Source organism: Copadichromis virginalis, linkage group LG1, assembly GCF_057382275.1.
Source record: "Copadichromis virginalis isolate Kocher_CV1m ecotype Utaka linkage group LG1, C_Virginalis_male_GT1.1, whole genome shotgun sequence".
Taxonomy (NCBI): domain Eukaryota; kingdom Metazoa; phylum Chordata; class Actinopteri; order Cichliformes; family Cichlidae; genus Copadichromis; species Copadichromis virginalis.
Genome location: NC_140618.1, coordinates 37537351 through 37608923, shown reverse-complemented (window position 1 = coordinate 37608923; position 71573 = coordinate 37537351). Strand labels below are relative to the sequence as shown.

General features: G+C 43.6%; 4 protein-coding genes across 5 annotated transcripts in view; 1 reads left to right on the top strand and 3 right to left on the bottom strand.

The window, feature by feature from the left end:
* Positions 1–1811, bottom strand: part of LOC146719203 (alpha-2Db adrenergic receptor-like) — a 15143-nt gene extending 13332 nt beyond the window's left edge. The window contains exon 1 of the mRNA XM_085461560.1: positions 1432–1811. Within this exon, the coding sequence (XP_085317686.1) occupies positions 1432–1758 (327 nt within the window). The 5' untranslated portion in view covers positions 1759–1811. The remainder of the gene's footprint in view (positions 1–1431) is intronic.
* A 24318-nt stretch (positions 1812–26129) lies between these two features.
* Positions 26130–58436, bottom strand: znf408 (zinc finger protein 408). The gene is made up of 9 exons (XM_085461548.1): positions 58296–58436; positions 56264–56549; positions 46944–47002; positions 44826–45025; positions 39173–39930; positions 37649–37858; positions 37223–37346; positions 30841–31074; positions 26130–28209 (listed from the first exon to the last, which is right to left on the bottom strand). Exons 2-9 carry the CDS (start codon positions 56543–56545, stop codon positions 27563–27565), a joined length of 2514 nt encoding a protein of 837 aa, XP_085317674.1. The 5' UTR covers positions 56546–56549; positions 58296–58436; the 3' UTR covers positions 26130–27562.
* On the top strand, positions 33075–37169 carry LOC146719202 (uncharacterized). The gene is made up of 3 exons (XM_085464464.1): positions 33075–34548; positions 34639–35483; positions 37142–37169. Exons 1-3 carry the CDS (start codon positions 33649–33651, stop codon positions 37167–37169), a joined length of 1773 nt encoding a protein of 590 aa, XP_085320590.1. The 5' UTR covers positions 33075–33648.
* A 3514-nt stretch (positions 58437–61950) lies between the features above and the next one.
* The window catches only part of LOC146719200 (aggrecan core protein-like), a 33138-nt gene continuing 23515 nt past the window's right edge, over positions 61951–71573 (bottom strand). For both annotated transcript variants that reach the window (XM_085461536.1, XM_085461527.1), the window contains 3 exons: positions 64706–64850; positions 64158–64340; positions 61951–64078 (listed from right to left, as the gene is read on the bottom strand). In XM_085461536.1, the coding sequence (XP_085317662.1) occupies positions 64011–64078; positions 64158–64340; positions 64706–64850 (396 nt within the window). In that variant the 3' untranslated portion in view covers positions 61951–64010. The remainder of the gene's footprint in view (positions 64079–64157; positions 64341–64705; positions 64851–71573) is intronic.

The following is a 71573-nucleotide window of genomic DNA, read 5'->3' as shown; positions in this document are numbered from 1 at the left end:
GAGCTCCCTGACCTGCACTCAATCTACAGCAGGCGGTGCTGGACCAAGGCCAGGAAGATCGTGAAGGACCTCAGCCATCCCAACAACAGACTGTTCTCTCTGTTGAGGTCAGGAAAGCGATTCCGCTCCCTGAAGACCAACACAGAGAGACTGAGGAGGAGCTTCTTCCCGCAGGCGATACGGTCTCTCAATCACACCACCACACAGTACTGACCCACACATACGGTTCTTACACACACTGGACTTTCTGGACATTGTTTTTGCACAACACTGGTCACTATATTCTTCATTTCCAGTTAATACTTGTACAGCTGCTGTTATTGTGTATATATTTATTTATATTTATATTTCTTCATACATTCTTATATAGTTCTATATTGTGTATTGTGTATTTTGTTGTACAGTTATTTTATTTTCAACTTTAATTTATATATTTTATCTTATTCTTTCCCAGTTAAATTTACCCTTCATTCTAATTTGTGTTATACAGTTATTTCATTTTTAACCTTAATTTATATTTTATTCCTTCCTAGTTAAATTTACCCTTTTTAATTTTTATATTTATTTCCTATCTTATTCATAGCCTTTTCCTTTTTTGTTTTCTTTAGGTCACGAGCAGTTGTCCAAGCATTTCACTACATATCGTACTGTGTATGACTGTGTACGTGACAAATAAAATTTGAATTTGAATTTTGAGTTTGGACTTAACATTTATCAACATGATGACATGATTTACTGTTATTATGGCGTGCCTTAGGACGCATTATCAATGCGGTTTGGCCTCTGATGTACCTCATCACCAAACAGCACAAGGCTGCAAGCTCACGGGGCTCGGATCAGTCCCGTACGCTTGGTACTTGCAGAGGGTCATTCTGTATAGCAGCCAGTGAGCACAGAGTGAGAGGATGATGAAAGTGAAGAGAGAGGGGAGAATGGAGGGTGCCCTGAGGGTGACAATAAGGATGAGCAGGGGACAGAGAGAAAAATAGGATAGCTTTTTTTTAGGCTTTTTATATCATGGAAATCATAAATACTCAAATGAAAATGAAGAAAATCATGTTCTCTTAACCTTGATACTCCCAGTGAAACTCATTTAACCATCAAATAATTGTAGACTGCAGTATGTTGAGAAATGAAAGGAAAGGGCTGCACAGAGACTACTCATCTGTCGGCAGACTCAGCGTTGCAGGAGCTCTGTGGTGAGCCCCTGCGTTGGTGCAGTGAACACTGTATTTTTTCACAAGAGAAGAATCGAGATGGAGAGAAACCTCCAGACCAAGTTTGAACAACATCTAAAATTATTGGACTTTCAGAGATTTGACCTGATCGGCGCTAATACAGCTATTAATTCTTGTTTGTAAACAGACAAGGAACAGGAACCGAATACATAGAAAACTGTGTGAACTTGGAACTACAAAACAGTCGCCTCACCTCATTGGCTAGGGAGAAGGGGATGACCAGAGTTGCCACCAGTATGTCCGCTGAAGCCAGAGACACCAGGAAAAGGTTCTGAGGTGCCCTCAGGGCTCGACTGGTGAACACCGCCACCACGACCAGCACGTTCCCCACCACAGTCCCCAGGATGATGACCGTGACCACCAGCACGATAAACACCGACGCCACCTGCGAGTGAGGAGGTAGAGGAGGAGATCTGGACGAGCCAGAGGACGCCTGGCTGACATTCTCCAGAGAAGAGTTTGGTATCAACGTGGCCGGCGTGGTGGCCGTTACAGGCGTCAACGCCTCCGATGCTTCCATCCTGCTTAAACCACTGACGTTGTGATCTCCATTTTCACTGAAGACCAGTGCATGTGTCTTTATGTCACAAAAAAAAAAAAACAGCGAAAACACAGAAATGTCCCCCAAATATCTTCACCAACTTCCAAATATTAAAGTTTCAAAAAAAAGAAAAAAAAAGATGATTTGTCTCTTGACAAAAATCGATTTCTGTCATTCTCACAGGACGATAACTATCCTGAATATTTCATACTATTATCCTCTGAAACATGCAGCTTGATATCAGTGGTCGTGCCCAAACACACTCTGCCACTACATGAAGGGTTTGCATGAGAAATTTCATTAAGAAAATCCCGTCTTCTAAAGTCCCCACTTTTAAATTTTATATAAAAGCTACAGACTGACCTGTTTAACTCCAGTGAGCTGAAGGAACGAAGACAAGCATATGGCTGCATGCTCTAGTTGGAGTGAGGACAGAAAGCCTATTTGGGATGCATGGTACCCTCATTCTGCTGCACTGGGAAAACAACCAGCGGCTGAAAAGTGGAGAGAAAAAAATACTCAAAAGAAAAGATTAAATCTTTAAAAATAAAAAAAGAGTCAAGAAAAAAAAGCAGGTCCTCACTTTCATGCGAGTTATTGCTGAGCTGAGTGACGGTGCTGCTGCCGCTGCTGCCGCTGCTGCTCACTAAGTCGGTACTGCTGGAATAGAGAAGAGAGGAGGAGGAGAGAGAGATGAAAAGAAGAAAGACTTGGACAGGAGCGAGAGAGAGGAAGAGGTGTTTGAAGGAGAAGAGGCAAGGAAAGAGCAAAGGAGTGAGACAGAAACGATGGATGAAGTGTGAGAGTGTGGGAGGAGGGAAAAGGGGAACACGGGGAGATATAGGAATGGGGAATGAGAAGGAAACTAATGAAGCTAGAGAGAGCAAGAAGAAGAAGAAGATGAAGATGAGATGAGATGAAAGAGGGGAACTGGAATTGGGAGGAAACTGAAAATAAGGGATAGTTAAAAAGAAAAGAAAGGGGAGAGGGGAAATGAAGGGTAAAGATGAACAGACAAAACAGGAAACAGAAAAGAAATGAGAAGGTGTAGAAAAAGGAAAGACTGCAGGGGCCTGTGGAGGAAAGAGGAAAAAGGAAGGATGAATGGCAGGAAGAAGAGGGGAGGAGAGGCGAGAAGAACAAGAGTAGTTATGTAAGAAAAAATAAAGACAGAGAAAAGGGAAAAAACAGAGGGGAAAGAACGGACAGGAAGATGAGGAAAACCGGGCAAAGCAGACAAGTGAAGACTGGAAGACAGGAAGAGATGAGGAAAACTATGACAGGCTCAAGAAAGAAGAGAGAAGGAAGTGGGAGGAGTAAGGAACTGAGTGTGAAGGAAGCAAAGAGAGAAAGGGAGAGTGGAAAGTGGGCAGAAGAGAAAGAAAAGAGGGGAGAGAAAGGAGAGGAGGTAGAGAAGGAAATGGAAAGGAGCCTCGGAGAAAAGAGAGAAAGAAGAGTTGTGACAAGTTCTGAGTGCTCATCAGTTTCCATTTATCCTGAGATGAGAGAAGTCAGAGCAAAGAGCCTTTTACTTAATCACTGATGCTCTTAATTTAGCTGCCTGGCACTGAGCGCTCACATGTAGGCAGATCGACCAGAATCCGCCTGCACTGTGGTTACACTTCTCCTGCATGTGAATGCAACTCACCACAGTGACACTCGCACGCCTTTCACACCAGCGTCAGAGGTGGCTGAACTGTCACAGCCATGCGTGACAGGAATCCATGCAGGGAGGTAATCCTGTGGTGCCACGGCCCGTGGGCACCTTTACAGTGGATACATACAGTCTGTCTTCTTGCTCTTACTGCCTCGCTGCATCAACATCATCAGGGATTCCTGAGGGAGCGTTCATATTAGCCACGTTTGGAGCCGTTTATTCAACCTGTGGGGCTTTAGGTCATTGAGAATAATGAATCTTCATGGAGGGAAATTAACGCATCACCACCAAATGCATTGTTGGTGGTGCTGTTCCATATGTGCTCTTCAAGCTAGCAAAGAGTGTTCATCCTCTCCCAAGTCCAAAGCCCCATTTTGCTTTTTATTTTTTGAAGTGGTCCAGATCCACACAGAAATGTAGTGGTTTCTTTATTTACCCGTGCTCCTCCTACCTACCAAGTTTGATCATCAGATTTGGCTTGGTAGATTTTGGCCAACAAACAGACAAATGGCAGTGATCGCCTACTTCTATTCTCTCCCTGGCAGAGGACGGAAAGAACAAGCCCAGGATCTGAGACACAGGGAGTGTTTCTGTTCACATCAGGCACTGAGAGCCGACTAAACAACCCCCAGAATCACTCCACCATGTATGCTAACATACTTGTATATATATAATGTGATAGTGTCCTTTTCCTAATTGTTGTAGGATACTAGATGTAGTGTTCCTGCTTCCACAACCTGCATTGAATCAGTGTGTTGCAGGTGATACTGATTGTACCATAGTTTAGCCATTTAACACACAGCACACCTTTCAGTTACTGAAGACAAATATTGAATTTACAGTAAATCCCTCAGAACAAACCACAGTATTCATGACATGCTGTGGTTTCCTCCCATACACACCAGAGCACGAGAGCTTAGTGTGGATCCAACTTGGAAAAACACAGTGATGCTCATACAATAGTGGCTTCTTAATTAAAAGTCAAACTCCCCCGAAACACTCATACTGTTGTTTCTTGCACACAAGAAAGCCACAATTCTTCTCACTCCAAGCTTGATGACTAAACTCATTGAAGAGAAAAACATCACATCATCTGCAAATAGTAGAGACAAGATCCTGATGCCATCAAAACAGATGCCCTCTGCCCCCTGGCTCCACCTGGAAATTCTGTGGACCAATCGCTGGCAAATGTTCTACGGATCCAGAGGCTTTCTCACTGACTTTAATGCAGTCTTGTAGAGCCTTGAGAAACTCAGAGCAAATCTCATCCACTGTGAACAGAAAGCCACTTCAACCTTCTGAGTCATCTGATGGTTTGCCAGGTGACTGAACTTCTTGTTCTGTGCGTTTTCCTCTGCCACAGTCCAATGTGCTTTGCTGCTTTTACCTGCCGATAGTTAACCTCCTCAATATAACAGCTGCCTTCACCTCCAGTGTCCACCGTCTGGTTAGGGGATTACCAGCACGGTAAGCACCATCTACCTCGTGACCACAACTCTGCAAGAGTCCAGTGAGGTGTGGATTGGGCACCAGCTGAAGGTGGAGACGTTTGAGAAGCCAAATCCATCTTTTATACAGTCGTCCCTCGTTTATTGTGGGAGTTACGTTCTAAAAATAACCCGCAATAGGTGAAATCCGCAAAGTAGCTAACTTTATATTTTACAATTATTATAGATGTTTTAAGTAAAACCCCTCACTACACACTTTATACACTTTTCTCAGACAGGCATGAACATTTTCACACTTTTCTCTCTTGTTTAAACTCTCAAAGTTCAAACCTTCGTTGAAAAATAAGTCCAGTATTATAGAATGAAACCAAAGGCTCCTGCAGGTGGTCGACAGTGTTGTGTTTGTTGGGGAGAAAACTTACAAACACACAGTACAGCACTTCAGAGTCACGCTGCTAGGATCGAAGATTTATGTGAATTTGACAAACTGAAGGCGTTCTGTACTGTACAGGAGACACGGCACGGAGATTGATTAAAAATGGTCTACAGCCAATCAGGATGCAGAATACAATGCGCTGTGCAAAATTTTTTTTTTTTTAAAAATGCATGCAAAATTGCAGAAAAAGAGCGAGGTCGCAAAAGGTGAACCGCATTATAGGGAGGGAGCACTGTATACAGTTTATTTGCTGACTACCTGGTATATATAATTTTGTAATCGTTTCGGGCATCATCTGTGATCTCTGACAAAAGTATACATACATACTGATGTTTCTGAGGTGACTGCTAGAGCTGAACTTATAAAGGTAACCATGTACTGTGAGAAGCTGTGTGTACCACAAACAACAGTAGTGTTTGGTGGATTGTGGTTTATGTGCGATGGTGTGTGCATGGCAAGGATTGTGTCGCCCAGTGTTTGTTTGTTTTTCCAATGAAGCCTTGGGCACATGGAAATAAGATCCATCAGGTGTTTCCACCCAAACAAAATGAATCATTTATTGTGGGCTTTGGTCTTAATGAGATTTGTTGACCATCCATTTTTTGCCTTTGTGCGCTGTGTTTAATGTTGCTTTCACAGCTGCAGAGTGACACACTGCTCTGATTTTCTAGCCATAATTACCACATTATGGTGAACATATTAGCAGACAATTGCCTACTTACCCAGACAGCATCCAATATAAGCATCTATTCACAGGTCTATTTGTATCCATCTGATCAATGTTAATCCAACAATGACTCGATGTTTCCACCTGTAGTGACTCCAGAGAGGAACAGCTTTTTCATGGAGTTCCACTATGACTGTTTTTGATGTTTGTGCTTTTATTCACTTTAATAATTCTTTGTAGGTTTTCATATGGGACATGGTGATTTCATTCAATATGAAAGTCAAATATATTAACTGCAGAAGCTTTAACAGCCATTTCCCTTCTGAGAGCAAATCTTAACAGTTTTGGGGGATTTATCCTGACCAGGAGATCAGCTTTGGCTAACATTAGCTTGTGTGTGGGGAGTGTCAGAGGCTTTGTTCAGGCCCGGCAGCTACGTTATGAGTAAATTTCACATAACAAAGTGTTTCTCGTTTGGACAATAATTAGATGTTAAAATCGTTTTTTAAAAATGTCTAGTAGCACATTCAGTGAAACGAGGAACATCACTGAGTACTGAGCACTGACAGTGATGCTGACAGGAGGCCTTTCTGTTTTAGGCAAGATAAAGAACTGACCCTTATTTATCAGACTGTTGAGCCCAGTGGACCAAACTGACCAAACTCTGAGTGATGATTGTTGCGGGATGTCTTTTATGTGCCATCATAAAATAATACAAACTGCTGCAGGAAAAAAAAAATTCTTGGAATGTTTAGTCTTATCAATTTTTAATGAATTTGAACTGAAAGGTTCATAAATGCTTGCTTGCTGTGGTGGATTAGTGTATTCAGGCATTTTCGTGTTGCAAATGAAGGCCACCAACAGCCTATAGAGAAGTTACATCTGCAAACAAAAGGCTGACATTTTGAGCTATGAAAGCATTATGCACTGAAAATGACAGACGCAGCTTAAACGGAATTGCACAGCCTCTTATTGTCCTTTAAACTGGTAAGAGTTGAATGGTGTACAAACTGAAATAACTTTTCTCTGACTGACCACTAAGAAGGATAAAAGCTCAAACTTTTCCACTTGTATGAATCTTATATACAAAGATTGCAGAGTTTGAGAATTGCAGGTGCAATGCTGCCACGTTGCTGTTCATGCAAAACCAACATAAAGAAAGATGCATGAAAAAGAAGGAAAACACCCGATCAGGCTGATATCTCAGCAAAGCGCGTGATAGACATTTCACACGTGGCATCTCCAAAACATTAAACGTTTAGCCACCTAGCTTAATTGTTTACGGCAATTAGGGAATATCACTTTATTCAGTCAAATATTTAGTACGCGGTGTTTGCATGTGTGGGACTCTCGGCTCATACATGCAAACATTTTGGCATCTCTTGTGCCACAAATACATTTTATATATACTTTATTTTACTTAAAATGTGAAACTGTACTGCAGTATTTTTGTCTTTTTATTTTGTATGTCAGTGTGTATTTTTACATCTCATAGTTATGGATGCACTTGTATAAAGTTAGTGTGTGTGTGCGTGTCTGCATTAATCACACCTTGTGTTTTAGAGGTGGGCCTTCTTCTTGCTCCCGTCCATCAACACCTGGGCACCTGAGCTGACTTTACCTGTTACTGATCAGCTGCTCTTTATTTAGGCTGGCGTAAGCCGGCCGCTCGACACCAGATGTTTATTTAACGAACAATTTGTGGGTTTTTCTCTTCTGTGTTTGAATGTTGTCTAACTTTTTTGTGGGAGCTCTCAATTTATCTTTGGCTTCCTTTCTGGGACCTGGGCTGAGAGTTACCTGGGAGTGAGTGACTAAAGTGAAAGGAGGCAGCAGGTATGTTGACGGGAATCTCTTTTAACTGGGAGGTTGAGGATCAGATGGCTTGTTTTTTTCTGCTGCTGCTAACGATCTGAAGTTTCCATTGTCTGCATTTTTTAATCATTCACTGTAAATAAACGCACTGAACATGGACGCTGTGTCGGTATTTTGAGTCAGACATGACACTAGAGCAGGTGTCCCATTACCTCGTTTGTATTTTTATTAGTTTAACTGTGTGCCGGGTGGCAGCCAGGAGCGGAGGCCCTGGCGGACTGACCCCCGGCTGCCAAGACTGGCAATAGGGACATGGAATGTCACCTCTCTGGTGGGGAAGGAGCCTGAGTTAGTGCGTGAGGTTGAGAGGTACCGGCTAGATATAGTCGGGCTCACCTCTACGCATGGCTTGGGCTCTGGAACCAGTCTCCTGGAGAGGGGCTGGACTCTGTCTCAGTCTGGAGTTGCCCCTGGTGAGAGGCGGCGGGTTTGGGGTGGGTATTCTAATATCGCCTCGGCTTGCTGCCGGTACGTTGGGGTTTTTCCCGGTGGACGAGAGGGTTTGTTCCCTGCGCCTTAGGGTCGGGGAATGGGTCCTGACTGTCATCTGCGCTTATGCGCCGAGTGGCAGTTCGGAGTACCCAGCCTTCTTAGAGTCCCTTGGGGGGGGGGGGGGTGGGGGGGGGGTGCTGGAAGGCTCTGTTGTCCTGCTGGGAGACTTCAATGCTCACATGGGTAACGACAGCGAGACCTGGAGGGGCGTGATTGGGAGGAACGGCCTCCCTGATCTGAACCCGAGCGGTGCTTTGTTATTGGATTTCTGTGCTAATCACAGTTTGGCCATAACGAACACCCTGTTCGAACATAAGAGTGTCCATAAGTGCACGTGGCACCAGGACGCTCTAGGCCGTAGGTCGATGATCGATTTTGTAATCGTATCACCAGACCTGCGACCATATGTTCTGGACACTCGGGTAAAGAGAGGGGCTGAGCTGTCAACTGATCACCACCTGGTGGTGAGTTGGATCAGGTGGCAGGGGAGGACGCTGGACAGACCTGGTGCACCTAAACGCGTAGTGAGGGTGTGCTGGGAACGTCTAGCAGAGGCCCCAGTCCACGAGATCTTCAACGCACACCTCCGGCAGAGCTTCAACAGCATTCCGAGGGAGACTGGGGACATTGAGTCCGAATGGACCATGTTCAGCGTCTCCATTGCCGAAGCTGCTGCATTGAGCTGCGGCCGCAAGGTGGTTGGTGCCTGCCGTGGTGGTAATCCCCGAACCAAATGGTGGACACCAGAGGTGAAGGGAGCCACCAGGCTGAAGAAGGAGTCCTATTGGGCTTGGTTAGCCTGTGGGACTCCGGAGGCAGCCGACAGGTATCGACAGGCCAAGCAGAATGCGGCTCGGGCAGTGGCTGAAGCAAAAACTCGGGTGTGGGAGGAGTTCGGAGAGGCCATGGAAAAAGACTTTCGGACTGCCTCGAAGAGATTCTGGCAAACCGTCAGGCGTCTCAGGAGGGGAAAGCGGTGCTCTACCTGCACTGTGTATAGTGCTGGCGGAGCGCTGCTGACGTCGACTGAGAAAATTGCCAGATGGTGGAAGGAATACTTCGAGGACCTCCTTAATCCCACTGACACGTCTTCCGAGGAGGAAGCAGAGTCTGGGGATGAGGGGAATGACCCGCCAATATCCGGGGGCGAGGTCACTGAGGCAGTTAAACAACTCCTTGGTGGCAGAGCCCCTGGTGTTGATGAGGTCCGCCCCGAGTTCCTGAAGGCTCTGGACGTTGTAGGGCTGTCCTGGTTGACACGCCTCTGCAATGTTGCGTGGAGATCAGGGGCAGTACCTGTGGACTGGAAGACCGGGGTGGTGGTCCCCATCTTTAAGAAGGGGGACCGGAGGGTGTGTTCCAACTACAGGGGGATCACACTCCTCAGCCTCCCTGGGAAAGTCTATGCCAGGGTGCTGGAAAGGAGAGTTCGTCCACTAGTCGAACCTCGGATACAGGAGGAACAATGCGGTTTTCGTCCTGGTCGTGGAACACTGGACCAGCTCTTTATCCTCTCCAGGATACTTGAGGGTGCATGGGAGTTTGCCCAACCAGTCTACATGTGTTTTGTGGACTTGGAGAAGGCATTCGACCGTGTCCCTCGGGGTGTCCTGTGGGAGGTGTTGCGGGAGTATGGGGTGTCTGGCCCATTGCTACGGGCCATTCGATCCCTATACAACCGTTGCAAGAGCTTGGTTCGCATTGCCGGCAATAAGTCGGACTCGTTCCCGGTGGGTGATGGGCTCCGCCAGGGCTGCCCTTTGTCTCCGGTTCTGTTCATAATTTTTATGGACAGGATTTCTAGGCGCAGCCAAGTGGCGGAGGGCTTTCGCTTTGGTGGCCTCAGAATCTCATCTCTGATTTTTGGTGGAGTTCAAGTATCTCGGGGTCTTGTTCGCGAGTGATGGGAAAAGGGAGCCAGAGATCGACAGACGGATTGGGGCTGCAGCTGCAGTAATGCGGACGCTGCACCGGTCCGTCGTGGTGAAGAGGGAGCTGAGTGTAAAAGCGAAGCTCTCAATTTACCGGTCGATCTACGTCCCTACCCTCACCTATGGCCATGAGCTGTGGGTAGTGACCGAAAGAACGAGATCGCGGATATAAGCGGCAGAAATGAGCTTCCTCCGAAGGGTGGCTGGCCTCTCCCTTAGAGATAGGGTGAGAAGTTCGGCCATCCGGGAGGGGCTCAGAGTAGAGCCGCTGCTGCTCCACATCGAAAGGAGCCAGCTGAGGTGGTTCGGGCATCTGACAAGGATGCCCTCTGGGCGCCTCCTGGGTGAGGTGTTCCAGGCATGTCCCACCGGGAGGAGGCCCCGGGGCAGACCCAGGACACGCTGGAGAGATTATATCTCTTGGCTGGCCTGGGAACGCCTTGGTATTCCCCCGGATAAGCTGGAGGAGGTGGCTGGGGAGAGGGAGGTCTGGGCCTCTTTGCTTAGGCTGCTGCCCCCGTGACCCGGCCTCGGATAAAGCGGATGAAGATGGATGGATGGATGGATGGATGGATGTTTGGAATCTAAACAATATTGTCATGGTCCTGAGTCTGAGGACTCAGTGTTTTGTGTTTCCTTATGCTTTCGTTCATTCCGAGTGTGTTTTCTGTTGTGATTTTGCCATTTGTTAGGTTTCTGTTCTTTGCCTGCTTGCTCCCACTTCTCTGTGTTCCCTCTGTCTGTCCATGGTGTTATTGTGTCTGCTCATGAGTCTGCCTGTAAAGTTCAGTGTCCTGTCTGGTTCTCTGTGTCTGTTAGTTTCCTGTTTTATTCTGAAAGTTCATGTCTCATGTCAGTGTGTTCAGTTTTACCTCTCCCCTCTCTCGTTAGCCTAATTGCTCCCAGCTGTGTCTCCCTCCTGTGGCCCATTCCCTGATTACTCCCCGTGTATTTAAGCCCTGTGTTTTCCTGTGCTCTCTGTCGCGTCGTCTGTTTAACTCCATGTCCGTCTGCACCATTCTGTGTAACCTGGTGTTCAGTCTGCGTCTCTCTGCCATCTTTCATTGTGTATTTTGTTTGGTTTAAGTTGAGTTCTTTAGTTTTCCCCAGTTTAGGTTGGTTTACTCCCTGCTCTACTCCTCCTGTTTTTGTCACCTTATCACCTCTGCAAATAAACATTCACTCGCACCCCAGTCAGTGCCTGCATCTTGGGTCCTTTTCTCAATTCACCACACGACTGCTGTGCAGCCGTGACAAATATAATAAAGAAAAACACACATTTGTTCTTTTGGATTCTAGAAATGTGCTGTAGTGCATATTGAATAATATGCTCAAGTTATTCTTGTCCAGTTTCATACAAATCATTACCTGTGACCTACTCCCGCGTAGTGTTTATGCTAAATACAATAGCACTCCCTCCAAAGTAAATATTACCCAGAGTGCTTCTTGTTGTTATCCTTGGATTCATTGCAAAGCTCACTCTATATTTTATCAGTCTGTACGATATGTGTTCCAACTTACAGCATTGTTTAATTTGCTATGTTTAATTTTTTCAGTCTCATTGCTGCATGTGTGTAAAATCGAGCCGTGCTGTCTGCCTTCACCAACATTTGAGAAAAATGGATCGTCCTAAAGAGGTCATTGACTCTGAGCGTTGGACTCTAACAGGATGCCACCTTTGCAAAAAGTCCGTTTGTGACTTCTTCCCTCCAACGTATTCAACAATCAGCTGTAAGTGATTGCAAAGTGGGAGCATTTAGAAACTGCAGCAGCTGAGCCTTGAGGTGAGAGACCATGTAAGTTTCAGAGCATGCTCACCAAATGTTGCATATCAGCACAGAAAACTGCGAGCTTTGTTACAGGACTCTGGTCTTTAAGTATGTTTAAGTAGTGTGCAGTGTCATGATCATTTTGAAGAAAACAAAAAACATTTCCCCGTCTTGCACTGGAAATACACTGTACTATTGTGGGACGGCCCACATTATGGAGTAGATTACTTTCTGTTTTCTATATAAATTTTTTTACATCTTTGTTTGATATTCACTGTGCTGATGTGGATGATGAATGTTCTATAATGGAATTTCCTATTATCCCGCCATTATAAATGTAATAAAGATTGACTGTACAAGAAACTCCTTATTACCTGCAAGTTAGGTAAGTCACTCCATCTTATATTATTACAAGATCACAAGATGAAGAAATGTTGTCTGTTTTTCCACAAAGTTATCAAGAAATGATGCAGTATTTAAATAATTTGTCTCCTTTCCTGTAAAATACATAAAATTTCTTGAATTTAAAAAAAAAGGTGAAACTGGAACAATGATTATTTATTTGTTTCCTGTAAAAACCTGACTTATCCCCACATTATAGTGTGTCAACCTCTAAATATTTGTAGGTACATTAGAAATAAAACACCCTGAAATTTGTTTTCATCACAGGGGAATCGGGCTCGAGTCGTATTATGAAGTCTTACTAGAGTTCCTATGACTGAGCTGGTCCTGTACATATACTGTGTAGGTGGTCCATCACAATAACACCTCTTTGCAGAAATAATCAGAAATCACAGGAAGTGTGGGAAAACTCTGACAGCACCAGATAATGATGCGGTCAGACTAATAGAACAAACATTTACCAATATACATGTAAGGAAGAGGACTCCCTTACTGCATTTATTTATATTGTATTGTCTGTATAGCACTTTAGAGCACACCTTTCACTTTATTAAAAGCACCTTATCAAGCACTTTATGTAGCATTGCACTTTAAGCATGGATTTGCACACAAGAAGTTTAAATATTTATTGACTATTTATTGGGAATTTTAAAATCAGTTGGTGGCCTTGTTTCAGATCCTTCACAGCTGCTCCTCATCAAGGAATGTGGTGGTTGTCTGTCAGGAGAGAAGAATGGTGATTGAGATTGTGATTAAGGTTTACCAATAAGGAAAACTAATGCAAATGTGTGTGTGAAATCTAGGGAAAAGTGTTGCAAATAAGCGTTTGTAAGTTAATGATCCTCTTCAAGGTGTTTGGGCAAATGTTTCCCCGGGGGTCCAGACACCATTTAAAGGTTCCGGGAGAGACCATGGGTAAAGAGTGTGGTGAATCTTTTTGTGCTTGGGTTTCTGGGTTTTTATAATATTGGGTTTGGTGTAACATTAAGTGTGAAATATTTATTAATATGTAAATGTGAAAATGTATTTATGTATTTATTTATTCTTATTGATATATTGTGTATTGTGGTGGAAGGTTGGGATTTAAGAATTTACCTGAGAGTGGAATAATGGTTGAGTCTGTGACAGCTGAACATATTTAAGGCTGCCAGTTGTCATTAGAGGGTGGATTTTTGTGCTGTAAAGAAGCTTGACAAGTTAATTGTTGTAAGGAGAGCCGTATAGCGAATAAATACTTTGTTCCACTACACTTGCCTTGGTCTGTCTCACTGTGTTTCCAGCCGCTAAGGGCTGCCCTGTTACAATACAACAATGACCATTAGAAAGGAGCACTGGAAAACCAGCTAATAATATCCCAGCGGCAGAAACTGTGTCTCAGTTCCAGCTGTGAAGTGTGAGTCTGACTAAAACTCATTTCATGAATCATGTCAGGATCCACCGACATGTGCTGAGGTCTCTCTGACTTTCTCTTCTATTCTCTGCAAAAGTCTTGAAGCCCAAAAGGCAAATATAAAAAAAATGAATAAAAACTTTAACTTTCTGGGGTCGTGAGCGCCGTTCTCATTCAGCTGCCACTAGGGTCATGTACACAGATATATACAATACAGTGGCTGTTTTTCCCTGAAACATTGTCTGAGGCAACAACTGGAGACCTGCTAACGAGTTTAGTTACTTTCTTTTCACATATTTGACATTCACTGTACAAAAGCATTTCCAGACTGCCTACAGAATGTGTGCATGTGTATATAACCTTGATGCTAGGAGATTTATAAAGCATTTCATATATGAAATAAAAGTTTATCAAATAAAAGTTGCAGTTTGTTCACCTGTTTACGCAGGACTGTAAGCTGTCATCTGTGAGGCGTGAGCGGTGTTTGTTTTTAACATAGTTCACGGTGGAGAACAGCTGCTGACATAATGTGGATCCGAAGATCCATAATTGGCCTACCTGGGTTTGAAAGTCTCGATAAATGCACGGCGTTTCAGCGGGTACACCAGCTTCCGCGAGTGTGACGCTTATTTTGAGCGATGAAAAAATAATAGAATATAATTTTATTTTTATATTTCTAGAACTACAAGTTAAAAAAGAACTAAGATAAATAAAATACACTTCAGCTAAATACTTCTAATTTATTTTCCCAAAACACGCAGAGCTGCACTATAAGGACTAAAGAGCCGCAGGTTGCCGACCCCTGGCTTAGACCATTCAATGACCTTGATGCGAGCGTGGCTCAAGAGTTGGGCGTTCATCTTGTAATCAGAAGATTGCTGGTTCGAGCCCCGGCTCTGACAGTCTCGGTCGTTGTGTCTTTGGGCAAGACACTTCACCTGTTGCCTACTGGTGGTGGTCAGAGGGCCCGATGGCGCCAGTGTCCGGCAGCCTCGCCTCTGTCAGTGCGCCCCAGGGTTGCTGTGGCTGCAATGTAGCTGCCATCACCAGTGTGTGAATGTGTGGATGACTGAATGTAGTGTAAAGCGCTTTGGGGTCCATAGGGACTAAGTAAAGCGCTATACAAATACAGGCCATTTACCATTTGATGTGCTTCTTTTCAGCCTTGATGATGTCTTTTAGGTGCTTGTCATGCTAAAAGACCCGCCCACAGCCCGACTTCAGTGTTCTGGCTGAGGGAGGAAGGTTTCCTTCCAAGATCGTACATAGCCCTGTCCGTTGGTCTCTCGATGCAGTGAAGTCATCCTGTATCCTCAGCAAAACAGCCTCATCTCGTCACGTTTGCACCTCCATGTTGGACTGTGGGGATGGTGCTCCTTGGGTCATACTCAGGGCATGAGCTCGATTTTGGTTTTATCTGACCACTTTGTCATGTCGTCAGATGTTCAGTGGCTCAACCACCACCTTTCTCAAGCTCATCCTCAATCCATGAGGCAAGATCTTGGATGGAACTCCAGCCTGAGGGGCACTGATAGTCATTTTATATTCTTCCATTTCTAAATTTTATATGGTGCTTTTCTAAGTATTTTATACAACATTAACCCAACCACGTTTTTCTATACACAAGTGCCTTCTGTCTGACATTCTCACACATTCAATGCGGAGGAAAGCAACTTGCCCAATCGAACCAACAACTTTCAACTAGTAGATAACTTGCATCACCTCTTGAGCTAAACTTCCATTTCTGATTAATCATGTCAACAGTCACCTTCTCAGCAAGCTTCTTGCAGATGGTATCATCACCTGTTCCAGCCATGTGCAGGTCTACAACCATCAGTCATCCTTTGACCACTTGCCTGTGGTGGTGGAGAGGTTGGAACGGAAGAAATATGATTTATATACATAACAAGCTGAGATCAGGAGTATCTTTGATTGACTTATTGATACTGTATCATGTACTTATTTCACTCAGTGACATGTAAATCAGTTCATAACTTTCATGTAATGTGTTTTTGTGGGTTTTTGCATGTTTTTGTGTGTTTTCAGTTGATATTTTGTCCCTCTTCATTAAATTGAAACTACCATAAAAATTAGACACTGTTCATTTCTTTGACAATGAGGAAACTTACAGATTTATGCAGTGGATAACAGTGTATAATAAAGTGGAGGAAATGTATTTTTTTTACTTTAGTCAAAGCTGAGTGACAGTGATATATTCTTTCTAATCAGAAATATGAAGATCACAGAAACGGTGGCAAGGCGAGAATGAAAAAGTCCCCGTTACACCAGGCAGGTGTTCAGCTGCAGTTATAAGCCCTCGGTGTATGGTGATGTATTACTGCAGGGAGCCCGTAGCCACTGTGTCACTAAGTCACTCTGAAATTTCAGTGAACTGCAGGTTTTAAAAAACTGCCCGAGTCCTGTCAGCTATGCAGTGTCTGTTTAAATTGGAGCTCAAAAATTAAAAAAATGAAATTAAAAAACTGCATATTTTCAGTGATGTGATGGGTGATGTGTGTGGACCCACTGCATGAGTCAGATCTCTAACATGAGGGGACGGGTCAGCAGAGGTGGGAAAGAGACGCACACCAACACTGAAGACAGACAGACAAAAAAAACCTCTCAGTCCTCTGAGTGCAATGTTCTGAAAGCTCTCAGTTTCTAAACTGTGTGACACCTGACAAAGAGTTTTAAATCCCCGGTCATAGTCCAAAAGTCCGACTAATCTAATGGCAAATTAATCCCCAAAAGACGAGAAAAGCTCATTAAAACGTTTCGTCTTTAAATATCAACTAACAGAGTGTAATGTCAAGAGTGTAATGTTTTTTCAGCTAAAGCTCGGAGCGGCTGGGAGTCCTGCAGGACGCTGTTATGAATCTAATGCTGTTTCTTCACTTGGCCCACTGAGGCTGTTTCATTTGTTGTGTGAAATCCCAAAAAACAGCACATTAGGGAAGCGAACACATTTTGGGAAGTCCACATTTTTATGCATTTTTCTCGATTTTCTTGGCAAATTTATCAATCAATCAATCAATACTTTATTTATATAGCACATTTAGAGACCAGAGGTACAACAAAGTGTTTCTCAATAGTAAAATATGAAATAAAATTAATTACATATGGGTACGATAGTAGAGTACAAATACAGTAACAGTACTATGTTAAAACAAATATTTCACTCCTAGTGTAAAAGTTAGCTAAAATCAACACAGAAATATCAACTGGAAAAACCCAGTAACACAATAGGTTAAAATTACATACAGATGCAATAAAAGTACAAAGTGTACATGTGATAAATCACTAACTAACTGAATCAAATAAGTTTTCAATCGTGTTTTAAAAGATTGAATAAATTCGCGAATATCAGCTGGAAGACTGTTCCAGAGGTTCGGTGCAGCAATGGCAAAGGCACGATCACCTCTGGTTTTCAGCCGGGACCGAGGTTGCACCAAGAGCATTTGACTCGATGATCGAAGTGCTCTCCTAGGAGTATGCAGGCTGAGAAGTTCAGTTAAATAGCACAGCACAATATTATTTACGATTTTGAATGTAAGCAATAAAATCTTAAAATCAATCCGATATTTGATGTGCAGCCAGTGTAGGTCAGCAAGGATCGGGGTAATAGAATCAAACCTTCTAGTACCAGTTAAAAGGCGTGCCGCTGCATTTTGGACAAGTTGCAGTTTATGAAGAAGGGCAGATTGGAGGTCCAGGTAAAAGGAGTTGTAGTAGTCTAATCTTGAAGTAACAGAGGCATGGATACGTTTTTTCAAGATCCATTCGCAGTATGTAAGGCTTAGCCTTAGAGATTTGTCGTAGTTGGTAAAAGCTAGACTAGAGAGGACACTTGTTTATCAAGTTTAAAGGAACTGTCCAAAGGAACACCCAAGTTACGTACTGTATCAGAGAGGGAGGTAGCAAAGGGCCCAAATATATCGGCTAATTGTCCCCGAGGGATGTGGCTAGTGATGGGACGTTCTGTATCGAGGCTTCGGAGCGTGTGTCGAGTAATGGAGGGGGCGTTTCCGCGAAGCGCGTATCGAGGCTTGCTTCATTTATGGGAGGAGCTGAAAATGATGACGTCCGAAGCCTCGCTGCCCGGCTGTACCACGTGACTGGTTCATGAAGTGGTTCGAACTTTGCCGCGAGATATGACAGCGATATAAACCCCTCAGACTTCATTCACAATGTGGGTGTTTGATGGAGAGTTGCGGTTAGTGAGAGTTTGGAGACCGTTTGGAGGTTTATGAGAGTGAGGAGAGAAAGTCAGGAGAGAATAGAGCCAGCTAAGAAGAGGAGGATGTCCTCCCCTGTGTGGGAACATTTTGATCTTATTCCTCCCAACAAGGTATGTAAATTTCTACAGAAGATGTATTTTCATGATACTGATGGTGCAATACAATTTATGTTGAGCTGTCTTGACTTTTGTACAAGGTGAAGTGTTTGCTGTGTGCCAGGGAGCTGGGATATAACAGCAACACCTCATCCATGCTTAGGCACTACAGAGCTTTGCATGAGAATAAGGGGGACACCGATTGTGGAGCAAGACCAGGTGAGCCATCAAATGCAATGATAATATAGCATGCAGTAATGTTACTAAATGATATAACAATATTATACAACTGTTATAAGTTACGTATGTGATATTTATATATGTGCTTTATCTTTATTGTCTTTCCTCAGGAGAACAATCTCAAATAGATGAAGACCTGGTCAGCATGGTGATTGAGGACTCCCAGCCATTTAGCATTGTGGAGGACAAAGGATTCAAAAGATTTGTTAAATCATTAAATCCTAGCTATGTTCTCCCCACTAAAAAGGTCATAAAAGCAGTGAAAATTTAGTTTTTACAGAATAAAATGTGAACAGGCAGGACTGAGGCTCAGTGTGTAGCTGTCCATACCTCAACGTTACAAAAGCACAACCACTGTCCACACCCCAACCACACCTCACCTCACAGTAAATGATCATTTCCATTTCAAGCATTTCCAAATAATCATTTCCCATACTGCCACTATAAATATACACAGTATACTGCCATCACTACAATATACATGTTTTACACACTCCTTTTGTTGTTGACATTTACAGGCTGTGTGCAAAATGCCACACTCTTCAAATTCATGCCAGCTATTATTTTTACGTCCAGTAGGTGTCCTGCTAGAGCAAATGAAGCTTCATGAAGCTTCGCGTTGGGGTGAACCAATTGGATGAAAAGCTTCAGTGCTTCATGGGGCTTCATCTGCCCATCACTAGATGTGGCTATGAAAGACAATAATTTCAGTTTGCTTTTCTGAGTTACTGGATAACCAGCCTTTGAACTCCCTCATACAATCAAGAAAGCAGCGTAGTGAAGATGGGGTATCATCGGTCAGACAAAAATAGATTTGAATATCATCAGCATAAAAATGAAAAGAAATGTTATATTTGTCAAATATAGAGCACAAGGGTAGCATGTACAATGAGAACAACATAGGGCCCAGAACAGACCCCTGGGGGACACCACAACGAAAAGGGGTAACAGAAGAAGAGTAGCTCCCCATCGTAACAGAAAAGGACCTACCCAAAAGATACAATTTAAAGCATTCAAGGGCGTTTCCTTTAATGCCTACTGAATATTTATGAAAGTTTTTGCTGATAACACTGGATATGAAAGCATCGCTGTCCTGCACCTTTGGTTTTACTAGTTTTTAGAGATTTCAGTTCTTGTTCATTGTAGTGTCTGTTTTGTTCTTGCTTTGGTTATCATCTACATTCTACATTCTTTTGAGTCTTTAGTGCTCAATCTAGTTTTTTGTTTGTTTATTTGCAGTGTTGGGACTAACGCGTTATTAAGTAACGCGTTACAGTAACTACGTTATTATTGTGGTAACGAGCACGGTAACTAGTTATTATGCCAAAATCAGGAACGCGTTACTCGTTACTGGGATTTAGATAGGGTCGTTACTCGTTACTTCGTGTGGTGGCTATCGCGGAGCTTCCACAGATTCAGTAACATTAGCAAGTGGTGGAGGCCAGCAGGTGGATGAAGGAAAAGGGACGCAGAAGGAAAAGAGACCCGAGGCGGCCGCCGGTCCAAGTGTGAACTGAACTTCAGGTAAGAAGTTATGACCTGCAGTCTCTCTGGGTCAGATATGAACCAAGTTTAGGTGGAGTTTATTTTCGTTATTCTGACTTTTTCCGTACTGCGTGCTAGCTAGCATGACGGAGTTTCTATACAGCTGGGTGGTGCTATGAAGTTAATGATGTTGAACTTTATTTTGTTCATAAGTTATTAGAGTTGCCAACCATCCCGTCTGGTATTCAGAGAAAATATTAGGCGTTTCTTATTGAGGTGAAAAGGAACAGTTTGTCCCGTAATTCAGCTACAATGAAAAAGGCACAAAGCTGGAGTTATTCTGTCTTTGCTGCACAGCTGCCTCTTCTTCTTTCATTCTCCCCCCTCCCTCTCCCGTTTCTGCTTCAATCATGAAAACTGATCAATGATCAGCTGATCGGCTTTTCTCTCTTGTTTGTTTATCGCTCACTTTGCGCCGAAAGAGGAAACCAGCGGATGTCGCGCTAAACAACAGCAGCACGTTTAAGCTTGATCAGCTGTTGTTAGAATTTATTTAATATTAATTTCTAGTATCAGCTGATGTTTGCTGGAGACACAGCTGCAAAAAAGCTGCTGGTCATGATATGGTTTGGTTATGTGATGAGAGGGAAACATGAAGATGAAACCAGGAGATGTCCTTACTGAATCATCAGAGCTGAACAGGTGATGGAGAAACAGGTTTACCTTTTAGGTGACATAAATGAGTTGAAGGGAAGTTATCAACTGTTTCTGAGAGACAAATAACACCAGGATCCTTTTTTAGGTAGCTGACAGCTGGTAACTGTGCAGGGGCGGATCTAGCAAAGTGTTGCCAGGGGTCCATGTAGGGCATTAACAGGGAGAGGGGGGCACAAAGAAATACTTTTCTTTCTTATTCTCATTTAAAATGTCTAGCTTTTAAAAAAATAATTATCTGAATCTTACAACAAACGATTGATAGATTGATGCATATATACCATCAGAACAGTGTACATCACTGTCACAACAGCGTTTGTTTTCATTCAAAGGCTTTATGATTTTTCCTATAATGGCGGGCCGGTCTCTAGTCAAAATGCCCGGGCCAATTTTCTGTCCCAGTCCAGCCCTGTATGCAGCTCATCTGCAGTCTGGTGTTACCTACATCTTCCTACTCAGAAGGCAGAATTTCCGAGTTCTGAGTACAATCAAAAGCACCACGACTGCAGTTTTTGTGTTGGATGTAAAAGGCGCACATGACGCTGTGACGTAGGCTAGAATCATGGCAGCAGTCAATGACGGTCCAGGCGTGGGATTTCTCTCGTGGAAATATGCACATTATCTTTTCCTTTCTATTGGTAGGTGGCACAGTGCACTGTGGCAAGTAAGCAAGCTAGAAGACTGGCAAAGTTATGGAAGCAACACATTAACAAGAGAAGTCTGAGTAAAACCAAAGTTACTTTCCCTAGTAACTAGTTACTTTGAAAGTAACGAGTAACTTGAAGTAACTGAGTTACTTTTGAGAGAAGTAACTAGTAATGTAACTAAGTTACTATTTTAAAGTAACTTACCCAACACTGTTTATTTGTTCCTTCAGGTTTTCCTCCTGTGTCTTTTCATATGTTTCTGTTTCCATGTTTAGCTATTCTTCCTCACTTCCTGTTACTTATTTGTGTCCTGTCTGTTGTTTACGCCTCTGTGTCTCGTTACTCTACTACACATTCTACATTACTGTTCTGTTTCCACTCCATCTGATTACCCCTTCTGGGTATAAATAGCACTGTTTTTCCTTTAGTCTTTCTCACAGTGTCTGTTAATATCCCCTGTTGTTTCCTGTCAGGCGGTGTGCTTTAATTTAATTTCTTGTATTTTTTGACCTTTTTTCATCTTTTGAGCCTAAAATAAACGGCTGCATTTGGTCCTTCACGTTCAGAAAGGTCAATGAGTTCAAATTTCATTTAAAAGTAAACTAAGAGGAATAAAACCTAAAAGATATTTTCCATCCCTACTCAAAGACTGAACAAAACAAGACATAAACACAACAGTCGAAACTGTACGACACTAACAAATTTCCTGAAGCCTACACTACACATTTACATAACAATAGCGCCTCAAAATGGTCAAAAGACATTTCAGCCTTCAGTCTTACAGTGCTTACACTGTTTACATGCCTGTATTTCAGGTGTATGGTAATAAAACGAATACTATTAACTGAAGAGAATTCAGAGTGAAGTACTTTCATATCAGAGTTGTAAATGCTGCTGTATGCTTTTATCAGAACAGACAATTACATTTAGTGAAATCTGTCATTTGTCAATATGACGTCACTCTCATACAACTCAAGCTTTAAAGGTAAGAAAAAAACTTTGGTATATTTGGTCATTTGTTTTTTGTCAGCTGGAGGGAAAGTGGTGTGAAAAGCCTGTCATCAGTGTACGCTTTTCATGTAGACACACTAAAGTGATGAAAGCAGCTGACTGAAGTATGCTCAAACCCTGCATCCTTTCTCACCTCTGCACACCTTGCCAATCACTCTGTGAATTGGATGTGATTGCTGGCTTGGGAAAGTCGCCGAAATTGCCAGATGCTGTTCAGTCATCCACTTAATCCAGCCTCCTCACAACAGATGTTGAACCTGGCAAGCGTAGCTTCGCTCTCATTCAGCCACAAGAGCATTAGAGAGGTCCAACGCTGATGTTGGCTGATAAGTACATGGCTTAAAGTGAGGCCAACTTCTGCACCAGAAATGTTTTAGGTGACTCGGAGAGGAATGGAAGAAAGTTGGCTGTTAACCCAAAGAAGTTCAATTCAATTCAATTCAATTTTATTTATATAGCGCCAAATCACAACAAAAGTCGCCTCAAGGCGCTTCATAGATACAGAGAAAAACCCAACAATCATATGACCCCCTATGAGCAAGCATTTTGGCGACAGTGGGAAGGAAAAACTCCCTTTTAACAGGAAGAAACCTCCAGCATAACCAGGCTCAGGGAGGGGCGGGGCCATCTGCTGTGATTGGTTGGGGTGAGAGAAGGTAGACAAGATAAAGACATGCTGTGGAAGAGAGACAGAGGTTAATAACAGATATGATTCAGTGATTTAATTTAAATTAAATATAAATGTTCACATCTAAATTTGCTCAATTTGTAATTCTTATAAAAGTTCAGACGTCTGATATCAGACATATCACACTGTTTTAAAACAGATCCACTTTTTCATTCACCCTTCAGACCCGCTGCTGTGAGCAGACATCCAGGAAACATGAGATGTGTTTATTTCCTTTTCTTTTGCAGTACTGAGTATTGATTCACTTCCCTCCCCACTAATCCTGCACCAAGTTCTTACTTTTCCATGATAAACAGGAAGTAACACTTTTTTAAAAGGGCTGTAATTCCTACCTTATACTGTGAACACCCCGGCTCATCTTATGACAGACATTGTGAATGAAAGACTGGTTGGATTTGCTGGCTGGCGTTTACCTTTGAATCAGCCATGAGGCTGTCCTGACCTCTGACCAAACATGTGGGATAGTTCTGTGGTCTGAGGTGTCCAGTCAGGTTTTTCCACCTTAAACTGGTTGATTGAGCTGAAATCTGCACTACTGCAGCGTGTAGTAGCAGTCCGGTTTCCCCATAATGGAACTAAATAGCATAGATGTACTCAGTTTGTATCATATCGTGTCCAGTTAGATGTGAATTTTCATCGGTTACGAGTTAAACTGAACTTCATGTCATGTTTTAATGTATTTCATTTTTTATTTATTTTCCAGACATTTTTTCAAAGGCGCTCTGATACCATTAAACATAATATCTACCTGCTGGCATAGTGGCAGCCCTGATACAGTAACTATGGGTAAGTTTTAACTAAGTAATATGAACTGATTTTTTTCCCTCTCACCCTGTGCATCACCACTTCTCTGTGTGCGTCACACATCCATTAGCCTTCGAGATCTGGTTGTATGTATTTTTCATGACGCTAACATGCTGGGGCTCCAGCGGCTCGTATCCATTTTCAGCGGCATGACTAAGGCTTTGCATTTACTCCCCCTAAGAAACGTGAACAGACTCAGAACACAGTGTTTCATGTTTCTATGCGGTGATGTCACTGGAGTGCACACAGCCTCATCAAATGGGTTATACTAGTAATTATTGGTAGAACTTTAAGCAGTTCCTTAAAAGGACACATGAGGCTGTCCCCAAACATTAGTGACCCCCATAGACTCTTCTGTCAAAGTGCACCTATCAGCCCACTTGGACTGACAGGTGCATGACACAAGCATTACCTGACAAATATGTTATTGTCACGGTCCTGGGTCTGTGACCCAGTGTTTCTGTATTACTATTGAACTTTGATTTTGTCATCGTTTATCTTTTCTTGTCTTTTAGTCTGTGTCTGTTCTGTTTCCTGTTTTACTTTGAAAGTCTGTGTCCTATGTCAGTGTATTGAGTTTTGCTTCTCCTTGGTCTTGACATGTCTGATTACTCCCAGCTGTGTTCCCCTTCTGTGTCTCATTCCCTCGTTATCCCCCTGTGTATTTAAGCCTTGCATTTCCCTCTGTTAGTCGCTGGTTCATCTGTGTGTCTACCCCTGTATTTCTGCTGTGTGTTTCTCCCGGGTCCAGGTTTCTCGTTCCTTTCATTATTATTTTGTCGCTGTTCCCAGTGTAGGTTTTTGTTAGCGTAGTTCCCTGCAGTGCTCTGCTTTGGTTTATATTTTGCCTTTCTTTGTTAATGAACTTTCTCACAGCTACGCTGTCGTCCGTGCCTGCGTTTGGGTACAAATCCTCCTCCTCCAGATGATCTGCCTCCCAGATTGTGACAGTTAGATCATACAAGAAGATTGTCGGCTGGTTTTATTAAATTATATTTTATTTATCTTGTTTCATTTCTTATTATCATCTTGGCCTTCACATTAATAGCTTAGCACGTCCTTTCTTCTTTACACCCATCGTCTGATACTTACTGGAGTCCAGTTTATGGGGACAACAGTCTGATGCCCAGACCACTCTACCATGAATTATTCCAAAGCCTGTAGAAATCTGCCCCAGGGCTTCGATCTGGTGGGACATTTCCCCATCACCTCACATGCCTCCAATACTATCAGACAGAGTGAGCCTCACTCTGTCTTTAAGGCTGAGCCCAGAGTCTCTGCAGAAAAGCTGGATCTGCTTGTATCCCCAGTCTCAGTCTCCTGGTTCTAAGACAGCAGACAGTAGTGTTTTAAAAAAACTGTGACAGCCTCAGGTTCTTCTTTGGTTTTTGTGTCTCTTAGCTTTGTAAGGTTTCTTTTCTTCACTTCTACATATGAATTAAAGTGAAGTAAGTCTAGACTACTCTAGTGGCTGTGTATATTTCCAAGGACTAAACAGAAAGATTGTAAATTGTGGAGTAGATGAAAGTGACTCTAAAAACATTATTCAGACAGCTCGCTTTATGATATAGACTTTGTCTGGATGGACATATTTGCCATTTCCCCTCCAACATTAAATACCCCACAGTGCAGTGTAATGTGCATGAGTTTAAACTCCATCCACAATATGAAGAGCAAAACGTGAATGGGTCTGAATTGATGGGCTGCAAAATGATACTTTTTGGATACTTTCTAATGCTTTTCTTCTTCCTGCCTTCATCAGCTTTGGGAGACATTTTCATTCCTTTTGAGAGCCGATGGTAGAAAGGTGAAGGAAATGAGGTGAAAGAGAGGGGATGACATGCAACATAAGTTCTCCAGGCAGCCTCCAACCACAGACACTGCAATTACATGGTGACTGCCTTAAGCCCTGAAGCCTGTGAGTGCCCCTAAGTCTGCTTAACCTCCCAAGAATGCATTTTTCAAAACAGAAATTGCACAAGTGCTTCCTCTCACTATTACATGAGAAAACAGCCTAATATATAGCCACCACCTAAAGCACACCTTACAACATGTATCCTAATGTGGAAATTTGAATTGTGCTCATCCCTACGGTCCAGGCTCCTTGTCACTCACAATAGTTGTCTGTATATACGTCTGTGTGGGTCTATTATCTTAGTGAAGTGTTTATTTTAAGATTCAGGCCTCAAATCTTTGCACAGTGCCGCATGTTCTCCTGTCATTTCCACGGGGGAATTAGTTAGATCCCATTTGTTCGAACAGCCTTTTGTCTTTAATGATGAGTGGGATCCCTGATTGAAGCGCACCTTTATAACATGGCATCCTACACAGAGAGAATACAACAAAGGAGGAAAGGTTAGATTAAAGGTCAAACACCCATTTATTCTCATCATTTGTCTTTGCAGGCCTGACTGCCATGTACAACAGCACAAGGACAGAATCTTACATAACAGCCTATTTTAGACCTCAAGTGATAAAAGAACACGTGGACAAAGCTCATAACACAACTGCAATATAAAGGTGTCCTTCCCAGAACAACGAGTGTAAAAAGTTTAGCTAGAAAAACAACAGTTAATGGATTTAAATCCAGTCCTCTGAGAATGTAGACAGAACTATGTCAGCTGTTACAGCTGCTCTCTGCCAAAGTCTAATCTGCCCTTCCTGGTCTGGTTTGCACCTTACTGTAAATCTTCTGTATTTACGTGTAGACATTGATCGGCCTGAGATACGCCCACCTCCTCAAGAATGTTCTTGTTGTGAAGTTGTTTTTCTTAACCATGGAGAGGTAGACTTTTTGGTATTGCTGACAAGTTCAACAGTTAATGCAATACTTTGGATAAACCCCTTGAGTTAAAGCTGAAAGTCTGCACTTTAATCATATTTTGACTGTTTGATTTACAGTTCTCTGTATCATCATAGAGCAGCAAGATTACAAAAACGATATCATCGTCTAAAACCTCACGTACACACACAGTTGTGGTCAAAAATTTGCATACACTCATCATGGTCATGAATATCATGGTAAGTCTGGGCTTTAATAACTTTAAACAACAAGAATTTGGAGCACGATCAAAAGAAGCCTAATGGATGATTTCTATGTAACTGCAGACTCTCAGATCTGTAACTGGACATAAGTATGATGTGTCAGCATATTTCCAAGGTCTGTAGGACGACCAAATCTGTCACCCAAACAGGAATCTGTTTAGGAACAACCCAGGAACCAGTAAGCCTTAAATCTTCCATGAACTGGCAGCTGCTGGAGCACCAGCACCACGAGTGAAGCCAGTTACTGTAATGGACTGATTGTGCCAACCAAGAATGAAGCCTCTGCTACAAAACATACATGAGCTCGACTGACATGTGCAGCCGCCTTCTGGAGAAAGTTTTATGGTCAAACGAGACAAAGATTGAGCTCTTTGGTTATAATGACAAGACCCTGTTTTTATTTTGTTTCTTTTAACTCAAGATAATAACCAAGTAAATGCAGAGGATTTGATGCCAATTTTACAGCATAAGTGCTGCGCATCAGCAGTAAATGTCAGCACTGGGTGTCAACAGTTTGCTCGTGTTCAGAGCTTTTTCTATACACCCACACTTTCCTGTACAGAAGGCAGACAAGTAAGTGTGCATCGTTTGATGGCAGCTAATCCATCAAATTAGTTCACAGCTGTTCTGTAAAGGTCGTTCAATGGCAATAAAACGTACCAAAATAAATAAACCGTTGATGAGGTAGGTTAGAGGAAGGGCCTAAATACTAAAGATGTCCTCAAAGGGTTCAGAAGCCATGATCACAGCTACACTGTGTTTATCTCTACTGTCTGAGCAACAGAGCAAAGTCCACTTCCTTCTTCCTGTAAGATCAGGAGCTCTCCTACCCCCTGCTGCCCGTGGACCACAATGCACTGCTCTGCGCTTTCCGATATCAAAACCTCCACCAGCTCCTGTTCTGTCCCTGCAGGCAGCGAGCCCTCCGAGGTGAAGAGCAGAGGAGTGGAGCTTGGCGCTGACAGGTCGTCTGTGTGGACGTACACGACGGCGTGCTGGATGTTAGCTATGCTATCTCCCTCTCTTGAGTCAAGTGTCTTTAATTTTGCTTCCTCTTCTCCTTTTTCTTGTGATCTTCTCTGCTTGACCTCACCTCCGTCCTTCTCTGCTGTGCCCTGAGGGATGAAGTTCTTCTTGGGTCTGCCTCTGATTGGCTTTGGGTGACTGCATCCTGAACTTGCTAACTCTTGTGGAACCTCCTGATTTCTGGTGTGCATCTCCTCTCCACGTCCTCCTTCTTCCTCTTTTTGAACTCCTCCGTCTGTCCTGTGCTGAGCTTGGTGCCTCAGCAGACTTTGTCTCACAGTGTAAGAAGCGCCGCAGTGGCAGGTGTATGGTTTCTCCTTCATGTGGGCCGACTTCACGTGCCTCCTCAACTTGGTAGCCAACGTGTAGCCTAGACAGAAAATTCAAAAGTACATTTCAAATGCAAAGATTTACCAAACATGAATATACAATCTGCTGACTCAGATTAGCAGCTCGTAAATCAAAAGTATACCCTGCTTTATCCTCCTTTTTCACTTTAATGGCTGGTGTAGTATATCTATATATTTGTCAGGGTCAAACTTTAGCAAATTCAGAGCATAAAGTTACAGTTCAAGCTGCACAACATGTCTCTACACATGAGCTGAGCATGATTAATCCAAGGTCATCTGTCATCAGAAAAGCACAAAGAGCGGAAAACAAATTAAACGTGGATGATGGAAGATGAGCTGACTCGTTGTTTGCAGCTGTGTTGCTTTTTACACCTGTATTGTTTTTTGTACAGTGGACGTCTGATTTCATAACCCATCATTATTTTTAATGCAATTTACAAAATCAAGAAAAATCTGATATATTACAGCCGTTGTATGTAAAGCACTCAAGGCCTGTGTTTATCTAAGAAATATGATCCTCTGGAAAAAAGCTTTAAACTAAGAACAGCTCATTATTCTCTGGCTTGTAGAACCATCTTTAGTAACTTGAAGAAATCATTTTCTTCATTAGTCTCTCACGTCGATGTGGAGGAGTTTCAGCTCACTCTTCTTTACAACATGGCTTCAGTTCATTGAGGACTGTCGACATTCATCTATCTTAAGGTCATGTTAGAGCATTTTAATCAGGTCTGGACTAACTGGGCCTGGAGTGCTTGGAATCTTTATCCTGCGGCCAAGCTCCATCTCACACACACCGACTGCAGAGTACTTCAGTGTACGGGGGAGGTCACGATCAACCGTGACTACAAGGTGCCCACCGCTCCACCACCCTGCCTGGCAGATGATGAGGTGTTTATTTCTCACCAGTTATGGCCAAACATGTCCTCGTATTTGTCCAAAGGACTTTGTTCCATGTTCTGTTTAGAGAGACGAGGCTTTCAGTTCAGTCTTTTTTTGATTTAACTGTCATGAACTTTTACATTTAACATACTCGTGAGAGCTGTAGAGCCTCAGGTGTAGCTGTTTGTCTGAGCTTTGCACAGTTTGAGCCTGGGTGGATCTGTTTGGATGTGCACTCCTGGGAAGACTGCGGCTTCATATTAACACACACCTACATGCAGCACACTGTCAAACCTCCTGCTTTTAGGGAGTCAGGCTCACTTATACATTTGATCATCAACACCTGCCTCTTATTTAGGGTGCACTTGTTTCTTCACAGGACTGTAAAGAGTACTCTGAAAGTTCTTCTTCACAACACTAAATAACCCTTCATGTATCTGTCAGTAATATAACGTCCATGCTCACTGCTGTAAATACAAGAACAGAATTAAATGAGGTATAAATACATCTCAGTTGTCCGTGAGAGATAAAATGTTTCTTGCATGTGCTGGACATCAATAATAAAACCCTGAACTTGATGGATGCATACTTTCTGTTTGATGCTTCGTAAAAAGAAAGCTGGCCCAAGTTGTAACGAGTAGTTTGTGTTTTCCAGTCATGCATGCAGGACACAACGTTTGCAGATGAGTGAGACAAACGAGGCTATTTGGAGGGAAATTGTCCAACTTGCCTCATTTTAGGTTCAGCTGCAGTTTTTAACAAAAAAATAATTTCTAGTTCTTTGACAAAATAACAAAACAGAATATAATGTATATAAGGAGGCCTAGTGCTTGACACGCACTGTTGGTTATATCGATGCTTGTTTTGACTCTTAAACCATCTTTAAGTGGTTCACTGATCTGACGGATGGTAACACAGACACCAGTTTTTTCTTGTGGATGAAGGGTTAGCAGGTTTCTGAGATTGGTGCGGTGCTCTTACTGTTGGCTTATTTATTCGTCTTTTCAGGCTCGTAAATGTGCACATTATTTTTTTACACCTTTAAATGCACAATGACTTGCTAAAATGAATGCCTTTAAATCAATTGTAATCATTTTCCTTATATTGAGTCATGTGTATTTTTGCACACATACTGTAGTTGTGCTTCATTTGTTTGTAGTAAGAGGGAGAATACATCTCTACGTTTGATTCAGATTTTGACTCTTCAGGGTTTGATTTGAGGCTTTTGTGTTTAAAGGTTTAGTTGTTAATATCGATCACCCTACAGCGTGACTGAAAAGCCTCCCGACTAATGCCTTGTGGTGTGTGTGGTCTAAATGTGGGTTTCTCATAGTGTCGTTTTCAGAGGTTTTAAAGTGCATTTAATTAGAGCTCCTACTCTATAGCTTACTTCTCTGAATCCATAAGGCTTGTGTTTTTCTATTTAATGTACTCAACTTACTGGTTTTCCAACTGGGATAGTATATATAAAGCATACTGTGCTACACAGAGTTACAAGATGCCACAGAGGTAATTATGCAGAATTGTACATTTATACACATTACAGGACTTGAGGGATTTCTCATCCTGTTTCATCCAGGCTGGGTGACGGGGGCAGCAGCCTAAGCCGAGAAGCTCAGACCTCCCTCTCCCCGGCCACCTCCTCTGGCTTATCCGTGGAACACGAGGCGTTCCCAGGTCAGCCGAGAGCGTGTCCTGGGTCTGCTGCAGAGCCTCATTCCTTGCTTTAAAAAAATGATTTGACTTATAAAGCTTTAATATGCAGCTCTAACCTTTTCCACAGATAGGGCAGCAATGGGGTCTTTCTCCAGTGTGCAGTCTCTCGTGGGACCTTAGGCTGTGGGGGTCCCTCAGCGATTTTCCGCAGTAGCTACAGAGAAAACCGCCTCCGGTGTGGGAGAACATGTGCCGACGCAGCTCCGGTTTTTGGGAGAATGTCTGACTGCACTCTGAGCAGGAGAACGGCTTCTCTCCATTGTGGATTCTCAAGTGGCACTCAAGGTTTCCTGCACACACAAACAGACAGAGACAGTTGCTTATTAAAAGGGAGGGGTCGGGGGGGCTGTAGCAGCAGTGGGAGCAGGGGAATGATGCATTTGTCCAGTAACGTGTTGGTGGTGTCACTTTGACGAATGGAAAGATAAACTGCAGGAATTGATCACAGCTGGAAGCGACATCGAGTGGAAGGAAAACAGCAGGGTAACAGTCACTTATTGAAAAAAATGATGACGTCAGTGTGACCAGAACAAATGTGACATTTTGGGAAACACTTTACAACAGTAAGAAAGTAACACGTTTACTTTTCAGCAGCGTATCGAGTTGAGAAGATCAATATCAATTTGATCTGTGTGTGTAAACAGTTTGGTTCAGGGAGACGACTAACACTGAAAACCTGCTTCATTTATGACACTGCAGTTTGAGCATTTCTGTGTTTCCATTAAACTGTTTTCCTGTTATCCAAATCAAAGGTCTCACTTTCACATCTATGGACAATTAACTGAACCCCACTAACTGCTTGTCTTTGACCTGTGGGAGGAGACAACCCACGCACACAGAAAGGCCACAGGGTGGCGTCACACTCGGGACTTTCAGTGATATCCTGGGACACGACTTTAACAAAATGTCTCTCGTCTCATTTTGCTTTCACTTTCATGATGATGCCTTTATAGCATCTGTGAGAAATGACCAGCAGAGTGAAATTATGAATTATAAGAATTTAGCGATTGTGATTCCCTTATCTATTTTACTTATTGATTTCAATCCTAATTGATTCACTTATCATTTCTCATTGTGCTCTCAGCTTAGCATTAGCTTGCAAAGAGCTGAAGTAGCATGATGCAACTTTACTGCTGCACTCTTGTCCTTTTGTGTAATAAACATAAAAACTTACACGCATATTGTAGTGCAAGAGCAGCAGGACCGACAGGCAAGCAGACCAACAATTCCAAGGAACTGGACTACTGGGAACCAATTCTCTATAAGGACTGGTTTTTGATTCCCATATTCACCAGCCAATTCAATTCTTACTAACACATCTACATTAAAAAAGCTGCTGCCCCCCCCCAGAAGAAAAGAGCAGCAGCTCTGACTGCCTCTGAGTGACTGAGCTCCTCAGCATATGTCAAAGGCTGAGCCCACAGAGTCCTTCTTAGATTAATAGACACATTGATGATTTATTGATCCCTGTTATATCAGCAGGATAAAGAAATAAAAATAGCACAGTCCACAATAAATGAGCACAGTGAAGTGCCACAGGTGCATAGTGAGGGTCTTATACTGTGAGAAAATCCAAATCAAAGAGTAAAAAGTAAAACTAAGGATTTGCATTAATAAATAATATGTCCCCTATAAATCAAAGAAACTGCTGCAAGAAGATATAATACAGAATCTATTAAGCCCGACAGGTGTGTTCACCTGTGACAGAAAGGAGAGTTACTGTACAGCTGCAGGAATGATTTCTGCCTCATGGCAGCACCAGGGAGAAGCAGCTCTGCTGCCTCAGTGGAGCAGGTGAAATTATGGACTTCATCAATCATCTTCCTCACTGCATAGTGTACAAATGTAATATTGGGTTCTCTTCAATGATGTTTTAGGTCATATCTATGGAGAAATATAGAATAGTCTAAAAACTGCCGAAAAAACGATCAATGTTCTCAAATAAACTGTGGCAAAACAGGAAGCCGGTATATTTTATAATCGTGCTAAAGTACACTAATCAGCTGATTGTTAGTTTGTGTGGCGCCCCCTACAGCGGCGGGGTATGACCTTTTTTATTTTTATTGCACAAAAGGATGCGTTGGTAAAGTGCAAACTGCACACAGGACAGAAACAGCTGTGCTGGAAGCATCTGCACATGTAGCCTATAGGTTTATTTTGTTAAATGTAATAAACACACAATGAAGTGAACCAACAGCACTATCTGTCTACATCTAGATTCAGGCATTCCTACAGGCTTCATTTACCTTGTTTAGTATTTGTTAATTGTGTCAAAATGTTGCTTTTGTCATGGTCCTGGGCCATGTTGGCCCAGTGTTCTTAGTTTCCTTGTATGTTTGTATTTTATTCCATGCTTCCCCTGCCCATTATGTCTAAGTTCTCCCCGTGCTCTCTCTTCCCCCTGTGTGCCCTCTATGTATTTATGAGCCCTCGTCCCCTTTCGTGTTTATTCCATGTCTCCCCTGCCTGTTACGTTGGTGTTCTACTCGTGCTCTCTCTCCTCCTGTACTTCCTGTTTCACCTCTCCCGTCAGTGTTCAGTTCACCCCGCCCTGTCTCGTTATGATTATCAGTGTCACCTGTGTTCCCCGTGTGTTCCCACTTCCCTCGTTAACCCTCTGTGTATTTCTGTCTGCGTCTCCCTCTGTTCAGTGTGACGTCGTCCCTCATGTTGTGTGGATCTCCCTGTGTCTCTCTGCGTATGTTAGTTTACTTTTCCCAGTTTAGTTTTGTATTTCCTATGTTCTGCCATTCCAGCATTAAAGCTGTGATTTTGAGTTCATCCCCGTGTCTGTGAGTTTTGCGTTTGGGTCCTCCTCCTGCCTGCCACACAGCCGCGCCTTGACAGTACGACGTCACCACAACATGGACCCAGCAGACTTACCCGGGGAGAGCGATCTGATACGTGTCCAACGCCTAGTCGAGTGGATAACCCACACTTCCAATACAAGGGCAAAGATTGTGGGGATAAATGCTATCGAAGCAATCCTCAAAGGAAATTCTCATCTCCGCCAGGTCAGAGGATGTTTGGACTTATTGGCCAATTTGAATGAAGCCCGGGAGGCGGCGCGAACTCGGGAAATATCAGACTTGGCCCAGCAGCAACAGACAACAGCCACCCTGGAGCAGCCGCGTCAGTTTCACCGGCCGGATGAGGTTTTGCCCGGCCCTTTGGAGCTATCTGCGGGGAAGAAGCGTCGATCACGCCGCGGGCGCGCCACCCCACAGCCGGACGTTCGGACTTTTACATCGCCGACTGTGGTGAATAAGGACTCTTTTTCTGTGTCGAACCGTGGGACTATTCGTTCAGGGGTTGTGTTTTGTGCTACGGACGGTAATGTGAACAGTTTATCAGCTGCCCAGCCTCCTGACGCTCTCTTAGCTGCCCAGCTACAAGCTGCGTCTCCTGTGTCCCCGCTAGCACAGCCATTAACTCCACCACACGCTCCATTTTCACCTCTACCATCGCTTCAGTCATCAGTTCGGTCTGCCACTCAGTCGCCCTTAGTTCCGTCATCCACACTACCACCTGTTTCTCTTCCACCACAACCGTCGCTTCACCCAGCCACTCAGGCTGCTACTCAGTCAGTCATTCAACCCATAGCCCTGCCGTTAATATGCTCTGTAGCTGAGCCACTAGCCGCACGACCCGCAGCCACTTCAGCCACTCCTCCACCCGTCACACCTCCACTACTACCATCACTGCAGTCTCTAGCGCAGTCACCTGCAGCTCTGCTTTCCCCAGTGCAGCCTCCAGTGTCCCCAGTGCAGCCTCCAGTGTCCCCAGTGCAGCCTCCAGTGTCCCCAGTGCAGCCTCCAGTGTCCCCAGTGCAGCCTCCAGTGTCCCCAGTGCAGCCTCCTGCAGCCCTGCTGTCCCCAGTGCAGCCTCCTTTAGCACAGTCACCCACTCAACCACCAGCACCACAACCGTCACTACCTCTAGTTCATTCCCCTATGAAGTCATTAACTCCACCACCTACTCCACTCTCACCACCACCGTTACTACAGACATCAGTTCAGTCCCCTGTGCAGTCATTTACTTCTCCACCGTTAGCAGCTCAGGTCCCCGTGTGTCCAGCAGCTCAGGTCCCCGTGTGTCCAGCAGCTCAGGTCCCCGTGTGTCCAGCAGCTCAGGTCCCCGTGTGTCCAGCAGCTCAGCTCGCACCTGAACCTTTGGCCCAGTTCCCCGTAGCAGTGCAGTTTTCTAGCCAGCTTAACATTGAGCCCGGGGTCCCAATCCTCTCTGGCTCTACATCGGCTCCTGCTGGAAGCTCGGATGAGCTCATCCAGGACTCCGCGGCTCCCACGCCGCCATCTACCTCGTCCGCTGGGGGTTCCAGTGAGCCCGGCCAGCACCTCCCTGTCTCCGCTGGAGGGTCCGAGGGGCCCGTTCAGCCTCCCGTCTCCGCTGGAGGGTCCGAGGGGCCCGTTCAGCCTCCCGTCTCCGCTGGAGGGTCCGAGGGGCCCGTTCAGCCTCCTGTCTCCGCTGGAGGGTCCGAGGGGCCCGTTCAGCCTCACGCCGCATCAGCTGGAGGGCCCGAGGAGCCTGTCCAGCCGCCATCTGCGACCGCCTCGTCATCGCCTGGCCCGGCTACATCCGCCTGTGCTGCAGCTCCGCCTGGCCCGGCCTCAGCCTCTGCAGCTCCGCCTGGCCCGGCCTCAGCCTCTGCAGCTCCGCCTGGCCCGGCCTCCGAGCCTTCGTCTGCCGCAGCCTCCTCAGAGCCTTCGTCTGCCGCAGCCTCCTCAGAGCCTTCGTCTGCCGCAGCCTCCTCAGAGCCTTCGTCTGCCGCAGCCTCCTCAGAGCCTTCGTCTGCTGCAGCCTCCTCAGCCTGTGCCCCGCCTGGTCCCGTCTCGACTGGTCCTGTGCCCACCGGGCCTCGGCCAGTACGCCTGACACTGGAGAGCCGCCGCCGCTGCCTTCCGCACGGCCGGCCCCCGGACCGCCTTCGCCTTCCGCGCGGTCGGCCCCCGGACCAGCGCTGTCATCGTCACCGCCGCCTCCCGCGCGGTCGGCCTCCTGAACTGCTCCGTCGTCTCCTTCACCGCCGCCGTTGCCTTGCGCACAGCCGGCCTCCTGAACTGTTTCCACGTCGCCGCCGTTGCCTTGCGCACGGCCGGCCTCCTGAACTGCTCTGTGTTTGAGTTATTTTCTTGGGCTCCGGTGTTTGCTGTGCTCTTCTTTTGTTTTCTGTTCCGAGCCCTCCGTCCTGGGCCCCCGCCGCCCGCCCTGGGTTGTTTTCTGTTTGGTTTTGTTTTTCTGTGTTTGGGCTGTCTGGAGCCAGCCCTTGAGGGGGGGGTACTGTCATGGTCCTGGGCCATGTTGGCCCAGTGTTCTTAGTTTCCTTGTATGTTTGTATTTTATTCCATGCTTCCCCTGCCCATTATGTCTAAGTTCTCCCCGTGCTCTCTCTTCCCCCTGTGTGCCCTCTATGTATTTATGAGCCCTCGTCCCCTTTCGTGTTTATTCCATGTCTCCCCTGCCTGTTACGTTGGTGTTCTACTCGTGCTCTCTCTCCTCCTGTACTTCCTGTTTCACCTCTCCCGTCAGTGTTCAGTTCACCCCGCCCTGTCTCGTTATGATTATCAGTGTCACCTGTGTTCCCCGTGTGTTCCCACTTCCCTCGTTAACCCTCTGTGTATTTCTGTCTGCGTCTCCCTCTGTTCAGTGTGACGTCGTCCCTCATGTTGTGTGGATCTCCCTGTGTCTCTCTGCGTATGTTAGTTTACTTTTCCCAGTTTAGTTTTGTATTTCCTATGTTCTGCCATTCCAGCATTAAAGCTGTGATTTTGAGTTCATCCCCGTGTCTGTGAGTTTTGCGTTTGGGTCCTCCTCCTGCCTGCCACACAGCCGCGCCTTGACAGCTTTAGAGTTTGCTGCAGCACATATATGAAGCGCCTCGAGGCGACTCTTGTTGTGATTTGGCGCTATATGAATAAAATTGAATTGAATCATAGAGACAACCATGCGATCTGAAATAAAGAGCACCCTCGTTAAAGTCAGACGAACTGATTACACCTGATAATAAAATATTAGCAGGCCGGTTATTAAAGAGAAGCAGTGTGAGTTTAGATCATGCAGTTACTAATGATCATAAAACAAAAACCTTCTGACTGCCAACAGGCAGCGTGACAGAGAATCTCACTGCTGGTCTGAAAGCTGAAATGACTTTGACAGTCACAGAGTTTCAACTAAAATATGCAGACTTATGGCTAAAACAGCTGTTTGCATTTTTTCTGTCTCTTTTCTGCTCATCACATATTTTCTTTAATTATGAAGAAGTGACTTATGAAGCAGGTATGTCTGACAAATTTATTACATTTTCTTATATTAAAACCAGACCTGGTGTTCTGTAAAAAGTTGGCCATTTCCAGCCGAGCACATCTGACCAGTGATCAGCTTGTTGCAGCTGAAGGATCACACCCACGCCTCGGACGTTACCTTTCTGACTGAAGCACTTCCCACAGTGCTGACAGATGTGAGGTTTTTCCCCCGTGTGGAGTTTCATGTGGTTCCTCAGAGAGCCCGAGTTAGCCAGAAGCTTGCGGCAGACTGTGCACTGCACCTGGGAGAGGAGAAACACAAAAGCAGCACGTCTTCTTTCCTTCTTATTAAACATTTTCACTTCAAACTGCTGTTCAAGGAGGAAAAAGAAGGAAAACAAGACTGGCGTGTAAATTTAAAGATGCTACGTGAGTGATTTCAAACTGTGGTGCTGAGACACAAACAACACTGGGAAACAGCTTTCTTCACTGCACACAGAAGGAAATGAATCAATTGTATGCACTGTCCTCCTTATTAAAATTACTTGAAAATGTCGGCGCATGTGAGAGAACAAACACCTAACAGGGTGGAACTCTTCCCTACCTTAGGAGGCTGAGTGTAGCTCATTCTACTGCAGTGAAGGAGGCGGTGGATGCGTAGGGATGGGCGTCGTGCGAATGCCTTCCCACAGTGCTCACAGGTATAGGGTTTCTCCCCCGTGTGCAGGACCATGTGCTCCTTCAGGTCCCGCTTCAGGCCATACGTCTTCTCACAGTGAGGACAGGAGAAGGGACGCTCCCCGCGGTGACTCATCTACACATAAATAGATTTTATACAATATTTAACTCAATCTGTTTCTTCTTGTTCAGTGGATCATCTGCCTCCCCCGCACCCTATCCCAAGCATCTTCTCCTCACACACCGGCCCTCTGCATGTCCACCTTCTCTTCCTCCTTTCCTCCTGCCTGGCAGCTCAACCTTTCTACTACCCCTCCTCTCCATGCACATGTCCAAACCATCTCAGCCTCTCAAACTTTGTCTCCAATCCACTCAACCTGACCCCCCAAAAACATTCTGGTGTGCAATTCAGAGGCCACTTTTTCTACTCCTTAGACTAACCCAGCAAACAGCAGAAATTCACCTAAACATTGACACTACAACACAACACTTTTTGTGTCCACCACTCAGAATAAAAAAAGAAATAAAAACATTTAAAAACTGTGTTTTTACTTTACTTTTACTGTACTGGAGGAGAGGAATCATTCAGGGACTCAAAGCCTGGACATAAAAAAGGACACGCTGAACAGCACGGAGAGAAACAAAGATGTGTGAGGATGTCTACAGGTGTAAGCAACCTGCCTGTGGTTTAGCATCCAGACTTTCCAAAAAATCTTACAAGTTGCTCTGACCCTGTACGGTCTCAGATGAACAACAGCACTTTGAGTGGAAATTGCTGCAGTGACAATTTACTGCTTTTTAAATGCACTTTTCCTAGAAAAGTGCATTTAAGACCCTTTGTAAGGACCTCCATCCAACCTGATTTTTCTCAAACTTCAGCTCATCGCAGACATATTGCTGTACTGTGTATATACAGATCAGCCACAGCATTCTGATCACTACCTCAATCATTTGGATTTTGTATTCAAGAAGAGGAGAAAATAAGAGGAGAAAAGGGAGCAACTGGGTAAAAAAAGAAAGGCATGAAATGAAAGAAGAGGCTTTTGATCTGGTTCTAATAAAGTGTTTTCCAACTTTTTTTTATTTTTTAACACTACCTACACTGACACTTTACATCATTCAAATAAATACTTTTTGTGCAGCCCCTCAGTTCACCCAGTGTCAGAAACAAGCTGATGTACTTTCATTCCCTCTCACTATAAAACACCTTTCTTCTGATTGGTTGCTCCTTATGACATCATTCAAAGCCAGGACTGAAAACAACTGTCTGAAACAGAGCGTTTGGAACAATCTGGAGCCAGTGTCACAAGCTTTATTTGTATATAAGTGAACCTCCTAACTGTAACTATATTAACTATATTTAATATGTGCATTCACCATCATGCGGTGTACTTAGATAAAATTAAGGAGTCGAAATAAAGGACTAGTCAGTAAGCTGACTGAGTGATACCTGATGAGCCTTGAAGCTTTCTGCTGACGTGTAGTTTTTCCCACACTCCTGGCAAGTGAAAGGCTTCTCATCCGTGTGACTGAACTGGTGTTTCTTCAAGTGGCCGATCTGGTAGAACCTTTTACCACATATGGGACACTTGTAGCGCCTCTCTCTGGTCTCTGAATGCCACATATGGGCGACTCCATCGGGACAAAGCACTGCAGCCATCTCACCTTCTGGTATCTCTGTTGAGCTTTTTCCATCTTTGGTGGAGGTCTGGCTCTGTGCCTCTAGGCGTTTGGATGAGTCGGGGCGGGCATGGAGTCGCTTCACCCGGCTGTTCAGGCAGTGAACCCGTCGGGGTTTAGCAGCCAGGCGGGAGCTGCAGCGGACAGGAGCGGGTGCAGGGAAGTCTCTGGGCTCTGCCATTATTCCTTCAGCAGAGTTACAGTGTGGCTGACTGTCCACAGGAGACGGGACACTGTCTTTGTTACCAGTTGCTGCTGTGTCATTATCAGGTGTCCTGTCTGTTACACTGTCTGTGGTATCGTCCTGCTGTCTGTCATAGTCTGGACTCGGCTCCGACAGCACCCCCTTGACTCTCTTCCTCCCTTGTGTAATTGGGTGACTCCTCTCGATGCATCTTTTGGGGTTTCTATCTTCATCTTCTGCATCATCCTGCATTTTCTCTTCCTGTTTGTTAGCTGTCACTTCTTTATTGATTGACACACTGGCAGCTGTGGCTTCTGAGTGGTCTCTCTGCTCCACCTTCTCTCCTGACCAACAGAAATACAGTGAAGCTGTCAAAAACACCACAAATTTTCTGTTTCCAGCTTTAAATATCGAGAAATCTGCATTTGCTGCTTTTTTCTGCCTTATATCATGGTAAACTGAATATTTTGAGGTTTTTGTGATTTGAGTTGGAGAACAATCAGTCCCTGTTGGCTTTCAAAGGGCAGAGCACTTCCACACATGTTTTTCAGTAGGAGGCTGTAGCTGGTTGCTTAGCCTACAATAAAGACACAGGTAACTAATACACCTCACAAACTAAACAAAGAGCTATAATATGATTTTACAGAGGTTAACAAATCAGATCATTTCTTAAGCTAGGCTTAAACTAGTTGGCTTCCTGCTGTGGTTACCACAAGACAGTGGCTTTTAAGCTAGTTCTTCCCCTGCCTCCAGTAATTATGCTAAGCTAAGCTAACAGGCTACTGATGGCAGCCTCAGGAGGAGGAAAGTGCCGTCAACTTCCTCATCTAAGCATGGATACAATCATGTTATGTTGGAAACATCATTTTACTGTACAGCATAAATGTCAGTGTTAAATTATTCTTTACTTCATTGCTTAATTATCACATAATTTTTAACAAGCTATTGCTAGCTCATTCTGGCTAATGTAGCAATTGGTTAAAACATCTAGAATTCAGAACTATCAGATTTCAGACACTGCAGCATTTTTTACATTTTGTATTGCAATACTATGCCATGAGTTTTTAAGAAGTTAAACATGGGGGACTGCAGCTGCGTCTTCCTCCCATATTAATCCTCCTATCGTCAGTATGGACAGTGCTCATCGTTGCCTTCTTTTTTCTTACCGTGCTCACTGTATTCTCAGTAAAAAAAATCAAATATATCTTTACATTAAAGATGGACACAGTCATTGGACATAGACACCCACTGAACTGTGGCTGCCACAGCATGTCAGGTTTTAAACAAGATGGCAGGATTATGGTATGGATCTCACTCAGAAATCAATAATCGTTCACAGAGCACAACCTGAATCTACTTTGATCCTTTATACACATCCTGTGGCTGACAGTCATTCAATTTGTGCAACACTGCTGTGCCCATAAATGTCACCTCTGCTGACACGGCTCAGTAATCTGGTAAAATTCCAAGCGTTAAAGATTCCAGTTGTCCAGCCTGTACGCCCAAAGACCGGATTTCAAAATGCACACATCAGGTTTACTGTGAAGTAGGACTTTAACTTACGGGGGGCAAAAAAAATTAAACCTTATTTTGGGGCCACAGTGCCAACCTTTATGTTTTACTGGACTGGTAATTCTACGCTGTTACGACCCGGCTCAAAAGCCGCAACATTAAAAAAAAGGAGATGAATAACAGAGTGTGGGTGAGAAGAGGTTTCATCCTAAAATGGAAAACCAGGTTGGCTAAAATGGCTGGTGCCACCAAGGCAAAGACTAGTGCACTGCCAGAAAGCTTGCCTCAGGTATGCTTTTATCCACACCTGACTAGGTGTGGCCAATTAGCACCAGCTGAAAACACTGAGACGATTAAAAGCTGCAGAGGGACGTAACATACGCACACACTTTTGATTTTCCACTGACTGAGATTATAATCATAATACTTGATGGTAAATTAGGTTTTCTGGACTCATAAATATAAATACTCTAATTTACCAAACTAACCCACTGGAAGTTGTCTCCTCAGTCATTCTACTCAGTGACTTGAATATGAAGTGTACTGAAGAAAAACTCAACTTTACAGTAAATGTTTATGCTGTGCTTCTACAGCCTTTTTCCACATTCACTGCAGCCCTGTGTAGACTTGACAGAGATGCGTGTGAGGATGCCAGTGGTACCTCGGCCAGTCTTTAACCTAGCAAATGTGCACTTGTTAGTGCAAAGTGATGATGGTGATGGTTTGCAACTTTGCTGTCACTGACAGCCCAGTTATTTAAGCTCTCACATTTAAAGCAACTGAAGTCTGAATGCTAGAACACAGTTTTTGTATCCTAGCAACAATGAGCGCTTGACAGAAGTGCTCAGAAAATGAGGTCGTAGGCACTTAACACGGAAACAGCAGCCTGTGGACACGAGCCCCATCTGGAAAATAACTCTGTTCAACAAGTGCAGCACAAGAAAAACTGAGCTGTTGTAACCGTCTGTCTTTTATCTCTGGACTGCAGTGAAACATGGACTAAACCAGCTTCAGAACTAATGCCTAAATACGGCAAAGCTTTTGTGCCTCAATTATATCTGTATCACTGTATTTATGTTAATGTTGTGCCTTTATGTCCTAAATATCCACCGAGCACCGCTGTGCTGTCCGTGCGCTAATTAGGTTTAGAAACAAATGTCTTTACTGCATTTAATGACTTACAAACCCATATTTAGACAAACACATACTACTTATGGACAGTAGTTGTCTGGTTTATGATTTGCTTGCTGTGTTTTTCTTCTGGAAGGATTTCAAATATTTTCCATCTATTTCATTGCTTACCTTTGTTCTTTCATTATTTCTTGTTCATTTTAATTCCTTTATGTACTCGTTATTTTATTCTTTATATTGCAATTTTCTTTCCCCCCTCTAAATCTAATTACTATCTGCCACCACAGCAATGTAACCTCCCTGCAGGGATCAATTGCTTTTATCTTATTATCTTTCATTTAGCATTCAAAATTGTGTTGGAAATGCATTTGAGATTTATAGCTTTATAGCACAAGTTTAATAAGACATCCACAGTCTGGTGCTTTTGGGTATTTTCTGCATGAAGCTCCTCCTCAGTGTCCCATCGATCACAGCATATAACACATCACTCCTCCACAAACATAAATACTAAAAGATAAGCAGAGCTGGAGAGTATATTATTGTCTCTAAAACAAATAAGCTCAACATTTGTTTCCTTCCATTTTCCCTTTTAATTAATGCATTCTGTGTTCCAGATTTTTTTTTACATCTACTAATTATTAATCCCGAGCTTCCATCCTAGTTTCCAGTGACTTTTATCTGACTGCAGAGATTTTTCAGCGTGCAGTTCTCGGCTGAAACTAAATGATGCTGTTAAACATGAAAATAATGTTGACATAGAAGCTGAGACATTCAAGTCTCAGACCTATGAATTGGAAAATGTCCCCCTCGATCCTGCAGGTGAAGCACATAAATCAGTATAGAGAGAAAACTGCACCTTACCCACTCGAACTTCTGTTTGCGCACTTCACAACAACAGCTATATGAAGTACAAGAAGTACTCCAAGAGTACGACTATTTCCAGCAAATGTGTCTGATTTGTTAACTCATTTTGACATTTGCAAAGGGTTGGATACACAAAGATATATCTATGCAACTTTATCCAGAAACCATCCACCTAGTTGTGCTCGTTTATGCAACTTTACAGTCAGCCGATCATGTGATCCTGGTTTAATACATAAACTCTTACAGATACGGATCAGGAGCCACAGATACATGAACATGTAATAACTGAAAGGGCAAAATGTTATCGCAGATGTTGACAGGCTGGTTTCTGATGCTGCTGATCTCCTGGGATCTTCATCGCAGCAGCACTGAAATGTCTTGTTCATGAGAAGCATTGGGAACTCAGATTACGACTTTCTAACTGCACTGAGCAGAGACAGCCACACAACGGTTGACAAAACTACAGAAACAGTAAGCTGCAGTGGGTTTAAGCTCAACCAAACTAGACTGCTGAAGAGTGGAAGTAAGGAGACTTTACTGCTAAAAGTCATTTTATGAATTGAATCCACATATCATCATAACAACAGGCTGATGCTTGTGTTACAGTGTTTTTAACATTAGGACGATCAGCATAACGAGACAATCCCTCGAATAGCCTGTTGATGTCACCACAGCTTTCCTTGGAGGCCAGACGACCTGATTACAAACATCATCTTCTTTTGGCTAATGCTTAGCCTAGTTTAGTGTAATTTAACTTGTTTGCTAGAAAGCTAATCCTAATAAGGAGCCACATCTGTTTTTTTATTTGTCATTATGTAGAGTTTGTAGCTAGCTGCTCACTGTTGGATTTTTAAGACAGCATTAAGGCGATGCATTGAAAAGCAGCATAAGCATCATATTCTTTGGATTTTCACAGAAACCACTTCATTCAGACAGAAGTAACGAGCTAATACGAAGGCCACATGAAGTTGGGAGGTCTGTAGTGGCTAAATCTGCAGAAAGTCTGCAAGTCTGCAAATCTGTCTCAGCACCGCTCATTTTACTGGGACTCTCCACCATTTGACCTTAGAACTGAAGAAGCTTCAGGAAAATATTTAGTATACACATCCAGAAATGCATACACTATTATATATTGTACATATATTTATTAGTTTCAGGTTGGCCATTCTTGTATTTTGCTCGTTTGTGTTGTTGTGTTTGCACATCTCTGTTGCTTGTGGGGCTCGCACACAAGAATTTCACTCGCATGTGCTGTGCCAGTGTGCCTGCACATGTGATGTGACAATAAAAGTGATTTGATTTGATTTGATTTGGATGAGAGGTCAAATGTCTTCAAGCAACTTAAAGAAGTCCAGACGCTTTTCTTTCCAAGCTCCTTAGACAGCTTAAGAAGAAAGACGTTCTCTAGGACCAGTGAGGGACAAACCCGAGCGAAAAAGACGATAAATATTGGATTTGAAACTGTTAGTGAAACAGAAACTCTTCCTTGCAGATGACAGAAGATGTTGGTCTCTGTGTTAAATAGATAAATAAACCTTTAATCATCTCATATATTAAATGTATTTTAATTGGCTGTGATTTTATTTTAACATGCTGCAAAGTTCTGTGACGATGCAGTTAAAAAAGACAAATACAGATCTGAGTAAAAATCCAACTGAGAAAAAGCTCTAATATTCCTAATATAACATAAATGACAGACTCTGACATGAGGAGACCGTGTTCTCGCTCTCACCTGTATGTCCAGCGGAGTCACCACGAACATGTGAACACACTTTTCCCACGCTGTCAGCGTACAGCAGCAGCTCTGTTCCCGGCTGGATGTCCCGACACAGACGCAGACGGACATCCACACACTCGCCCTCGCACACATCCCCCCACACACACTGCACCGACACGTTCTGCTGGGCTCTGCTTGGTGCCTGGCAGGCAAAGCTGGGGGAATTCAACAGAAATACATACTAAAGAAAAATGTATATAATCAGAGAAGCTCCCAGAATTTATAATGCATTATTGCATTTGATTACTGAGAATTAGGGCAAAAAGGCTGAATGCCAACATAATGTATGTGAGGTGATGCATAATGTGGCAGCAGAGTCTATTTGATTACTCTTTATTTTCTTTGTCTGTGTTTGAGTCTCTGATGACCCATCGCAGGAGACAAGCGTCAGAATGTGATGGTAATATTTGTGTTTCCAGTTTCAGTCAGTGAGAGATAAATGGTCCAGTTTTCAATCAGGGAACTGTGGAGTACACTTCCTGCAGGAGGAGGTAATGTGGACGACATGCAGGCTGCAGCACTGAAAAAACAAACCAACTGGTAGAAACTTCCAGAATGGATGGAGATGGCTGAGGAACAGGAAGTTTCAAATAGTGATGCAGGAGCCATTCCAGCATCCAGATGTTGAATATGATGGGTGCTTTATACGAAAAGCTAAACATTATCTGAACACTCCAACACATCTAAGCAGCAGCTGCAGCAGGAGCCCGTGGTGCTAGCACCGTGGACAGCTGATTCCCCATCACACAGCGAACACGCCTCCACCCAGGCTGCCACTCTCCTTCCATGCCACGCATTGAACACGTACCTGAGTCTAGTAGAATATCTAAGCCTGAATATTTTCAGGAGAAAATCAACGTCTCCCAGTTTGTCTTGTTTCTGCTTCTATTGCATAAGTCACGATGGTAAAATCCAGACTCCAGGCTTACTGAACCAAATCACAATCAATCAGAATACTCCAATAATAAATTACACTGAATGTGACATTGAATCACATCACCTCCATGCATGCTGGACATTCACGGACCCACTCAATGAATATTACACAAACTTTGTGTCCTTGACCACAAAGTTTGTGCTGAAATATCTTAACAGTTATTACCTGCTAACTATACTTAGACTGCACTGTCATGAATTATAATAACATTATTAGCCTTTAGATTAGTGCAATCATTCAATGTCCTGTATTTGAATAAGCAATTATTAATATTTTACCATTTTATTTCCCTGGTACATGGAAATTATCACGCTAACTTGTGTTATTTTTATACAGAGTGTATTTGTTTGCTGAATAAATAAAGGAACGTTGCATTTAAGGAAGTCCAGCCTGTTCAGCCTCCTCTGTTTTACTGGGTGAGCTCAGTCACTGTGCATCTGAAGTCCAAATGTGATACTGGACAAAGTAGGTAACCCTCACAATGAATACAGCCTGTGACTTTTTAAGAACTGCAACTCTGTACTGTTAGCATGCTAGCATTGTCTGTGGGACAATGTTAGCATGCTAATGTTACCTTCTGGACAAAGAACCATTGTAAATAAACTTCTGGTCAACCACAAGTTTAAATGTTGCTAGTTGGTTAAACTACTCATTAGTTTTTTTGGTTTATTTAATGTACACCAGCCGATAATGGTTGTAAGATGTTAGCAACCACATGCTAGCAGGCAGATAGCAGCAACGCCTAGCTCCTTTTCTTTGTGACAGGAAGTTGTGAACATGGCGTTCATAAAACCAACCAGACTGACGTGTAACCACACTGAGTGCAGGGTTTGCCACACTGGCATTGGCACACGGCGCCACACGTGTTCATGACATTTGAAAGCCACTTTAATGATTAGAGAAGCAGTTTCACATGCATCAGGAGTATTTGCAGGGACAGTGTTTGACCTCACCCATTACATCCTGCTCAGTTTTCATAGGTCTACTATACACTACTACAGTTCCTGTAGGACAGTGGTGGACGTGACAAATTTGATCTGTTTTTATTTCAGTGGCAATAAATCAGAGGAGGAAGTGTTTGATTTCACTGTCCAAAATAAATCAGATTAAATGTCTGCTTTGAAAAACTGACTTACTTGACCCAGACGGCTCTTTGTATGGAAGCATCTCGAGTTGCTGCTTTCACCACTGAAGCCTGGAAAACACAGTTAATATATGTTTTATAATTCACACACCGTCTCCCATCCTGCACCGGGACTGACTCTGCCATACGAGGATGAAATATGTACTTTTATTATAATGTTCAGAATTGTGATAAGTACCCTCCCGTCTGTCTCAGAGGGGCAGCTTGTGCATTGTACGTGGATTGATCGAGGTGCCCTTGCAAATTATCTGTGAGAAATCTTTTTTTTAAAGATTAATCACAGATAAAGCAACGCATCGCTGACCAGATCTCTTCATGTTTTTTCTCTTTTTTTTTTTTTTCTTTTTTTTTTGGCCTGTCCCGTTTGGCTCTTTTGCCATCAGAATTGTTGTCTAAAGGCAAAGAAAGATGCCCAACGGATTTACTTTACCAAATTGACCATCCCAGCCTTGCCGTAATGGTCCATTTGATTCACCTTTTATTGTTTATTTTATTTTCACTTACTGAATACGGGACAGACTTGACTGGGGGAAAGAAGGGGAGAAAGAAAGAGGGAAAGAGAAACAGCTGAGAAGAGGGACGGGGGAGAAGGGCAAAAGACAAAAACCAACAGAACGGGCAGAGAAAAAAAATGCATATATCAATCACCTGGATCACCTGCTGAGAAAGAAAAAAGAAAACAAGCAGAAGAGAACAAGAGTAATAGAATAAACAACATCACAATGATATATGGGAATATGACAGTAAATACTAAATGTTAAACATTATTGTGCAGCACATAAGATCAACAGAACACAGTGTGCTTTGAGGTAGGAGCCAAAAAGGGTGTAGTTTGTGGGTGTGATCACCCGTGTGTACACCTGTGAGCATGGACGCGCTTGTTTTTTGTTTTTTTAAAAGGTTCCTTCATGTAATAATCTGCTAGAGGGTGTGGGGGGGCCACAGCCCCGTCCTCCAGGGCGTGAAGCAGGTGTGGAGGAGATCAAAACTCCAGACATCCAGAGGCCCCCAGAACACAAGAGACCAAGGAAGACCAACAGAGGGGCAGCTGCGCCACTGTCCCGGAAAGAGCTGAGGAGAGTCCCAGATGAGGGCTCACTCAGCAGCCGCGGAGCAGAAGCCAGGGGGGGTTGCAGTGACGCGCCCGTGAGCTCCGCCGGCAGCCAGCTGCGCCTGAGTGACCGAGCCCCAGGCCGAGAGGCCGGGGGCACCCCACCTCCGAAGTGGCCCGAGCGAGCCCCAGGCTCCAGGCCCCGATAAGCGGCCGCCAAGGAGTGAGCCGGTGTGTACCTGGACGCCCATCCCCGGACACAAAGAACCACCAACGCACCGATGTCTGAGGGAGTCCGCCACTGGCAGGGGAAGTGGTGGTAGGGGGAGATAGGCCTCCATACCTTGGAGGGCCTAAGATGTCCCCAGAGAGGTGGCGCCTGACACCCAACCTGACATATAGACACAGACATACAGGCACACACAGATACAAACATCCATTCCCACCCTCATGCTCTCATATGCACTTACTCCACACTCAACCAACGTGGAGACAGACATAAAGAGACGTTGTACACACGATCACACTCCCCAAGCGTACTTTACAAACCGGGTCTAGGTGCCCCCGCCCCTGGAGGGGGGAACTGCACCCAGACCCAGGTGGTGTTTCCCTTTTCCCTGCGGTGGGGGGAGGCAGACCGCCCCGACTCCGCAGCAGCAGGAAGGCTCCACACTCCAGACCGCAGTCGGACGGCCAACTCCTCCTCCTAGTCCTAGCCCCCCTGCTCCAGCAGGTCGCAGAGAACGGGGGTGAGAGAAGACTCCGAACCTCCCTCCACCCGCTCATTGTAGTGTTGATGCATGTGCGTTCTAAGGTGCATTTAAAACCCAGGAGGGCTTGGAGCTACCTGCCAGAGAGCAGCAGGTAAGCGCATGGTCCCTCCTGCTAGCCCTCAATGTCTACGTGTATTTAAAATTGAGAGGTGGGCAACGATGCCAGGGGTGGGGTGTACACCCTGATGGTACTTTGGACTCCGTGTATCGTGCCCACCCCCAAGATCCTATATGTATGTGTAATGAGAGTGTGAGTAATGTGAATGTCTAAGTTGTGGGATAAAATTGAGGCAGAGGCAGCCAGAAGGGGACAGAGGGGGGGGTAGCCTCCTCTGCACCCTGGTGACATACCCCTACTCCAAGGCCCTGCATGTGTGGGTGGTTGTGGTGGAGCGGGAAGAGGGAGGCAGCTGGAGATGGGGAGGGAAGGAAGGGAGGGGCAAGTGACCCCTCCCTGGGGCCAGCTCCCCCACTGACCCCAGTAGGCACCCCCATACTCCGCGACCCGCCAGGGAAAGGGGGCCCAGGCCCATCCAGACCGGGCCCAGTGCAGCAGCGCCGCCCGGCCCCACAGAGCCCGGGACAGTCCACCCACCCCACCACAGAGAAAACTGCACCCACCCCACCATCCACTCATCTTCCAGACTACATAAGACAATAAACACCCAGGCTGAGATCTTCCTCCACCTCTCCTGTATCTCCCCCTCCTGCAGAGGCAGCTCCTGAGGAGAGGAAAGCTCCTGCAAGATGTGACAATCTCCCCCACCAGTTGAAGAGCCCCCCAGGTGGCTCGACGCACCGGCGGCACCTTGCTCCAGGGCTGGGCCCCCATGCACCCACCCGCCCACAACCCCGGCAACACACCAACCAGGACCCAAGCCCCCGAGGCCCGGTCCGGGTCCCAGCCCAGAGACGGAGCGCCCCCAGAACCTCACGCCCATCCCGGACCCACCCAGGGGCAGCCAGGCTACCAGGTCAGTAACCCACGTCCGTCAGCACAGACCCTCCCCTAGCCCCGCTGCACGCAGCCGCGAGGAAACAGTCACCGGAGAGCCAACAGAGCCCCTAACCGGACATGACCGCTACCCCGGGTTGAGCCCCCCAAGGAAGATGCCTCCGGGGAACCCCCCGACGCCCTAAGCCTGTCCCTACCCCCACACCAATCACAACAGTGAAGGCGGGACCAAACTATGACCCCCCACCCCCACTAGGTGATGGAGCTGATCAAAGGAGCCCAGAGCAATTGATCTGATGTGGTGGCAGAGGCTGTATCAAGACTAATGTAATCTAATAGATAATTTCTATATTGGTTAGAATTAAGATTATTTTTATTTTTTCCAGTTCATGAGGACTGTTTTCTTGGCTATGCATAGGGCAGTGAAAACCATATGGGCGATATTCTTTTCTGAAGTGACATTATCTAAGCTGCCCAACAAACACACTAAGGGGGAAGTTGGAATGTTACATTTCAGACACTTCGATAAGTCTTCACATATCTCGCGCCAAAACTTCTGAACTGGTGGACAGAACCAAAGAGCGTGGATATAATTGTCCAGTGAATTGGTTTGGCAGTGTGAGCAGTTGTTGGTAGACGTAAAGCCCATCTTGAACATCCGATGACCTGTATAGTGCACTCTATGTAATATTTTGTATTGAATTAATTGAAGACTGGGATTTCTAATTAGATGAAAGGTTTTTAAGCAAATCTGAGACCAGAAGTTTAGGTCTAAGTTAACTGATAAATCCGCTTCCCATTTTGCAATAGGAAGTGATATTGATTCATCTGTTTTAGAAAGCATTCTGTATATTTTGGATAGAAATTTGGGGGGTTTAAGAGTAAGAAATTGAACCACACTTGGTGGTGTTTGTAGTTCAACTTGACCCGGTTTAAATTTCTTTTTTACTATGGATTTAATTTGTTGATATTCTAAAAATCTTTTCTTGTTGATCCCATATTGTGTAACTAGTCCGTCAAATGAAATAAATTCTGTTCCTTCTAGTATATGTTCTAAATATTTGATTCCTTTACCACTCCAATCTGAAAAGTTTATCATATTATTGTTTTGTAATATGTCAGGGTTGTTCCAGATAGGTGTACGTTTGCATGGGATTAATGAAGACGCCGTCAATTTTAGAAACTCCCACCATGCTGTCAGAGAAGAGCTGATGTTGATGCTTTTAAAGCATTCATGTCGTTGGATGTTTGAGCTGATAAATGGTAGGTCTGAGATCTCTAGATTATTGCAGAGTGCTTGTTCTACATCTAGCCAAGGTTCATCTAAGAGGGTGTGTTTTAGCCATCCTGAGATAAACTGAAGCCTGTTGGCTAAGAAGTAGTGCTGAAAGTTAGGCAGTTCTAGTCCTCCTTTATCCTTGGTCTTTTGTAGTGTTTTTAAGCTTATACGTGGGGGTTTATTTTTCCAAAGGAATTTGGACATACATGAATCTAGAGATCTGAACCAATCTTGTGGCGGTTTAGTTGGGATCATTGAGAATACATAATTTATTTTTGGTAAGACCATCATTTTTATAGCGGCAACCCTTCCCATGAGTGATATGGGTAGACATTTCCATCTAGCCAGATCATCTTCTACCTTCTTTAAAAGTGGGATATGGTTTAATTTAGTTAGATCTGCAAGCTTGGGAGAAACATTAATACCTAAATATTTTATATTTCCCGATTGCAGTGGTGTAGAAGAGGAATTATGGAAGGAGCAATTAATCGGTAGGACTGTAGATTTTGACCAGTTAATTGAGTAATCTGATATTCTTGCAAAAGAGTTTATCAATTCAATCACCCCAGAGATATTGGTTTGTGAATTTTGGAGAAAGAGTAACACATCATCCGCATAAAGGCTGATTTTATGTTCCACGTTCTTGCATTTTATGCCCTTAATTACTGAATTCTGTCTAATTGCTGCTGCTAGTGGTTCAATAAAAATTGCAAATAGTGAAGGGGAGAGTGGGCATCCCTGCATCCCATGTTTTTTCTCTTTAAAACGTTTGGTAGAAATTACAAGCACTGATTCATTATCTTCCCACAGGGTCTGCACTTAATTAAGCAGAAACACTCCCATTTACTGCTCTTGCTCCGTCTGCTGCCGACACAGCACGGCATCCGACAAAAGCTCCCACACAATGTGAAATCGTTATGAAGCATCTCAAGGCTAACCCCACAATGAGATGCCTCAGTCAGCCAGGAGGGATTCAGGTCTGAGATTTCACTCTGCTGGAACGACGCTCGAACGTTTCTTTTCTTACAGGATCAGCGTGTTTGCTGAAGAGTGCTTACTGCTTTTGTCCTGCAGAGCTGATGTGACGAGCTCAGGTGCAGCCACGATTCAGGCCCAAAGATGAGATAATTGAAGGTTTCTGTACAGGTTAAATTTAATGACTGGCGATTTGTTCTATCTCTGCTCAATGTTAAGCATGCAGAGAGAAACTCTATTATCACATGCACTTATGATGGCAGCGCTTTAAAGGGCATTAAAGCAACAATTTGTCCCACAGCTGAGAGTCAGCTGCATCATAAAGACACAAAGCTTTGAGGCAGGAGGAAGGAGTAGAGCTGTGAAATAAACACCGAGACAATAAAGAGTCCAAAATCACACACAAACAAATCAGACTGCCGCCCCTTATTGAACTTGACACTAATTTAGTTCACTTTTCAAGTTTGATTTTTCACTCATTCTACATGCAGTAAATATTCAGCACGTTCATCCATGTCCCGGCTTAACCACAGGGCACTGGAGCTTAACCCAGCTTCCACTGGGTGAGGTGGGAGAACACGCTAGAGGAGCGCCAACACAGACAGTATAAAACATGGATGGGGCTTCCAGGTGGGAGGCGACAGCCACAGCTCCCAAAAAACACTTCTAGAAAAAAATGGAGGATCATCTGTGGTATGAAACTGCATGCTCATTGGCTAACGAGCTGTCACTCACATGTCGTTAGCCAATGATCGAACAAGAGGGTGTGAACCTCAGTGTTTGTAAATCACAGATTTATGTGATGAAAAATGATATTTTTCAATGATATTTTTTAATGCTCGTTGGTGGTATTCACAGAGTATTTTACTGTATTTTATTAAATATCCATATATATACAAAATCACCATGAAAAATATTGCGATTTTATCCCGTATCAGTTTTTTCTCCATCCCTAGTGATGCTCATGAACATTAACTGTGCACAATAACCAGAGGAACACATTTCTGAATTTTGAAAGTAAAAACTTTTTCAGGCTTTTACAAATTAAAGGTCACTATGAACAAAAACAGAGAGATATTTTCAGTGAACCGTACAAACAGATTCATGTGAAAATCAGCTCCAGATTATAGCTTTGGAAACAGAGGGGTCGAAATATCAGATACATTAAAACAAAAGGAAAAAGAATAAACATAAAAAGGAAGTTCGCAGTAATCAACAATCTCAAGGAAGTGAAAAGATTTTAGCTGGAAAAATATGATTTTTTCTTGTGTTACTAATATTAAAAGCAAACGACGGTGGTGACAGCAGGCAGACAGCACAGTGTGTGTGTGGGGTGTGTGTGTGTGGGGTGTTTTATACGTGTGTGTGTGTGTGTGGGGGGGGGGGGGGGGGGGGGGGGGGGGTTTGTGTGTGATATTGTCCACTGGTGGTAAAAAAGCTGTCACAAAGAAAGTGACTGCTTTCACCTCACCTGCAGCAGACACTACCTTCTGATAAGTTCAGTGGTTACAGAATGACGAGTGACGTCCTGCCTTCCTGTGGGATAGCTCACTCATCATCACTCACTAGGGCTGTGCGATATGACCAAACTCTCATATCCTGATATAAAACATCCATCGTCCCGATAATGATATAAATCACAAAAAATGTAATGTAATATTTCCTGTAAATTCTGTGAATCTCGGGTTGCTGAAGTGTTTCCAGCTGGGCGTCATGTAGCTGGAGTCGGGTGTTTTAACTGATGCATGAAACTGCACATTTTTAGACATAGGTTGTATCGGCTGCTGTTTTCTTTGTGAGTATTTATTACACGGCGTGCTGCAGGGAAAAGCCTGTTCTAACGTTTGAGTCTAAGGTTTATTTTTTAGCACCTGACGGCTCTTTTTGGCTTCTCATCCGTAAACACTCTGCATCTTTCACGTGATTCCGTTTATTTTGAAAAGTCTCAACAGGATCTTGAGCTTTATTGTGAAAGGTTTATGTGGAAAATAAACAAGCGGACACGTGACGCGATGGTTTTACTGTCGTTGTTGCTAACAGTTTATTTTGCGACACCACGAAACAAACGATAGACATTTTTATATCGTCATCTGATACATATCGTTATATGGAACACTCACTATGTAATCATAGTTTGAATGCAGTGTACTTTCTTTTTAGCGTGACTCTTTGGCTGCAGGCTGTACTCTCTGCTCAGATTCAGCCTGAGAAAACAATCAGTGCAAACAGGTAATGACCCGAGCAGAGCAGAGGTCCTCAGAGCTGAATCCTGAAAGACCCACAAACAGGCAACAAATGAAGGCAGCTGCTGTAAAGGCCTGGCAGAGGAAAAGAAGCATTTTGTGATGTTTGTGGTTTTGAAGGATTTTCATCCAACTGTTAAAATTGTGTGTGTGTGTGTGTGTGTGTGTGTGTGTGTGTGTGTGTGTGTGTGTGTGTGTGTGTGTGTGTGTGTGTGTGTGTGTGTGTTTAGCCTGTGGGAAGATTTTGTACCTGTAAAAACCCCAGAATGAAAAATAAAAGTCAGTCATTTCAAACACAACTTAATTGTTCGACTTAGAATCCACTATAACAGCGTGCAGAGCCAGTAATGTGTCACTGTCCCAAAGCTTAGGGACCTAAGTGTCATTTAAAAGTTCAGTTGCTGCTTCACCCGTTCTCTCTCCCTACAGGCTGATTTGCTGGCCACTGCTCTGCCAGTCTGTGATATCATTCAGCTGCACCTCCTGTCGTTTTTTTCCTCCCACCATCGGGACTCCAGCTCTGCGATGTCACTGAGGACAAGATGTTTGACTTTTACTGGATCAACAGTGTCTGTTTATTTCTGTGAGACAGAATCACTGAAAAGACTTTCAGGAACACCAGTGTGTGTTTACTCTCCTCACTTCCTTACATACCACATGCACAGAATCCAGATCTGTAGCTTGTTTTTGTCTCTGTCAGGCTTACAGTTCTTACACAGCCAAAACAATGTCATGAATCATGATTCACCTGCTGGTCCAACATATATTCTTCTGCACATGCAGCTTTCTTTACATGTCTGAGGCCTTCCACAGCTATTTAGCATGTTTGAACTGGACAGGTGAATACTTGGAGGTAAGTACTTGTCTACAAGATTGTGAGGATAAAGCCAGATGTCTGTCTCTGTGTAACTCTTGGCTACGAGCAGAGAATAATAACAGGAATGTAACCAATGCAGAGGCTTCTTGCGTGAAGACCTTGAAAAAGCAAGCAGCTGTGACATGACGCCGTTGCTGCTCGGGCCAAATAACAGGCTTGTCAGTGAAGCTTCTCGATACTGTCGGTTTAGCGTTCTGGCAACCTCCAGGGCTGAAAAATAAAGCCAACACGGAGGTGCCAAAAACTTCATGTCCTGGAGTTTTGGCTGGCTCCAAACGCGTTTCAATCTCCAAAAAGGCCCATGTTAACATGGCCAATTTGACAGCATTAAAAAGTTTTTTTTACAGCTCTGTACAAAGAGTGGTGTTGGCCTCTGTGGATGGTTTAACCCCTTCATAACAGCTCTATGGTTTCCCTCCAGAGCGACAAAGGAGTGCTGATACAGAGAGCTGTAGCTGCTAGCTGCCCCACAGGCCTCACCTCCACTCATTCAAGTTACTCAACTGGGCAGTTCACACACAGTACAGGTGGTAGTTTAAGTTTAGCAAGCATTTGATTGGTCTTTTGCCCAACCCTAAACAGCAGTGTCTACATGTGTGAGTCACACACATACAGCTTATAGATGCAGCTCGCTGATATCGGAGCAGTTCCCCCTCTCATCCAAATATGCTCACCGTCACTGTATCCAAAACAAAAAACCAACACGGCTGTGGCTAAGACGCTGAAGCTTCAAAGTACAGAGTGCAGAAATCTACAATGGGTAGGGTCACTTCATTATGTCCATCTTTTATATACAGTCTGTGATTTTCTCCAAACACTAATACCTTACAGTAGCAAGATCAGACTCCAAACAACTTGAACAATCTCTCCAAACAGCAGCCTATTTGCTATTATCTCCCTGCATTATATGTTAGCTTTGCACACCAGCTGCTGGTACTGCATGCTGAAGCAAACAGAGAACAACAAAGTGCACTGAGTGGATGAAAATAAGGACATGAAAGTGTGCTCACTGATAGCCAGTGCAGATATTCAGATCTGGAAATATTTATAAAATAGGCCCAAATGAAAAATATACACTTCTCCTTCAAAATCAAGCACAGTCAATATTAATAGTGACTATAGCCCACTCTGTCTGCATACTGTGAGCACTGTGCATTACCTGTTCTTCCTCTGTTCTCGTGGCCTGATCTCTTTCGGTCTCAAAGTTTGTGGCGAGTTTGCCGTCTTCACTGTGAATTTCCGGCTCAGCGTGATACTCTGAGGCCCACTCAATGTCCCCGTCTCTCCCCAGCAGGGATCCAGCCTCCAGTGAGCGTCCGACCCACCAAAGCCCCAGCCTGCCCTCGTGGAGACGTGAGGGGCCTACAGCAAAGCCACAGGGAAGCGACGAGTAGAGAAATGAAGCAAGAGCAGATGGGACGGGAGGACCGAGAAAGGCCATCGAGCTGTAGAGAACAATACGAAGCAGGTTACAGGCACGAGTTAAACCAAGGATAACGTTGTAAACTTGCAACGCTGTGCTGCACATATTTGGCACTGCAGAAGATCTAAGCGTCCCATGAACCACTTTCATTCCAGCTCACTTCCACCACTGTTTACAATAGCTTTTAAACAACAACTAATTTTTACACTACAATTCATTCTTTATTGTACTTCATTTGAACTCTACTTTTGAACGCTTATTTGGATCCCTCTTGAATTTTTGCAGAATACTTAAAAGTTCCTGCTGACGTTCAAGATTATTTTTTAGTTGAAATGCTGCTGTAGTTAAAATGCAGCCTTCTGACTGTAATTCCAGGGGCTCATCAAAACTATAGCATTAACAATGTAGGCATTATAGCTACCAAATGAAAAATTCTTAAAGATACAAAACACCCTGTAAAGCTCAGATATACCGAAAGGTCTGTAAGACAACAAGCTGTATCTGAAGGCAGGTGCAGCAAAGGTCCAGGAGAGGATCTCAAGGGATGAAACACATCACTGGACAAGGTCCATGGATTCTGCAAAGGATTTTTATCCTAGTATTAAAGTATCTTTCATATTTATAACTTAATGTTGCTATATCTCAATATTATATACTAATACTGTTAAGTCTGTGTAAAAGGAGGGGGTATTAAAAAAGTTCAAAACTGGTTAATGCACTATTTGTAAATTATATTTCAGTTTTATTTCCATTTGCAGAAACCAAATATCATTATAACCATCTAATGCTCAAATATAGCTACAACCGGTCATTTCAACAGAGGTGGACTGACTCGTTTAAAGATGCACCATCAAAACTTTGGACTTTTTCTTTTCATCTTGAAAATTGTTGCACTGTTTGTAGTATTTACTTCTCACGTTGTATATTTGACTCTCACCTCTGATTATCTGAAAGGATACTGCTTTAACCTCCTAGGACGTGGCGTCCACATATGTGGACATCACATTTTGGGCTGTCTAGCCACAATGCTAAATTTTACACATTTAGGTGTAAACATGTTCACACGTTTGAAGTAGCACTTCTGGACAAATGTTTCGTGTTTCGTGCGATGTTCAGAAATCTTTGACAATATTTTTACACTGTCACAGACATACGTCTTCCTGCAGCTGTTAGCAGCATTTCAAATGAGCCATACTGCTCAAAGAGGCACAACTGGGGGTTTTTTTTTAACTCAGGACACCAAAATAAAGACACCAAATAAAGAGTTTTGCACATCATTTTTTAAATGTGACTTAGTGTTCTATCGAAATTTAAAGCGAATGTCCTCATATGTGGATATCAGTTTTCTCAGAAACTACATCAGGTAAAAAAAAAAAAAAACATTCTTTGTTTTCAATCAGCCCAAATAGCAAAGAGAAATTAAAAATGCATGCCATGAAAGAGTTCGGGTCTGAGGTTGAGCAGGACTAACGCAGGGAACACGCATTTCTGGCCAACTGTGATCGCTACAGCTGCGCTCCTAGGTTAGCGGCAAAGCGTTTGGCTCAGTGTAAGCAGTGCAGTCTCATACAGCGGACCGTGGACTTGGTCCGTTCGTTCAAGGCACCTACGTTGCTGTGAAAGTCAACAGTAACTACTGGTGTCGATGTTTTACAGCCACCAACTTTTCAGCCCGCGTAGCGTTGGTTAGCTAACTAACTAGCAAAAGTCCGTGAACCACAAACGACTTTCGAAGTTATTTCTAGAATTATAATAAATGTGTACATACACAGTGAGCGGTCGCTATCTCGAACAGATAGTTTATTATAACACTATATGTATTCCGCTTGAAACTCTGGGAAAGCCATCGTTATCCAGCAAAAGAAAACATCAACCAAAATCCGCGTCTTCTATTGTCCGACCTGGAAACTCAAACAGTTCTTTGGTTCCGGACCGGAGACAAGGCTCCCTCTCTCTGTCTCTTTCTTTCGCTCTCTCTCTCTCTCTCTCCCCCTCTCTCTCCCCCCCTCTCTCTCTGGAATCTAATGTCCAATAATTATATTTATAAGCAATTTTTTTTAGTTATTGTCACACTTTTACTTTATATTTCAGTTTTTATATATTTATAAAAGTATTAAAATTATCTACTACATATGTTTATATGTGTTATATATTGTACATATTATATATTTTTTGTTTCTTTTTTGCGCTATTTTGAGCCAGGAAATAGTTATTTTTTTCTGCACTGTTTAGTGTATAGACTGGATGGCAATGAAGTCTATCTATCAATACAGTAATTTCTAATGGTAAAAATAAAAATAAAAAGAGTAAAATTAGTCTTTAATTGCATGCACATAAAAATACATATCTATACCTCAAAAACGTAACGTTTGTGACATTTTACTAACTATTTTTATATTTCTATGTTAGCTGTATAAATTCAGTCCTATTTGTCAGACAGACTAGGCAAAAACTGCTGATCATAGAGGGGTGGAAGGCATGATGAGAATCCATATTTTGTGCTTATCTGGATAATTTTGGGGGGCATTTGCAGAGGAGTATCCTTTACTTTAGATTTTTAATAATAAAGGCCTTGAGATGAGGCATTGTTTGTCTGATTGAGTGCTGCCCTTAACTGTCAGATTAAGGTTTTTGTTTGTTTTTGTTTTTAAGAAAGAAAAAGAAAAGAAATAAATAATATTGCATAAAAGCACACAGGCAAACATTTCCAAACCATTCCCATAAAGCAGTATGCACCATCTGCACAAAAGTATGAACACGATGAATCATTTATTTTTCAGACTAACCTGAATTTCAAAAAGAACTAATCTACACAAATAAATAATCTACGCGAATAATAACATTTAATAATCCTAGATAAAGAAGTCTCATTCATGACGTCCACACAAAGTATACTAGTCGTCTACAGGTAATCCCCCAGGTTATACTAAGGGGTGACGTTTTGGATTCCTCATGGTAAAAAAAAAAAGAAAAGAAAAAAGGTCACAGCTGCAACTCAGAGCTGGCAGCAGCACCACACCATCTAGTGGTCATTCATATATATAGCTTGGGAGGTAGACAGTCTGCATCACACGTTTTTCAGTTTAACTTACGCCACCATAGTTTCCCCAGTAGATGGATAAACTGCAAGTGGAGAGTGGATGAGGTTTGAAAAGAGAAGGAGGAAGAAGTCTTTTTAGTAAATGTAGCAGATTTGTAGCGATGTAGAACAGAACTATGGGATGTATGCACATTTCAAGATATCTTAGAATCAACATTAGCTATATGTGCAAAACTTTCATCATGAATTAATTGTGATTAACCACAACTAAGGCCTCCACCAAAGAACTCCAAGGCTCATCTCATTTGCCAAAAGAAAAAATATGAACATGCTCAAAAACCTTCCAGAAATTCCAACGTGAAAGACTCACTGCCAGTCATCACAAACGCTTGATTGCAGGTCTTGGTGTCAAGGTTGACACCACCAGTTATTAAATTTAAGAGAAAATTACTTTTTCACACATGGCTTTCCCTTAATAAATGAAATGATCATTTAAAAACTGCATTTTGTATTTACTCAGGTTACTTTTGTCTCACGTTAAAACTGTTCTTATGATCTGAAACATGTAAATATGTCACAAATGTGCAAAAAAAAAACCAAAAAACAAATACTTTTTCAAGGCAGCGCATATGCATCCGATTTATTTCAGCTCAGAGTCTCCACGCTGCTGGGTGGTGCACCTTTCTCACAGATGTCTGTTCGCTCGCTACCTGCCAGTTTGATCCCCCCTTTGAGTGCTCAGGAAGAACAGAAAGCACCATATATGTGAGAAGCAGTCCAATGGAAAGATCGATGGTTTTGCATGAAGCTGTTTGGTGCTGAATGAAATGATGTCAGATCTGCTATTACAGTTCATAATTTGAACTCCGACAAGCAAATCAGTATTTCTTATTGGCTGCAATCATAGTAACAGCTTGCTAAAAATAACAATTACAAACATTTTACCATTTCATTTTTTGCTAATATAGAAGTGCAAAACATGTTTAGAGCAGAGATGATTCATCTCAAGGGCGGCGATGTTTCTGTTGCTGGACACTGTTGAAAGAACCTTATTCAGAGACAAGGCAGCATTCACCACATGCATCCCACCCTGTTGGGTAAATACAAATTCACCATAATGTTATTATTCCCATGAGTCAGCTCTGTGTTATTTACCACAGAAACACTGCGCTCACTGTGACATCAAAAAGGTGAAAGACCTGTTTGTTGACTCTACCTGGCATGTTTGGGTGGTGACCTCCTGGATTGACACAAGGCTGACTGAATGAAGAAAAAAAATAACAAAATTAACAAAAACATTAGTAAATGAAACGTTTATTAAGGTTTTATAAATATAGGACAGTCTTGGCAGTGAGCACAACATAATTTTACATATTTACCATGTGGAAAAACTGAGATGTGCTGTTGAAATTTCATTGCTTTGTCATATATTAAGATATTTCAGTGATCATGTGTAGCTAAATGTTTTTACACTGACACAGGGGGATTTTCACTGGTCTGTACCTCACCCTCGACATCCCTCATCTACAGCATCACACATGCAAATTTAAGACTGACAGAGTCATAAGAGAAACACCAACCCATTACAGGAGGTAACAACCAAAGGGTTTATTTAACACTGAGCAGAGTCACTACACACACTAAGACACTGAGTTGGTGGGTGTATTCCATAATGAGGCAAATGTGTGTTTATTTTCATTGTTACGTGTCAGGGATTCATATCCCGGAGCACTCTGCTGCTCGGTGCTCAAACACATGCTTGGGTTGACGCTCTCATTTTCACAGGCACATGTGAAGCACACGGTTGGTTTTCCCTGATAGAGAAATGTCACTAAAAGACTAAAAACATCTGAGTTCCTCTCTCAGTAGCTGAATATTTGTACAGATTCAAAGTTACCCTGTTCCCTTAAATGATCATAAGATGAAATTTATATATACATGCATGTGAAAATATGATTTACTGCAAATATACTCTTGATCGTGGCTCAAGAGCTGGCAGTTCATCTTGTAATTGGAAGGTTGCCGGTTTGAGCCCCGACTCCGACAGTCTCGGTCGTTGTGTCCTTGGGCAAGACACTTCATCCGTTGCCTACTGGTGGTGGTCAGAGGGCCCGGTGGCGCCAGTGTCCGGCAGCCTCGCCTCTGTCAGTGCTCCCCAGGGTGGCTGTGGCTACAATGTAGCTGCCATCACCAGTGTGTGAATGTGTGTGTGAATGGGTGGATGACAGGTTGTGTAAAGCGCTTTGGGGTCCTTAGGGACTAGTAAAGCGCTATATAAATACAGGCCATTTACCATTTATTGTATTTACAGCAGACAGAAGTGTGTGTGTGTTTGTGTGTGTGTGTGTATTCCTGAGTCAATATACAACAATAACACAGTACATGTGAGGAAGCATTCTTTATAGTTTTTTCGTCTTTTTTAATCAAACCAACAACACTGTCATATAGACAACAATAGAAACTATAGAATAGATGCATTTTATTCAGTAAAAAAGATTCTATGTCAGAAACATGCACAGCTTTGAAGGTGGACTCTTGCTCTTTGGTTTATGCTTTTTAAAGAGGCACAGCCTCCATGTACAGCATCAGTGACATAAAACAAGTGTACGAATGAATGCAGTCAAAGTTGGGAAATAAAGAAACTGTAATGTCTGCAGCAAAGAGCCCCTGTGGTCCCATAAGGTGACATTTTTCTACAGTGTGTGCCAGTTTATCTGTGACAACAGAAACATCTGTGACGAGTTATTCATCTGTGTGTTTGAACTTCAGCAGACTGTCCACGTCTGCATGACTAAAAGCTTTGACTCGCTGACATGGGTGCATTACTGTAATGCATAGGCGTACCTAATAAAGTGGCTGCTGAACGTATTTAGTATGATGAGAGAACTGTGCCAGAATGATCGAGAAACACCAAACACATAATGAAGTCTCTCGCACAGATGAAGACCTTCTCTGCAGACATGACTCGTCCACACAAATAAATCCTGTGTTTGCAGAGAAACATGGCAGCTGACGGGCTCCGTGCATTTCTTCTGACGTTACAGACATGAAACAGGAAACAGGCTCATTGTTGTAGCTCCGCTGAGAAGCTACGCACTGCACAGCTCGTGGCGGATGATTAATGCCTGAACATAGAAGAGAACGCTAAAACCAGCCAGCGTGACAAACTGACTGCTTTAGGCATAACATAATTAAGAAATAAAGCTTGAGCTGAGCAGAAGCTCGTGTGTGCTGCTAATGCTGCTGTTGTCTTGGACAATAGGCTCAGTAAAAAGGCATATTGGACCGTTGGCTGTTTGCTTTTTGTTCACTAGTGTGTGAATGTGTGTGTGAATGGGTGGATGACTGGATATGTAAAGCGCTTTGGGGTCCTTGGGGACTAGTAAAGCGCTATATAAAATACAGGCCATTTACCACTATAAATTCTTCCTTCTTGTCTTTTTTTCATTTGTCTCATCCACTGGATTTAGCTCGGCCATGCTTCATGTCCATAAGGCCTCTCTGAGCACACAGAATTTTGAGATTTCATACAATGTCAATAATACACAAGTGCTGAGTTTTTCTTTACTGAATCTTCTTTCTATGCAGTAAGCAAATATAATATTCATATTAAATAATATAGATTTTTGGCTAGTTCTTGCATAACATGGATCGCCACAGTAGTTGAATGAACCTCTCAGCTGTATACCAACAATAAAATCACAGATAAATTCACAATATTACTGATTTATTTAATGAGAACTAGTGAGAACCATTGTGACTTTATGTCCTCAGTTTGTTACAAAGTCTGTTCACGTGACAACCCCGGGTCTAAATTAAACCACCTAACAGGTGTGATAGACTAGTCCTCTCAGTTCTAGTTAAACTTGGATCATTTCTGCCCAAACATAACCCAAAAGTCCAAATGACTGAACTCATATATCTTCATGTATGCGGCCTGTTAGCTTTAGAGCTGTCTTACATGCTCATGCCTTTTAATTGTAACTGCACTAGTTACACTACTGTGTAAATCTTCAACTGAACCTCAGCTGAATTTGAAAAAGAAGGAATAACCTTGAACCTGCAGAAGTATCTCCGGCGTACCACATACACCCACACGCATGACTTTTTGGTGCCTGACTTCATGAATCATGTTAACATGATTCCTGCACCAGCGTCCGTCTCTATGATAACATCTACAGCAGAACGTACCATCTGTGAATCAAAGTGTGCCAGCAATACTAAACAAAAATATATTACAAGACACACAATAACCATTAACAACCAGAACAATAAAGTAAGGACAGGAGCCACAGAAAAAAAAAATCACATTACCACGGTGTAGCCACTCCCATGTGTGTGTTCCAGAACATTGCCTCTAGAAATCTTCTTGACTTGTATAGAAAATTCATTTTTGTGTCCCATTAATGTTCTTTTGAAATAATAAATTGCTATTTTGACTCCTTAGCGACGCCTGCTGTTGCGTTCTGGACTCCTGCGGCTCCTCCTCTGTGCTCTCCTTTGACTTTTCACTGCAGCGCGGGAAAAACCAAACAAAGACTTATTATGAGAAATAACTTCTCAGTACGAATCTATACAGAGCATGCTCACCATCAGTGCATTTCACTTGGGGCTCCTCCCACTGTCCGTCTGGTTGACAGCGCACCAGCGGTAGATGGCGCTGTCTAAATCCTGGATTGCACTGATAACGAATGCTGGAGCCGACGGGGTACACCACCCTCTTTTTGCCAAACATGCAAGCATTGGCCACCTCCGGCGGGGCACCACAGGACACTGAAGGTAGTACCAGAGGACATCATATCAAACAATGTGTTTCCTGCAGTACGTATTTTAGGTAAAAAGCTAAAACATTGCTGCGTTAGTTAGCTCCGAGTCGAGTTTGTTTTTGCAACAGCCAAAATCCAACACGTTTGTTTTGTTAGTGTTAGGACTCTTTCACAGAGCCCAGTATGAGTCACACTGTAGGAAGCTTTAGCCAGCCTAATGCAAAAAGATAAACCTGCTCCACCTATGAAGGACTCCAAACCACTGGACATATATTCTACCATTCAGATATCTGCCTTGTATTGATAACCAGACCAAACAGACTAGACTAGACTTGAAGGTTTTGCTCCAGAGGTTTTGCTGAGCCAGCCTACCTGAGCCTTTCTTGCAGGTGAAGGGCAGATGATAACTACAGGGTACATCATTCCACTGGCCGTCAGAATGCCAGATCATCACCACACAATCTTCTTCAGAGTTCACGTAGTTGTCCGGCTGGTTAGGCCTCCAGTTCTCGTATTGCTGAAGAGACGAGAGCAAACAGGTAAACCTCAGAGTGTAAACAGGACCACAACAGCTTTACCAGTTGTCCTGTATGTCATCTTTTACTGCTAAATTAGATTTTATTGTTTTGTCTTTTCTCAACAGCAAAAAGTTCAAAAAACAATAGAAGCATTAATCGATGAAAATGTTTCCACACATAAAGTTGAATTAGACTAAAAAGCATAAACGGCAAATTGTCTTTGAATGGAATTGCTTCATGCTCACAGCTGTTACACACTCGTTTTCAGACCCCCGCTCTTTCGCTACTCAGGTTAAACATGATATATAAGTCACTCGGATAACTTAAAAATGTAATTGTTTGCCTTTTTTCGGTGTTTTATTTGTTCCGGACTAAATCGGTTTGGCTGAGATCAAAGTTATTAGATTAAATAAAACTTTATTAATCCATCGGGTGGGTTCCTCCAGGATTTTCACACAGCTGAATAAACGTCAAACAGAAAACCGATTAAACAGAAGTGTGAGACGATCGAGAATTTCCGCCAGTGTCCTGATATATTTTAGATAGCAAGGAGCAGACGGCTGAGTTTATTAAACTCCACCAAGACAGCGGTGACGCAAATCTGAAGGCTAGACCGTCCCATTTCACAGCCTCGCACTTCCGGCCTTCTCGGTCTTTGAAGGAACCTGCCCACGTAGACCGCGAAGGCCGGGTCCTCCGAAGGATGCAGCCGACGTTTTGGGACACAGCTATGGTCAGCATCCTGACAGCCCAATGGACGAAGCTGTCTCTCAGTCTGCGTGTTCTGGCCCGGAGGCTCTTCAGTATCATTCCTGATGGCAGCAAACTGAAGACGCTGTTGAAGGGATGAGTGGAGTCACCTGTAATAGAGAGGACCTTCCAGATGAGGCAGGTGCAGTAGATCTCCTGGGGAGGGAGGCAAGAGAGGTCCCCACAATGCTCTCGGCTGCTCTCACTACCCGTTGTCATTTTTTCCTGCAGAACCCAGTGCAGGAGTCATACCACACAGTGATGCAGCTGGTGAGGATACTCTCAACTGTGCCTCTGTAGAAGGTGCTCATAATGGGGATTGAATCTCTTGTGCTTCTCAGTTTGCAGAGGAAGTAGAGTTGCTGTTGGTCTTCTCCACATTCAGGGACAGGTTGTTGTTGCTGTACCACTCTGCCAGATGGTTAACTTCACCCCTGTAGTAGATCCCGTCGTGGGTCAGCAGAGTGAAGAGAAGGGGGCTCAACACACATCCTTGGGGAGCCCCCGTATTCAGTGTTCTTGGGCTGGAGGTGTTGCTGTCGACCCATACTGTCTGCTGTCTTCCTGTCAAGAAATCTAGCAGCCCGTTATACAGCAAGGTGCTGATCCCCAGCAGATCCTTTTTTATGAATGAGTTGCTGGGGAATGATGGTGTTGAATGCTGAACTGAAGTCTATGAACAGCACTCTGACATACAGTGGGGCAAAAAAGTATTTAGTCAGCCACCGATTGTGCAAGTTCCCCCACTTAAAATGATGACAGAGGTCAGTAATTTGCACCAGAGGTACACTTCAACTGTGAGAGACAGAATGTGAAAAAAAAATCCATGAATTCACATGGTAGGATTTGTAAAGAATTTATTCGTAAATCAGGGTGGAAAATAAGTATTTGGTCACCTCAAACAAGGAAAATCTCTGGCTCTCACAGACCTGTAACGTCTTCTGTAAGAAGCTTTTCTGTCCCCCACTCGTTACCTGTATGAATGACACCTGTTTGAACTCATCATCTGTATAAAAGACACCTGTCCACAGCCTCAAACAGTCAGACTCCAAACTCCGCCATGGCCAAGACCAAAGAGCTTTGGAAGGACACCAGGAAAAGTATTGTAGACCTGCACCAGACTGGGAAGAGTGAATCTACAATAGGCAAGCAGCTTGGTGTGAAAAAATCAACTGTGGGAGCAATCATCAGAAAATGGAAGACATACAAGACCACTGATAATCTCCCTCGATCTGGGGCTCCACGCAAGATCTCATCCCGTGGGGTCAAAATGATCATGAGAACGGTGAGCAAAGATCCCAGAACCACACGGGGGGACCTGGTGAATGACCTGCAGAGAGCTGGGACCAAAGTAACAAAGGTCACCATCAGTAACACACTACAACGGCAGGGAATCAAATCCCGCAGTGCCAGACGTGTTCCGCTGCTGAAGCCAGTGCATGTCCAGGCCCGTCTGAAGTTTGCCAGAGAGCACATGGATGATACAGCAGAGGATTGGGAGAATGTCATGTGGTCAGATGAAACCAAAGTAGAACTTTTTGGTATAAACTCAACTCGTCGTGTTTGGAGGACGAAGAATACTGAGTTGCGTCCCAAGAACACCATACCTACTGTGAAGCATGGGGGTGGAAACGTCATGCTATGGGGCTGTTTTTCTGCCAAGGGGACAGGACGACTGATCCGTGTTAAGGACAGAATGAATGGGGCCATGTATCGTGAGATTTTGAGCCAAAACCTCCTTCCATCAGTGAGAACTTTGAAGATGAAACGAGGCTGGGTCTTCCAACATGACAATGATCCAAAACACACGGCCCGGGCAACAAAGGAGTGGCTCCGTAAGAAGCATTTGAAAGTCCTGGAGTGGCCTAGCCAGTCTCCAGACCTCAACCCCATAGAAAATCTGTGGCGGGAGTTGAAAGTCCGTGTTGCTCGGCGACAGCCCCAAAACATCACTGCTCTCGAGAAGATCTGCATGGAGGAATGGGCCAAAATACCAGCTACTGTGTGTGCAAACCTGGTAAAGACCTATAGTAAACGTTTGACCTCTGTTATTGCCAACAAAGGTTATGTTACAAAGTATTGAGTTGTATTTTTGTTATTGACCAAATACTTATTTTCCACCCTGATTTACGAATAAATTCTTTACAAATCCTACCATGTGGATTCATGGATTTTTTTTTCACATTCTGTCTCTCACAGTTGAAGTGTACCTCTGGTGCAAATTACTGACCTCTGCCATCATTTTAGGTGGGGGAACTTGCACAATCGGTGGCTGACTAAATACTTTTTTGCCCCACTGTATGAGTCTCTAGTGTTCAGATGTGTGAGGGCTGAGTGAGGGGCAGTTGATTCCATCATCGGTTGAGCGTTTTGACCGGTATGCGAACTCAAATGGATCCAGGTCGATAATTTGATTTGATGCATGACTAACCGTTCAAAGCTCTTCATAATGATGGAGGTGAGTTTGACAGGACGGTAGTCCTTAAAGCAGGAGGTAGATGACTTCTTGGGTACAGTAATGATGGTGGAGGCTTTGAGGCATGTGGGAACGACGGCCTGACCCTAGTGATGTGTTAAAGATGTCTGTGAAGACATTTGTGAGTTCCACAGCATAGTCCGTCAGTGCTCGTCCAAGGATGTTATCAGGACCTGGAGCTTTGCGTGTACTGATTTTGGCAAGGGATCTCCACACACTGTCTGGGGATTGTGTCACCACGGTCTGTAGAGTGGGCCTATAGTCTGTGATGGTTTGTATTCTTTGCCACTGCCTCCAAGTATCTCTGCTGTCGCTGAAGCTTTGCTGCAGCTGATGCCACAGGTTTGCCCTTGCTGTTCTTAGGCTCACCTAATTCCCGGCGCTGAAGGCTTGCATTTTTCAACCTTAGGAGCATTTAAACCTGACCTGTGAGCCATGGTTTCTGATTGGCCCGGACAGTGACAGTCCTGGTCTCTGTGACATCATCGATGCATTTTGGGATGTAGGCAATGACAGTTTCTGTATATTCCTGAAAGTCTGTGGTGTTGTCGTGTGTGGCAGCCTGTGGTGGAAAAGCAGTCTTGCAGTGCCTCTGAGGACCCTTCTGGCCACACCTGTACCTGCTTACGGACTGGTTTGGTGACTTTGACCAGGGGCCTGGGGGAACCCATGGCACACCTAGATTTCTGCCTGTACTGACCCTTATGCAAAATAGGTGGAATTAAGACACAGTTCCAAAAGCAAACACAACTGATCAGTGCTGAGGGTGGTCCTGTTGCTGAGGTTGGGGTGATCCTGTAATCTCTTATGAACGACCTCCAATGCTTCTATGACTGGGATGCAAGTGAAGACAGATGTAACATCTCTCTCTCACTGTACATATACTGTGTATAAAATTAGGGAAACATAACCTGCACAAACAAAATAATTTGCAGGACAAATGTTTGACATCAATTTTGTTCGATTTGAAGAAGATAGGGGGGCCAACTTCACTCACATGTGTTTATAAGGTTGGGAAAACCTGCAGTCAGCTGAGACTGAAGAAGTCACTTGGATGATTTTTATTAATATCTTTAAAATGATAACGGCACAAATGAAAATTTTTGCAGCACAAACCAGCACAAACGTAGCACAAACGTTTGATACCACTTTTGTTGGATTTGAAGAAGGTGGGGGGGCAACTTCACTCACATTGGCCCATAGCCCTGCCAGTGTAGAAGAAATGATGACGGATGATAATGGCAGCAGCAGCCGTTCTTCTCTGCGTGAGTAGCTTAATGTTGTTCGTGTGTAATTTACGTTGAGTACGCTAACCACGTTATTACATTAATGCATGTAAGGTGAACTAGCAAACACCGTCGTAGGTACATGCAGCTGTCTTCTTGTTTGATGGCAGATACTCCCTTCACCCTGGCCAAAAAGGCTAAAATGACCAAAGAAAAAGTGGGAAACAGCTAAACATGAGAGGTTTTTGAACAAAGTTTGTTTTTTCCATTGTTTAAGCACTGCTTCCAGCCAAGAGTGATGCCATAAATCCCCTATAGCTGCAGAAAAGGCTAACATTGTTATCTTTTTACAAAAAAACAGCTGAACATGAGAGGTTTTAGGACAAAGTTTGTGTTCTCCATTCTTTAAGCACCGGTTCGAGCACCGTTTAAGCACCGGCACCGTTTCAGAAGTACCAGTTTGGTACTGGTATCGGATAAAATCTAAACAATACCCATCCCTAGTGACACACTGGAGGGGAGCACAGCTGATCCTAATTCACAAGACGACAGGAAGACACAAGCTGACACAGTGATAACAGACACAGACCTTCAAAGTAAAACAGGAAATTCACAAAGACAAACTCAGGGACACGAACAAAACACCAGGGGAATGACACAGGAAATAAACCTAGAACCATAGCTGGACTGGCATTTGCCCGGTGGGCCGATGGTGATTTTTCGTTTTTATGGGCTGTTGTTTTTTGGTTTTTTTTCGTTTTTTTCCGTAACGGCATAAACACTGAAAGGTGGTGGATTGGCCAGATGCTGGGAGATGTGTAAAATTAACTCAGTTGTTTGGTGGTGGCTATTGCGGAGCTTCCACAGATTCAGTAACATTAGCAAGTGGTGGAGGCCAGCAGATGCAACACACTGGCAGGTGGATGACGGAAAGGCAGGAGGAGCAGAGACCCGAGGCGGTGAACTGAACTTCAGGTAAGAAGTTATGACCTGCAGTCTATCTGGTCAGATATAAACCAAGTTTAGGTGGAGTTTATTTTCGTTATGCTGACTTTTTACAGTCAGTTACAATAACTCGTACTGCGTACTAGCTAGCATGATGGAGTATATATACTGCTGGGCGGGTGCTATGATGTTACTGATGTTGAACTTGTTTTATCTTGTCTGTGTCTTTGCGCTGCACAGCTGCCTCTTCTTCTCTCATTCTCTCCCCTCCCTCTCCTGTTGCTACTTCAATCATGAAACTGATCAGTGATCAGCTGATCGGCTTTTCTCTCTTGTTTGTTTATCGCCCACTTTGCGCCAGAAAGAGGAAACCAGCGGATGTCGCGCTAAACAACAGCAGCATATTTAAGCTTGATCAGCTGTTGTTAGAATTTATTTAATATTAATTTCTAGTATCAGCTGATGTTTGCTGGAGCCACAGCTGTAAAAGCTGCTGGTCATGATGTCGGTTTGGATATGTGGTGAGAAGGAAACATGAAGATGAAACCAGGAGATGTCCTTACTGAATCATCAGAGCTGAACAGGTGATGGACAAACAGGTTTACCTTTTAGGTGACATGAATGAGTTGAAGGGAAGTTATGAACTGTTTCTGAGAGACTAATAACACCAGGATCCTTTTCTAAGTAGCTGACAGCTGGTAACTGCAGGGGCGGGTCTAGCAAAGTTTTGCCAGGGGGGCAGGTAGGGCATTAACAGGGAGAGGGGGGCACAAAGAAATACTTTTCTTTTTTATTCTCATTTAAAATGTCTCGCTTTTAATAAATAATTATCTGAATCTTACAACAAATGTTTTCATCTGATGTCAAATGTATAGAAATCCATTATTGTACATAGTAATTTTTTTTAGGATCCCATCATAATTTCTTCAGAAGTAGCTAAGTACTGCATATGATGCCAGTATTTTCCCACATTTTCCAGATACTGTACCAGTACTGTGTGCAAAATGCCATCAAAAAGTCAATTAAGTTTTATTCTTTCTCACCTGTCTTTCTGTCTCCTTTCACTTTTTAAAGGTTGCCATGTTAGAAAAAATATTTTGCCCTGCCATGCTGTTTATTGATGTGGCAAATGAATGGTTTATGAAAATATATCTAAATCTGTCATCAGTAATCAGTAATGATCATGTCTCCCCTCTAGTCTTCTCTGTCTTAATTTCAGGTTTTCACCATGTGTTGTAGATAGTTCAGGAGGTTAACTCGACCAAGCAGTTTAGAATACCAGAATAGGGAGGATGGTGTAGGTTTAAGTTTATTAGACTGATACA

What these genes read in the sequence shown, in the direction of transcription:
- znf408 (XM_085461548.1), bottom strand. Translation starts at nt 56,545, where the DNA reads ATGGCCTTTCTCGGTCCTCCCGTCCCATCTGCTCTTGCTTCATTTCTC. An exon ending in GAAGTGCTTCAGTCAGAAAG is followed by an intron (nt 31,075 to 37,222) that starts GTAACGTCCGAG and finishes TTGTGTGTGCAG; the next exon opens with GAAACCTTGAGTGCCACTTG. An exon ending in CTGCCCTATCTGTGGAAAAG is followed by an intron (nt 28,210 to 30,840) that starts GTTAGAGCTGCA and finishes TTTTCTGTCTAG; the next exon opens with GCTACACGTTGGCTACCAAG.
- LOC146719202 (XM_085464464.1), top strand. Translation starts at nt 33,649, where the DNA reads ATGGACCCAGCAGACTTACCCGGGGAGAGCGATCTGATACGTGTCCAA. An exon ending in TGCAGCCTCCAGTGTCCCCA is followed by an intron (nt 34,549 to 34,638) that starts GTGCAGCCTCCA and finishes TCCCCAGTGCAG; the next exon opens with CCTCCTGCAGCCCTGCTGTC. An exon ending in GGCCCGGCCTCCGAGCCTTC is followed by an intron (nt 35,484 to 37,141) that starts GTCTGCCGCAGC and finishes TTCTGTAAAAAG; the next exon opens with TTGGCCATTTCCAGCCGAGC.